Source organism: Embiotoca jacksoni, unplaced genomic scaffold, assembly GCF_022577435.1.
Source record: "Embiotoca jacksoni isolate LCO1_2020_lvr unplaced genomic scaffold, fEmbJac1.0.p SCAF_4, whole genome shotgun sequence".
In the NCBI taxonomy this organism is placed as follows: domain Eukaryota; kingdom Metazoa; phylum Chordata; class Actinopteri; family Embiotocidae; genus Embiotoca; species Embiotoca jacksoni.
In genome coordinates, this window is record NW_027185392.1 from 2,033,048 (window position 1) to 2,102,517 (window position 69,470).

General features: G+C 42.4%; 10 protein-coding genes across 19 annotated transcripts; all 10 read right to left on the reverse strand.

Moving 5' to 3' along the window:
- Positions 1-3,971: 3,971 nt before the first annotated feature.
- On the reverse strand, positions 3,972-5,666 carry LOC138208958 (E3 ubiquitin-protein ligase TRIM21-like). Its single transcript, XM_069167220.1, has one exon. It carries the CDS (start codon positions 5,613-5,615, stop codon positions 3,972-3,974), a length of 1,644 nt encoding a protein of 547 aa, XP_069023321.1. The 5' UTR covers positions 5,616-5,666.
- Positions 5,667-8,937: 3,271 nt separating this feature from the next.
- On the reverse strand, positions 8,938-10,593 carry LOC138208652 (E3 ubiquitin-protein ligase TRIM21-like). The gene has a single exon (XM_069166715.1). It carries the CDS (start codon positions 10,579-10,581, stop codon positions 8,938-8,940), a length of 1,644 nt encoding a protein of 547 aa, XP_069022816.1. The 5' UTR covers positions 10,582-10,593.
- Positions 10,594-14,111: 3,518 nt separating this feature from the next.
- Positions 14,112-16,289, reverse strand: LOC138208962 (E3 ubiquitin-protein ligase TRIM21-like). Its single transcript, XM_069167225.1, has one exon. It carries the CDS (start codon positions 16,240-16,242, stop codon positions 14,599-14,601), a length of 1,644 nt encoding a protein of 547 aa, XP_069023326.1. The 5' UTR covers positions 16,243-16,289; the 3' UTR covers positions 14,112-14,598.
- Positions 16,290-21,460: 5,171 nt separating this feature from the next.
- On the reverse strand, positions 21,461-23,298 carry LOC138209117 (E3 ubiquitin-protein ligase TRIM21-like). The gene has a single exon (XM_069167492.1). It carries the CDS (start codon positions 23,245-23,247, stop codon positions 21,604-21,606), a length of 1,644 nt encoding a protein of 547 aa, XP_069023593.1. The 5' UTR covers positions 23,248-23,298; the 3' UTR covers positions 21,461-21,603.
- A 3,879-nt stretch (positions 23,299-27,177) lies between these two features.
- LOC138209319 (E3 ubiquitin-protein ligase TRIM21-like) lies at positions 27,178-29,109 on the reverse strand. 7 transcript variants are annotated; one of them, XM_069167809.1, is made up of 3 exons: positions 28,836-29,109; positions 28,505-28,799; positions 27,178-28,471 (listed from the first exon to the last, which is right to left on the reverse strand). In XM_069167809.1, exons 1-3 carry the CDS (start codon positions 29,060-29,062, stop codon positions 27,419-27,421), a joined length of 1,575 nt encoding a protein of 524 aa, XP_069023910.1. In that variant the 5' UTR covers positions 29,063-29,109; the 3' UTR covers positions 27,178-27,418. The 7 variants fall into 7 exon arrangements, with proteins under 7 accessions (XP_069023910.1, XP_069023911.1, XP_069023908.1 ...); XM_069167810.1 differs by having other exon boundaries at positions 27,178-28,309; positions 28,376-28,767; positions 28,804-29,109; XM_069167807.1 differs by having other exon boundaries at positions 27,178-28,799.
- A 2,765-nt stretch (positions 29,110-31,874) lies between these two features.
- LOC138208653 (uncharacterized) lies at positions 31,875-46,068 on the reverse strand. The gene is made up of 7 exons (XM_069166717.1): positions 44,384-46,068; positions 42,196-42,326; positions 41,190-41,199; positions 39,325-40,962; positions 38,671-38,693; positions 36,422-36,571; positions 31,875-34,033 (listed from the first exon to the last, which is right to left on the reverse strand). Exons 1-7 carry the CDS (start codon positions 46,019-46,021, stop codon positions 32,362-32,364), a joined length of 5,262 nt encoding a protein of 1,753 aa, XP_069022818.1. The 5' UTR covers positions 46,022-46,068; the 3' UTR covers positions 31,875-32,361.
- Positions 46,069-50,177: 4,109 nt separating this feature from the next.
- On the reverse strand, positions 50,178-52,284 carry LOC138209377 (E3 ubiquitin-protein ligase TRIM39-like). 4 transcript variants are annotated; one of them, XM_069167922.1, is made up of 2 exons: positions 52,058-52,284; positions 50,178-52,021 (listed from the first exon to the last, which is right to left on the reverse strand). In XM_069167922.1, the coding sequence occupies exons 1-2, from the start codon at positions 52,282-52,284 to the stop codon at positions 50,641-50,643; spliced, it is 1,608 nt and encodes a 535-aa protein (XP_069024023.1). In that variant the 3' UTR covers positions 50,178-50,640. The 4 variants fall into 4 exon arrangements, with proteins under 4 accessions (XP_069024023.1, XP_069024025.1, XP_069024024.1 ...); XM_069167924.1 differs by having other exon boundaries at positions 50,178-51,471; positions 51,598-52,284; XM_069167923.1 differs by having other exon boundaries at positions 50,178-51,531; positions 51,598-52,284.
- Positions 52,285-55,598: 3,314 nt separating this feature from the next.
- LOC138209376 (E3 ubiquitin-protein ligase TRIM21-like) lies at positions 55,599-57,282 on the reverse strand. The gene has a single exon (XM_069167920.1). The coding sequence runs from the start codon at positions 57,254-57,256 to the stop codon at positions 55,601-55,603; it is 1,656 nt and encodes a 551-aa protein (XP_069024021.1). The 5' UTR covers positions 57,257-57,282; the 3' UTR covers positions 55,599-55,600.
- A 2,624-nt stretch (positions 57,283-59,906) lies between these two features.
- LOC138209379 (E3 ubiquitin-protein ligase TRIM21-like) lies at positions 59,907-62,429 on the reverse strand. The gene has a single exon (XM_069167925.1). The coding sequence runs from the start codon at positions 62,380-62,382 to the stop codon at positions 60,739-60,741; it is 1,644 nt and encodes a 547-aa protein (XP_069024026.1). The 5' UTR covers positions 62,383-62,429; the 3' UTR covers positions 59,907-60,738.
- A 4,427-nt stretch (positions 62,430-66,856) lies between these two features.
- LOC138208952 (E3 ubiquitin-protein ligase TRIM21-like) lies at positions 66,857-68,691 on the reverse strand. The gene has a single exon (XM_069167213.1). The coding sequence runs from the start codon at positions 68,642-68,644 to the stop codon at positions 67,001-67,003; it is 1,644 nt and encodes a 547-aa protein (XP_069023314.1). The 5' UTR covers positions 68,645-68,691; the 3' UTR covers positions 66,857-67,000.
- Positions 68,692-69,470: the final 779 nt, after the last annotated feature.

Here is a 69,470-nt window from a genome sequence, read left to right on the forward strand (position 1 = left end):
ACACATCTCAAACGAGTTGAAACAGGGTCAACAAAAGACTGGAAAAGTTGCATAAGGCAACAAAAAACAACTGGTGGAATATCTCACTACTAATTAGGTTAATTAGTAAATTAGGTTAACTGGCAACACACACACACACACACACACACGGAGGTGGGGCTTTATCTGCGGCGGAAAATTAAATCCAGAAGCGCATGAAAAGCGATTGGAGTCGTACAGCCAGTGGAACCATCTGATCAATAAGCAGAGCGGAGACATGATTCCTAACCAGAGTTACCCTGTAGTAGTAGTATCCTCATGTTTGCTGTGTGTCACATGCTGTGAACAGTTAGTTGGGTTAATAGTTACGATTCTCCTTCTAAACCAAACTAACCTCATCAACACTGTTGGTCACGTAAACTGATGAGGAACAGAGTTAAGTGTAACACCAAGCTGAAAGCAGACTGCTGGAAGATACATTGACTCAACACCGCCCCCTAGTGTACAAATCAAAGTGGTTTCATTCCTAGAGATTACTGTTTTTTTTACAGAGTGACTGCGCAGCTCTGTCTTTCAGGGTTTGTTTCTTCCTTCCTGTATCTCACTGAGTTTATTGCAACTCACAGATCAGTTTTACAAAATGACTTCAAATAAACAAACTGATGGTTTAAGTTTTAACAAATCGTTGGATTTTAACAGTTTATTTCGTCCATTGTGACAAATCTTCACGTGAAAAGTGATTGAAGCTGTAAGTTTTGAGTTGATGCTGGTTGTTGAAACAGTAAATCTGATCAGCTGTACTCACCAGTGTTGGACTCAGGTGTTGAGGAAGAACAGATGAAGTTTATTTTATCTTCAGAAAGAAAGAGAGATTCATCTCGACTGCAGCTCTGCCGTCTCTCTGACTAACTTTCACTTTCACTTTAAGGAGACCTTGAATCTTGTGTTTCCAGTTTGGCTCCGCCTCTCTGCTGCTGTTTGTCAGGGTGTGTTTCCTCATTCAGGTTCAGACATTATTAAAGTTACAACACTGTTTCCCAAAAAGTTGGGATGCTGTATAAAATGTAATAAAAATAAATATGATTTACAAATCACTCATTTAAAAGAAAATATACCAAAGACAACATAACTGTTGAAACTCAAAGTTCATTATTTTATGAAAAATATGTTCTTATTTTGTGTCTGATGGCAGGAAAACATCTAAGAAAAATTTTGAATAGGGTAAACAAAAGACTGGAAAAGTTGTGTAAAGCTAAAAAAAAAAAAAAAAAAACCTGGTGGAACATCTCACTACTAATTAGATTACTTGGCAACAGATCAACAACATTATTGGGTGTAAAAAGAGCATTTCAGAGAGGCAGAGTCTCTCAGAAGTGAAGATGGGGAGAGGAAACTTTTCTGAAGTTTCAGATCATGACAGATGGTCGTGCTGGAAAAGACATGAAAGAAATTTGTTTAAAAAAATTAATTGTTCATTGAAAAGAAGTCAACGTGAGTTTTCCAGTGAGACCTGGACGCAGCGTTTACACACAAAATGCTGATGATGGCTGAATTTTTAATAACATTCATAACGGACACTCAAATCTTGTTAACATCTATGACATCAAACATGATCCTCCTGAAGCATCAGACTGCACCCAGCCAATAGTTTCAACATGTCATTTATTGGATCAACATTCTTCATTAAAACGCCCATCAACATGTACAATATTACAATATATACACATTATTTTTGAAAGTACAGCAGGTGGAGACCAGCAGCCTTCAACGGGGACTAAAATCTGCAGCAGGACGCCGTCAGTGTCCGAACATCTCCTGCGAGGCGTAGGTCATGTAGAGGAAGCCGTCCTCGTCCTGGTGATCTTTGTACACCTGCGCCATGGTGAGCGACATGCTGGCCAACCCGCTGTTGTTGATGAGCAGGTAGAAGGCCTGACTGGGCAGCAGAGCCATCCGGTTCCTGAGACACAAGACGAAGAGCTGCTTTAAATGAGTGTCGTTCTGCCGGCTGCACGTCGCCCGTTAGCTGCGTCACATGACACGCCGAGTCGGCACAAATCTCTGTAACGAGCCGTCTGCGACCAGACTCCATTAAAATTCTAAGCATTTTAAGGAATTAAAACAAGAAACACTCTTGCATGTAAAACCCAGAATGCACTGCAAGAGGAAAATGAGCCGCTGCTCGCAGTTTTAAAAACTTTAACGTTCCTTTGTGTCAGATAATCGACTGAAGTCCCCACATTTATCTAAAGGTGACGTTTTGTCACACCGTCAGTGCTTCGTCTGCTGGCTGTCGTTTCCAAGTTATTCCAGAGCTGCCACCAAAATGATGCAACACTGTCTAAAAAAAAAAAAAAAGTCAACAAACAATCGGAAAGAAAAACTGTTCTACAAACAAAAGTTTCTCTTCTACTGCTGGTACTATGCACTTATTTTAGGTTTCCCCATCGGGCAGAAATTCTGGGTAGTATTCTTCAGGAGCCGGTACTAAAAACACCGACTACACAGAGGGAATCATTACAATCACAGCGTCATGAGACACCGAGCTGTTTATTTTAGTCACTGGACTACTTCATTAAAAGCGACCCGTGTGTCATGTTGAAGATGAGGTGACCACACACACACACACAGGCAAGAAAAGCGATTGGAGTCGTTCAGACAGTGGAACCATCTGATCAATAAGCAGAGCAGAGACATGATTCTTAACCAGAGTTACCCTGTAGTAGTAGTATCCTCATGTTTGCTGTGTGTCACATGCTGTGAACAGTTAGTTGGGTTAATAGTTACGATTCTCCTTCTAAACCAAACTAACCTCATCAACACTGTTGGTCACGTAATCTGATGGGGGACAGAGTTAAGTGTAACACCAATCTGAAGGAAGACTGCTGGAAACTACATTGACTCAATACCGCCCCCTAGTGTATAAATCAAAGTGGTTTCATTCCTGCAGATTACTCCTTTAAAGAGTTCTGGTGCAGCTCTGTCTTTCAGGGTTTGTTTCCTCCTTCCTGTATCTCACTGAGTTTATTGCAGCTCACAGATCAGTTTTACAAAATGACTTCAAATAAACAAACTGATGGTTTAAGTTTCAACAAATCGTTGGATTTTAACAGTTTATTTCATCCACCGTGACAAATCTTCATGTGAAAAGTGACTGAAGCTGTCAGATAAATGTGGTGGAGCGAAAGGAGACAGTAGATGAACATGTAAGTACTCAAATAAAGTACAAATACCTCCAAATTGTACTTGAATACTTCAGTATATGTACTCAGTTACTTTCCACCACAGACTCTTCTCATGTTGTTCCTGGATGTAAACAGGAAGTTGAGGTGTTCATGTTGTTACCTAATGGCTGCTATTCTGATACCCTCTTCTGGACACAGAGGTGAAATACATCAGTCTACACATTTTTAAAATAAAACACTTTAACAATCTGAACGTTATAATATTGATCATTATAAAAACAGTGGAGGCTGAAAACAGATATTATTTTCAGAATCTGCTTTATTGGTGAAATTTAAAAACACATACATCGTCTGTCAGTGTACTGACACTCATGATTGATTAACCTGCTGATTGTTTCCGACATTAACTGATCAATAATATGACATGTAGCCCATAAACACCCCAACATGTTGATGTTTCGTACCTGCCTCTCACTGCTGCAGTTATTACATCACATTATGTTACATTTGATTGCAAAATCTCTTCATCAAAAAACAGAAAAACCTTCAACCTGCAGAGAAAATGTGTTTCCTGCTCAGACGTGTTGATGTTGTGACTCTGAAGCTTTCTGACACTCTGACAGAAACATTCCAGCTCAGGACATCATGACTTTTAATGCTGCATCATCACATCAGACAGGAAACAGTGGGGACATACTGGACATCAGAGGAGACACATTTCCCTCAGCCTCAGTCCCACAGACCGGATCACAGAGAACCTTTTTAATAAGTACGTTCACTGATAGAGATGCTTCATCATGAAACAGATCAGGCAGTTTGATTGACAGGAGAGATGATCAGAGGTGCAGAATTTTTACCACCTTGATTAAGATATGGACTGAAATATGGGAGGAGTTTGTCAGTGAAGGAGCAGCCAGTAAAGGAGTAGATAAGAGCTGCAGCATCGACATCAAAAAAGGAGACCAGACCATCCTCATAATCCACAAACACCCCCACCTTCTCAGGACCAGACCCAAGACTCAGATGGACTGGAGTACCAGCAAGAGCTTTGTATTCATTTCCATTTCTCAACCATATAGTCCAGAAACCTTTCTGAGGAGTCAGTGTGATGTCTCCCTTCCTGTTGATCGACTCTCTGACCACTCCTAAATCCCATTCCGTTTTTCCTTTGACCTGAACCTCAAAGTAAAATCTGCCTGTTGATAAACTCTGTTTTCCTAAAACACAACCACATTTAGAAAACCTCTCTGGGTTGTCTGAAAGATTCTTCCTCACATCACCATGGTTCACTTGTTTCCCGTCATCAGACAGGATGAGTTCAGGATGTGCTGTATCAGGATCCAGAGTCACGTCCACTGCAGACTGCTGGAGTCTCTTCAGCTCGGCCTCAAACAGCAGCTTCCTCTTTTTCCTGAGCGTCTCCTCCAGCTGAACCACAGCTCTCACCACAGTCCCCTCATATGATGGTGGACGGACGCTGACCTCTGTCCGGTCCTCGGTGGGTGGAGCAGCTGCCAGGGACGAGAAGCTTTGGAGGAGGTGGAGGTGGTCTGCAGAGCGTGAGAGCTGCTCCACCTCAGAGCTCCTCTTCATCAGCTCAGAGATTTCCTGCTGCAGATCTGTGATGAAACCTTCAGCCTGTTTCTCTACTGTTTCCTGCTTCTCTTGGATCTCCTCTATGAGCTCGTTCAGGCCTCTCTCAGCCGCCTCCTTCAGAGCAGTGAACACCTCAACACCTTCTGCTTTCTCTCTGTCTGCAGCAGCTTTACTCGTCTTCACCGACTCTTTGAGCTCCTCAATCTTCAGTCGTCTCTTCTGGATCATCTGCTGAATCTCAGCCTCTGTCTTCCCCAGCTCTGCCTTCTTTCCTTCATATTCTTCTCTCAGAGGAACCAACTCGTGTGTCTTGTGGTCTAAAACAAAGCAGAGCATGCAGACACATGTCTGGTCGGTCTGACAGAACAGCTCCAGAGGTTTATGGTGCTTCGTACACATCCTGCCTTCCAGGTTGTCCACAGGCTCCGTCAGCTGATGTCTTTTCATGCCGGACGTTGTCAGATGAGGTTGCAGGTGAGTCTCACAGTAGGAAGTCAGACACACCAGGCAGGACTTGAGGGCCTTCAGTTTGGTTCCAGTGCAGACGTCACAGGGAACTTCTCCTGGTTTGGCAGCTTGTTGCTCTGAGCTGCTGCTGCTGGCTTTCTGTTGAGCTTCATGTCTGAACTGAGCAACCATCTCAGAGATGAACGTGTTGACTCTCAGCTGAGGTCTAGTGTTGAACTTCTCTTTACACATGGGACACTGACACCTGTCGGTAACGGTCCAGTGTTGAGTGATGCAGTTTTTGCAGAAGTTGTGTCCACATGGTGTGCTGACTGGATCAGTGAACACATCCAGACAGATGGAGCACAGAAACTGATCCTCAGAGAGAAGACAGCTGGCAGCAGACATGTCTGCAGTCTGAGGACAAAAGTCAAAGAGGGAAAAACATCATTTTAAAAAGAGTTATGAAGACAAATATTCTTCTGTTGATTCTTCTGTTCTACAGCTGAACTTCACAGAGTTAATGTGACACGAGGAGTCGGTACGAAATCAAAGGAGTTGAACTTCCTGTTTGATTGAAGCTGTAAGTTTTGTGTTGATGCTGGTTGTTGAAACAGTAAATCTGATCAGCTGTACTCACCAGTGTTGGACTCAGGTGTTAAGGAAGAACTGATGAAGTTTATTTTATCTTCAGAAAGAAACATATAGATTCGTCTCGACTGCACCTCGACCTTCTCTCTGACTAACTTTCTCTTTCACTTTCAGGTGACCTTGAATTTCGTGTTTCCAGTTTGGCTCCGCCTCTGTGATGCTGTTTGTCAGAGTGTGTTTTCTCAATCAGGTTCAGACATTATTAAAGTTACAACACTGTTTCCCAAAAAGTTGGGATGCTGTGTAAAATGTAATCAAAATAAATATATGATTTACAAATCACTCATATTTAAATAAAAATAGACCAAAGACAACATAACTGTTGAAACTCAAAGTTCATTGTTTTCAGAAAAATATGTTCTTTTTTTGAGTTTCATGGCAGCAACACATCTAAAAACAATTTGGAATAGGGTAAACAAAAGACTGGAAAAGTTGTGTAAAGCTAAAAAAAAAAAAAAAAAAAAAAAAAAAAAAAACAACACCTGGTGGAACATCTCACTACTAATTAGGTTACTTGGCAACAGATCAGCAACATTATTGGGTATAAAAAGATCATTTCAGAGAGGCAGAGTCTCTCAGAAGTGAAGATGGGGAGAGGAAACTTTTCTGAAGTTTCAGATCATGACAGATGGTCGTCCTGGAAAAGACATGAAAGAAATTTGATTAAAAATATTTAATTGTTCATTGAAAAGAAGTCAAAATGAGTTTTCCAGTTATACCTGGACGCAGCGTTTACACACAAAATGCTGACGGTGGCTGAATTCTTAATAACATTTATAATGGAAACTCAAATCTTATTAACATCTATGATATCAAACATGATCCTCCTGAAGCATCAGACTGCACCCAGCCAATAGTTTCAACATGTCATTTATTGGATCAACATTCTTCATTAAAACACCCATCAACATGTACAATATTACAATATATACACGTTATTTTTGTATGTAAGCAGGTGGAGACCAGCAGCCTTCAACGGGGACTAAAATCTGCAGCAGGACGCCGTCAGTGTCCGAACATCTCCTGCGAGGCGTAGGTCATGTAGAGGAAGCCGTCCTCGTCCTGGTGATCTTTGTACACCTGCGCCATGGTGAGCGACATGCTGGCCAACCCGCTGTTGTTGATGAGCAGGTAGAAGGCCTGACTGGGCAGCAGAGCCATCCGGTTCCTGAGACACAAGACGAAGAGCTGCTTTAAATGAGTGTCGTTCTGCCGGCTGAACGTCGCCCGTTAGCTGCGTCACATGACACGCCGAGTCGGCACAAATCTCTGTAACGAGCCATCTGCGACCAGACTCCATTAAAATTCGAAGCATTTTAAGGAATTAAAACAAGAAACACTCTTGCATGTAAAACCCAGAATGCACTGCAAGAGGAAAATGAGCCGCTGCTCGCAGTTTTAAAAACTTTAACGTTCCTTTGTGTCAGATAATCGACTGAAGTCCCCACATTTATCTAAAGGTGACATTTTGTCACACCGTCAGTGCTTCTTCTGCTGGCTGTCGTTTCCAAGTTATTCCAGAGATGCCACCAAAATGATGCAACACTGTCTACAAAAAAAAAAGTCAACAAACCATCGGAAAGAAAAACTGTTCTACAAACAAAAGTTTCTCTTCTCCTGCTGGTACTATGCACTTATTTTAGGTTTCCCCATCGGGCAGAAATTCTGGGTAGTATTCTTCAGGAGCCGGTACTAAAAACACCGACTACACAGAGGGAATCATTACAATCACAGCGTCATGAGACACCGAGCTGTTTATTTTAGTCACTGGACTACTTGATTAAAAGCGACCCGTGTGTCATGTTGAAGATGAGGTGACCACACACACACACACACACACACACACACTAACAGTTAGTTGGGTTAATAGTTACGATTCTCCTTCTAAACCAAACTAACCTCATCAACACTGTTGGTCACGTAATCTGATGGAGGACAGAGTTAAGTGTAACACCAACCTGAAGGCAGATTGCTGGAAGCTGCATTGACTCAATACCGCCCCCTAGTGTATAAATCAAAGTGGTTTCATTCCGAGAGATTACCTTTTTAAAGAGTGCCGGTGCAGCTCTGTCTTTCAGGGTTTGTTTCCTCCTTCCTGTATCTCACGGAGTTTATTGCAGGTCACAGATTAGTTTTACAAAATGACTTCAAATAAACAAACTGATGGTTTAAGTTTCAACAAATCGTTGGATTTTAACAGTTTATTTCATCCACTGTGACAAATCTTCACGTGAAAAGTGACTGAAGCTGTCAGATAAATGTGGTGGAGTGAAAGGAGACAGTAGATGAACATGGAAGTACTCAAGTAAAGTACAAATACCTCCAAATTGTACTTGAGTACTTCAGTACATGTACTCAGTTACTTTCCACCACAGACTCTTCTCATGTTGTTCCTGGATGTAAACAGGAAGTTGAGGTGTTCATGTTGTTACCTAATGGCTGCTGTTCTGATCCCCTCTACTGGACATAGAGAGGAAATACACCAGGCTGCAAAGTTTTAAAAGAAAACACTTTAACAATCTCAGCATTTTAATATTGATCATTATAAAAACAGTGGAGGCTGAAAACAAATATTATTTTCAGAATCTGCTTTATTGGTCAAATTTAAAAATACGTACATCTTCTGTCAGTGTACTGACACTCATGATTGATTAACCTGCTGATTGTTTCCGACATTAACTGATCAATAATATGACATGTAGCCCATAAACACCCCAACATGTTGATGTTTCGTACCTGCCTCTCACTGCTGCAGTTATTACATCACATTATGTTACATTTGATTGTAAAATCTCTTCATCAAAAAACAGAAAAACCTTCAACCTGCAGAGAAAATGTGTTTCTTGCTCAGACGTGTTGATGTTGTGACTCTGAAGCTTTCTGACACTCTGACAGAAACATTCCAGCTCAGGACATCATGACTTTTAATGCTGCATCATCACATCAGACAGGAAACAGTGTGGACATACTGGACATCAGAGGAGACACATTTCCCTCAGCCTCAGTCCCACAGACCGGATCACAGAGAACCTTTTTAATAAGTACGTTCACTGATGGAGATGCTTCATCATGAAACAGATCAGGCAGTTTGATTGACAGGAGAGATGATCAGAGGTGCAGAGTTTTTACCACCTTGATTAAGATGTGGACTGAAATATGGGAGAAGCCTGTCAGTGAAGGAGCAGCCAGTAAAGGAGTAGATAAGAGCTGCAGCATCGACATCATAAAAGGAGACCAGACCGTCCTCATAATCCACAAACACCCCCACCTTCTCAGGACCAGACCCAAGACTCAGACGGACTGAAGGACCAGCACAAGCTCTGTATTCATTACCATTTCTCAGGCATATGGTCAAGAAACCTTTCTGAGGAATCAGTTTGATGTCTTCCTTCCTGTTGATCGACTCTCTGACCACTCCTAAATCCCAGTCCGTCTTCCCTTTAACCTGAACCTCAAAGTAAAATCTGCCTGCACAGACATTGTGCTTTCCTAAAACAGAGACACTTTTAGAAAACCTCTCTGGGTTGTCTGGAAGATTCTTCCTCACATCACCAAGGTTCACTTGTTTCCCGTCATCAGACAGGATGAGTTTAGGATGTGCTGTATCAGGATCCAGAGTCACGTCCACTGCAGACTGCTGGAGTCTCTTCAGCTCGGCCTCAAACAGCAGCTTCCTCTTTTTCCTGAGCGTCTCCTCCAGCTGAACAACAGCTCTCACCACAGTCCCCCCATATGATGGTGGACGGACGCTGACCTCTGTCCGATCCTCCGTGGGTGGAGCAGCTGTCAGGGACGAGAAGCTTTGGAGGAGGTGGAGGTGGTCTGCAGAGCGTGAGAGCTGCTCCACCTCAGAGCTCCTCTTCATCAGCTCAGAGATTTCCTGCTGCAGATCTGTGATGAAACCTTCAGCCTGTTTCTCTACTGTTTCCTGCTTCTCTTGGATCTCCTCTATGAGCTCGTTCAGGCCTCTCTCAGCCGCCTCCTTCAGAGCAGTGAACACCTCAACACCTTCTGCTTTCTCTCTGTCTGCAGCAGCTTTACTCGTCTTCACCGACTCTTTGAGCTCCTCAATCTTCAGTCGTCTCTTCTGGATCATCTGCTGAATCTCAGCCTCTGTCTTCCCCAGCTCTGCCTTCCTTCCTTCATATTCTTCTCTCAGAGTAACCAACTCATGTGTCTTGTGGTCTAAAACAGAGCAGAGCATGCAGACACATGTCTGGTCGGTCTGACAGAACAGCTCCAGAGGTTTATGGTGCTTCGTACACATCCTGCCTTCCAGGTTCTCCACAGGCTCCGTCAGCTGATGTCTTTTCAGGCCGGACGTTGTCAGATGAGGCTGCAGGTGAGTCTCACAGTAGGAGGTCAGACACACCAGGCAGGACTTGAGGGCCTTCTGTTTGGTTCCAGTGCAGACGTCACAGGGAACTTCTCCTGGTTTGGCAGCTTGTTGCTCTGAGCTGCTGCTGCTGGCTTTCTGTTGAGCTTCATGTCTGAACTGAGCAACCATCTCAGAGAACAACGTGTTGACTCTCAGTTGAGGTCTAGTGTTGAACTTCTCTTTACACATGGGACACTGACACCTGTCGGTAACGGTCCAGTGTTGAGTGATGCAGTTTTTGCAGAAGTTGTGTCCACATGGTGTGCTGACTGGATCAGTGAACACATCCAGACAGATGGAGCACAGAAACTGATCCTCAGAGAGAAGACAGCTGGCAGCAGACATGTCTGCAGTCTGAGGACAAAAATCAAAGAGGGAAAAACATCATTTTAAAAAGAGTTACGAGGAAAAATATATATAAGACACGAGGAGTCGGTACGAAATGAAAGGAGTTGAACTTCCTGTTTTAATGAAGCTGCAAGTTTTGCGTTGATGCTAATTGTTGAAACAGTAAATCTGATCAGCTGTACTCACCAGTGTTGGACTCAGGTGTTGAGGAAGAACAGATGAAGTTTATTTTATCTACAGAAAGAAACACAGAGATTCGTCTTGACTGCAGCTCTGCCGTCTCTCTGACTAACTTTAACTTTGACTGTTATCTGAACTTGAACCTTGTCCTTCCAACTTTGCGTCGCTTTTTATTGCTGCTGTTTGTCAGGGTGTGTTTCCTCATTCAGGTTCAGACATCAATATAGTTATAACCGAGTTTTCCAAAAAGTTAGAATGCTGTGTAAAATGGAAATAAAATAAATGTGATGATTTCCAAATCATATAAACATATATTTAGATGAAAATAGACCAAAGACAACATAACTGTTGAAACTCAAAGTTCATTGTTTTATGAAAAATATATTCTTATTTTGAGTTTGATGGCAGCAACACATCCAAAAAAAAATTGGAATAGGGTAAACAAAAGACTGGAAAAGTTGTGTAAAGCTAAAAAAAAAACAAAAAAAAAACACCTGGTGGAACAGCTCTGTCTTTCAGGGTTTGTTTCCTCCTTCCTGTGTCTCATTGAGTTTATTGCAGCTCACAGATCAGTTTTACAAAATGACTTCAAATAAACAAACTGATGGTTTAAGTTTTAACAAATGGTTGGATTTTAACAGTTTATTTCATCCATTGTGACAAATCTTCACGTGAAAAGTGATTGAAGCTGTAAGTTTTGTGTTGATGCTGGTTGTTGAAACAGTAAATCTGATCAGCTGTACTCACCAGTGTTGGACTCAGGTGTTGAGGAAGAACAGATGAAGTTTATTTTATCTTCAGAAAGAAAGAGAGATTCATCTCGACTGCAGCTCTGTCATCTCTCTGACTTACTTTATCTTTCACTTTTTCACTTTAATGTGACCTGGAATCTAGTTTTTCCAGTTTGGCTCCCCCTCTCTGCTGCTGTTTGTCAGGGTGTGTTTCCTCATTCAGGTTCAGACATTATTAAAGTTACAACACTGTTTCCCAAAAAGTTGGGATGCTGTATAAAATGTAATAAAAATAAATATGATTTACAAATCACTCATTTAAAAGAAAATATACCAAAGACAACATAACTGTTGAAACTCAAAGTTCATTGTTTTATGAAAAATATATTCTTATTTTGAGTTTGATGGCAGCAACACATCTAAAAAAAATATTTGAATAGGGTAAACAAAAGACTGGAAAAGTTGTGTAAAGCTAAAAAAAACAAAAACAAAAAAAACACTTGTTGGAACATCTCACTACTAATTAGATTAATTGGCAACAGATCAGCAACATTTTTGGGTATAAAAAGATCATTTCAGAGAGGCAGAGTCTCTCAGAAGTGAAGATGGGGAGAGGAAACTTTTCTGAAGTTTCAGATCATGACAGATGGTCGTCCTGGAAAAGACATGAAAGAAATGTGTTTAAAAAAATTTAATTGTTCATTGAAAAGAAGTCAATGTGAGTTTTCCAGTGAGACCTGGATGAAGCATTTACACACAAAATGCTGATGATGGCTGAATTTTTAATAACATTCATAATGGAAACTCAAATCTTATTAACATCTATGACATCAAACATGATCCTCCTGAAGCATCAGACTGCACCCAGCCAATATTTTCAACATGTCATTTATTGGATCAACATTCTTCATTAAAACACCCATCAACATGTACAATATTACAATATATACACATTATTTTTGTATGTACAGCAGGTGGAGACCAGCAGCCTTCAACGGGGACTAAAATCTGCAGCAGGACGCCGTCAGTGTCCGAACATCTCCTGCGAGGCGTAGGTCATGTAGAGGAAGCCGTCCTCGTCCTGGTGATCTTTGTACACCTGCGCCATGGTGAGCGACATGCTGGCCAACCCGCTGTTGTTGATGAGCAGGTAGAAGGCCTGACTGGGCAGCAGAGCCATCCGGTTCCTGAGACACAAGACGAAGAGCTGCTTTAAATGAGTGTCGTTCTGCCGGCTGCACGTCGCCCGTTAGCTGCGTCACATGACACGCCGAGTCGGCACAAATCTCGAATGATCCGTCTGCGACCAGACTCCATTAAAATTCTAAGCATTTTAAGGAATTAAAACAAGAAACACTCTTGCATGTAAAACCCAGAATGCACTGCAAGAGGAAAATGAGCCGCTGCTCGCAGTTTTAAAAACTTTTACGTTCCTTTGTGTCAGATAATCGACTGAAGTCCCCACATTTATCTAAAGGTGACATTTTGTCACACCGTCAGTACTTCGTCTGCTGGCTGTCGTTTCCAAGTTATTCCAGAGCTGCCACCAAAATGATGCAACACTTTCTACAAAAAAAAAAAAAAAAAAAAAGTCAACAAACCATCGGAAAGAAAAACTGTTCTACAAACAAAAGTTTCTCTTCTCCTGCTGGTACTATGCACTTATTTTAGGTTTCCCCATCGGGCATAAATTCTGGGTAGTATTCTTCAGGAGCCGGTACTAAAAACACCGACTACACAGAGGGAATCATTACAATCACAGCGTCATGAGACACCGAGCTGTTTATTTTATTCACTGGACTACTTCATTAAAAGCGACCCGTGTGTCATGTTGAAGATGAGGTGACCACACACACACACACACACACACACACTAACAGTTAGTTGGGTTAATAGTTACGATTCTCCTTCTAAACCAAACTAACCTCATCAACACTGTTGGTCACGTAATCTGATGGGGGACAGAGTTAAGTGTAACACCAATCTGAAGGCAGACTGCTTGAAGATGCATTGACTCAATACCGCCCCCTAGTGTATAAATAAAAGTGGTTTCATTCCGAGAGATTACCTTTTTAAAGAGTGCCGGTGCAGCTCTGTCTTTCAGGGTTTGTTTCCTCCTTCCTGTATCTCACTGAGTTTATTGCAGCTCACAGATCAGTTTTACAAAATGACTTCAACTAAACAAACTGATGGTTTAAGTTTTCACAAATCGTTGGATTTTAACAGTTTATTTCAACCACTGTGACAAATCTTCACGTGAAAAGTGACTGAAGGTGTCAGATAAATGTGGTGGAGTGGAAGGAGACAGTAGCTGAACATGGAAGTACACAAGTAAAGTTAAAATACCTCCTAATTGTACTTAAGTACTTCAATAAATGTACTGTTACTTTCCACCACAGACTCTTCTCGCGTTGTTCCTGGATGTAAACAGGAAGTTGAGGTGTTCACCTTGTTACCTAATGGCTGCTGTTCTGTTGCCCTGTGCTGGACACAGAGGGGAAGTACACCAGGCTAAAAAGTTTTAAAATGAAACACTTTAAAAATCTCAAAGTTATAATATTGATCATTATGAAAACAGTGGAGGCTGAAAACAGATATTATTTTCAGAATCTGCTTTATTGGTGAAATTTAAAAACACATACATCGTCTGCCAGTGTACTGACACTCATGATTGATTAATCTGCTGATTGTTTCCTACATTAACTGATCAATAATATGACATGTAGCCCATAAACACCCCAACATGTTGATGTTTCGTACCTGCCTCTCACTGCTACAGTTATTACATCACATCATGTTACATTTGATTGTAAAATCTATTCATCAAAAAACAGAAAAACCTTCAACCTGCAGAGAAAATGTGTTTCCTGCTCAGACGTGTTGATGTTGTGACTCTGAAGCTTTCTGACACTCTGACAGAAACATTCCAGCTCAGGACATCATGACTTTTAATGCTGCATCATCACATCAGACAGGAAACAGTGGGGACATACTGGACATCAGAGGAGACACATTTCCCTCAGCCTCAGTCCCACAGACCGGATCACAGAGAACCTTTTTAATAAGTACGTTCACTGATGGAGACGCTTCATCATGAAACAGATCAGGCAGTTTGATTGACAGGAGAGATGATCAGGGGTGCAGAGTTTTTACCACCATCATTAGGACAGGGACTGAAGAATGGGAGGAGTTTGTCAGTGAAGGAGCAGCCAGTAAAGGAGTAGATAAGAGTTGCAGCATCGACATCATAAAAGGAGACCAGACCCTCCTCATAATCCACAAACACCCCCACCTTCTCAGGAACAGACCCAAGACTCAGACGGACTGAAGGGTCAGCACAAGCTTCATATTCATTTCCATTTCTCAGACATATAGTCCAGAAACCTTTCTGAGGAGTCAGTGTGATGTCTCCCTTCCTGTTGATCGACTCTCTGACCACTCCTAAAGTCCAGTCCGTTTTTCCTTTAACCTGAACCTCAAAGTAAAATCTGCCTGCAGAGAAACTCTGTTTTCCTAAAACACAACCACATTTAGAAAACCTCTCTGGGTTGTCTGGAAGATTCTTCCTCACATCACCAAGGTTCACTTGTTTCCCGTCATCAGACAGAATGAGGTGAGGATGTGCTGTATCAGGATCCAGAGTCACGTCCACTGCAGACTGCTGGAGTCTCTTCAGCTCGGCCTCAAACAGCAGCTTCCTCTTTTTCCTGAGCGTCTCCTCCAGCTGAACCACAGCTTTCACCACAGTCCCCTCATATGATGGTGGACGGACGCTGACCTCTGTCCGGTCCTCGGTGGGTGGAGCAGCTGTCAGGGACGAGAAGCTTTGGAGGAGTTGGAGGTGGTCTGCAGAGCGTGAGAGCTGCTCCACCTCAGAGCTCCTCTTCATCAGCTCAGAGATTTCCTGCTGCAGATCTGTGATGAAACCTTCAGCCTGTTTCTCTACTGTTTCCTGCTTCTCTTGGATCTCCTCCATGAGCTCGTTCAGGCCTCTCTCAGCCGCCTCCTTCAGAGCAGTGAACACCTCAACACCTTCTGCTTTCTCTCTGTCTGCAGCAGCTTTACTCGTCTTCACCGACTCTTTGAGCTCCTCAATCTTCAGTTGTCTCTTCTGGATCATCTGCTGAATCTCAGCCTCTGTCTTCCCCAGCTCTGCCTTCTTTCCTTCATATTCTTCGGTCAGAGGAACCAACTCGTGTGTCTTGTGGTCTAAAACAGAGCAGAGCATGCAGACACATGTCTGGTCGGTCTGACAGAACAGCTCCAGAGGTTTATGGTGCTTCGTACACATCCTGCCTTCCAGGTTCTCCACAGGCTCCGTCAGCTGATGTCTTTTCAGGCTGGACGTTGTCAGATGAGGCTGCAGGTGAGTCTCACAGTAGGAGGTCAGACACACCAGGCAGGACTTGAGGGCCTTCAGTTTAGTTCCAGTGCAGACATCACAGGGAACTTCTCCTGGTTTGGCAGCTTGTTGCTCTGAGCTGCTGCTGCTGGCTTTCTGTTGAGATTCATGTCTGAACTGAGCAACTATCTCAGAGAACAACGTGTTGACTCTCAGGTGAGGTCTAGTGTTGAACTTCTCTTTACACATGGGACACTGACACCTGTCGGTAACGGTCCAGTGTTGAGTGATGCAGTTTTTGCAGAAGTTGTGTCCACATGGTGTGCTGACTGGATCAGTGAACACATCCAGACAGATGGAGCACAGAAACTGATCCTCAGAGAGAAGACAGCTGGCAGCAGACATGTCTGCAGTCTGAGGACAAAAGTCAAAGAGGGAAAAACATCATTTTAAAAAGAGTTATAAAGACAAATATTCTTGTATTGTTTCTTCTGTTCTACAGCTGAACTTCAGAGTTAAAGTGACACGAGGAGTCGGTACGAAATGAAAGGAGTTGAACTTCCTGTTTGATTGAAGCTGTAAGTTTTGTGTTGATGCTGGTTTTTGAAACAGTAAATCTGATCAGCTGTACTCACCAGTGTTGGACTCAGGTGTTGAGGAAGAACAGATGAAGTTTATTTTATCTTCAGATACAAAAACAGAGATTCGTCTCGACTGCTGCTCTGCCGTCTCTCTGACTAACTTTCTCTTTCACTTTTTCACTTTAATGTGACCTGGAATCTAGTTTTTCCAGTTTGGCTTTGCCTCTCTGCTGCTGTTTGTCAGGATGTGTTTCCTCATTCAGGTTCAGACGTTATTTAAGTTACGACACTGTTTCCAAATAACTTTAGGATGCTGTGTAAAATGGAAATAAAATAAATGTGATGATTTACAAAATCATATAAACTCATATTTAAATGAAAATAGACTAAAGACAACATATCAACTGTTGAAACTGAGGAAGTTTATTGTTTTAAGAATTTGATGGCAGCAACACATCTCAAACGAGTTGAAACAGGGTCAACAAAAGACTGGAAAAGTTGTATAAGGCTAAAAAAAACAACTGGTGGAACATCTCACTACTAATTAGGTTAATTAGTAAATTAGTTTACCTGGCAACACACACACACACACACACACACACACACACACACACACACACACACACACACACACACACACACACACACACGTAGGAGGGGTTTTATCTGCGGCGGAAAAGTAAATCTAAACGCGCAAGAAAAGCGATTGGAGTCGAACAGACAGTGGAACCATCTGATCAATAAGCAGAGCGGAGACATGATTCTTAACCAGAGTTACCCTGTAGTAGTAGTATCCTCATGTTTGCTGTGTGTCACATGCTGTGAACAGTTAGTTGGATGAATAGTTACGATTCTCCTTCTAAACCAAATTAACCTCATCAACACTGTTGGTCATATAATCTGATGGGAGACAGAATTAAGTGTAACACCAATCTGAAGGCAGACTGATGGAAGCAGTATATTGACTCAACACCGCCCCCTAGTGTATAAATCAAAGTGGTTTCATTCCTAGGGATTACTGTTTTTTACAGAGTGACTGTGCAGCTCTGTCTTTCAGGGTTTGTTTCCTCCTTCCTGTATCGCACTGAGTTTATTGCAGCTCACAGATCAGTTTTACAGAATGACTTCAACTAAACAAACTGATGGTTTAAGTTTTCACAAATCGTTGGATTTTAACAGTTTATTTCGTCCCTTGTGAAAAATCTTCACGTGAAAAGTGATTGAAGCTGTAAGTTTTGTGTTGATGCTGGTTGTTGAAACAGTAAATCTGATCAGCTGTACTCACCAGTGTTGGACTCAGGTGTTGAGGAAGAACAGATTCAGTTTATTTTATCTTCAGAAAGAAAGAGATTCGTCCCGACTGCAGCTCTGCCGTCTCTCTCCTAACTTTCACTTTCACTTTCAGGTGACCTTGAATCTAGTGTTTCCAGTTTGGCTCCGCCTCTCTGCTGCTGTTTGTCAGGGTGTGTTTCCTCATTCAGGTTCAGACATTATTAAAGTTACAACACTGTTTCCCAAAAAGTTGGGATGCTGTGTAAAATGTAATAAAAATAAATATGATTTACAAATCAGTCATTTAAATGAAAATATACCAACGACAACATAACTGTTGAAACTCAAAGTTCATTGTTTTCTGAAAAATATGTTCTTATTTTGAGTTTGATGGCAGCAACACATCTAAACACATTTTTAGAATAGGGTAAACAAAAGACTGGAAAAGTTGTGTAAAGCTAAAAAAAAAAAAAAAAAACACCTGGTGGAACATCTCACTACTAATTAGGTTACCTGGCAACAGATCAGCAACATTATTGGGTATAAAAAGAGCATTTCAGAGAGGCAGAGTCTCTCAGAAGTGAAGATGGGGAGAGGAAACATTTCTGAAGTTTCAGATCATGACAGATGGTCGTGCTGGAAAAGACATTAAATAAATTTGTTCAAAAAAATTTAATTATTCATTGAAAAGAAGTAAACATGAATTTTCCAGTCAGACCTGGACGCAGCGTTTACACACAAAATGCTGATGATGGCTGAATTTTTAATAACATTCATAACGGACACTAAAATCTTATTTACATCTATGATATCAAACATGATCCTCCCGAAGCATCAGACTGCACCCAGCCAATAGTTTCAACATGTCATTTATTGGATCAACATTCTTCATTAATACGCCCATCAACATGTGCAATATTACAATATATACACGTTATTTTTGTATGTATAGCAGGTGGAGACCAGCAGCCTTCAACGGGGACTAAAATCTGCAGCAGGACGCCGTCAGTGTCCGAACATCTCCTGCGAGGCGTAGGTCATGTAGAGGAAGCCGTCCTCGTCCTGGTGATCTTTGTACACCTGCGCCATGGTGAGCGACATGCTGTTGTTGATGAGCAGGTAGAAGGCCTGACTGGGCAGCAGAGCCATCCGGTTCCTGAGACACAAGATGAAGAGCTGCTTTAAATGAGTGTCGTTCTGCCGGCTGCACGTCGCCCGTTAGCTGCGTCACATGACACGCCGAGTCGGCACAAATCTCTGTAATGATCCGTCTGCTACCAGACTCCATTAAAATTCTAAGCATTTTAAGGAATTAAAACAAGAAACACTCTTGCATGTAAAACCCAGAATGCACTGCAAGAGGAAAATGAGCCGCTGCTCGCAGTTTTAAAAACTTTAACGTTCCTTTGTGTCAGATAATCGACTGAAGTCCCCACATTTATCTAAAGGTGACGTTTTGTCACACCGTCAGTGCTTCGTCTGCTGGCTGTCGTTTCCAAGTTATTCCAGAGCTGCCACCAAAATGATGCAACACTTTCTACAAAAAAAAAATTAAATTAAAAAAAAAAGTCAACAAACCATCGGAAAGAAAAACTGTTCTCCAAATAAAAGTTTCTCTTCTACTGCTGGTACTATGCACTTATTTTAGGTTTCCCCATCGGGCAGAAATTCTGGGTAGTATTCTTCAGGAGCCGGTACTAAAAACACCGACTACACAGAGGGAATCATTACAATCACAGCGTCATGAGACACCGAGCTGTTTATTTTAGTCACTGGACTACTTGATTAAAAGCGACCCGTGTGTCATGTTGAAGATGAGGTGACCACACACACACACACACACACACACGCACACACACACACACACAGGCAAGAAAAGCGATTGGAGTCGTTCAGACAGTGGAACCATCTGATCAATAAGCAGAGCGGAGACATGATTCCTAACCAGAGTTACCCTGTAGTAGTAGTATCCTCATGTTTGCTGTGTGTCACATGCTGTGAACAGTTAGTTGGGTTAATAGTTACGATTCTCCTTCTAAACCAAACTAACCTCATCAACACTGTTGGTCACGTAATCTGATGGAGGACAGAGTTAAGTGTAACACAAATCTGAAGGCAGATTGATGGAAGCTGCATTGACTCAATACCGCCCCCTAGTGTATAAATCAAAGTGGTTTCATTCCTGCAGATTACTCCTTTAAAGAGTTCTGGTGCAGCTCTGTCTTTCAGGGCTTGTGTCCTCATTCCTGTATCTCACTGAGTTTATTGCAGCTCACAGATCAGTTTTACAAAATGACTACAAATAAACAAACTGATGGTTTAAGTTTCAACAAATCGTTGGATTTTAACAGTTTATTTCATCCACTGCGACAAATCTTCACGTGAAAGGGACTGAAGGTTAGGTTAGGTAGTTACTTTATTAATCCCCGAGGGGAAATTTTTTCGCTACAGCAGCATACAGAAGCAATAGACAATAATATAATAATGGAAAAGCAATAAAATAGCAGTAAAAAATATAAAATGCACAGTATATACAGTATATACAGTACAGTATATATCTATATATATTATATACAAACAACCAAGAAGCACAGTCAACAGTGTTATTGTTGTATGATGGATTTTGCCAGAGGTGAGTTATTGTACAGTCTTATTGCAGTCGGCAGGAATGATCTCCTGTATCTGTCCTTGTGACAGCGGAGCTGGAGGAATCTTTTGGAGAAAGTGCTCCGCTGTCCCTGCAGCAGGTGGTGGAGAGGGTGGTCAGGATTATCCAATATGGATAATAGTTTGTTCTGCGTCCTCCTCTCCACCACCTTTTCCAGGCTGTCCAGTTTGTAGCCGATGATGGAGCCGGCCTTCTTAACCAGTTTGTTAAGTCTGTTGGTGTCACCTGCTCCAATGCTGCTCCCCCAGCAGACCACAGCGAAGTACAATGCACTGGCCACAACAGACTGGTAGAACATCTCCAACATCTTGCTGCACACATTGAAGGATCGAAGTTTCCTCAAGAAAAAGAGGCGACTCATCCCCTTCTTGTAGACAGCGTTGATGTTGGTCTTCCAGTTCAGTCTGTTGTTGAAGCTGTCAGATAAATGTGGTGGAGTGGAAGGAGACAGGAGCTGAACATGGAAGTACTCAAATAAAGTACAAATACCTCCAAATTGTACATGAGTACTTCAGTACGTGTACTCAATTAATTTCCACCACAGACTCTTCTCATGTTGTTCCTGGATGCAAACAGGAAGTTGAGGTGTTCATGTTGTTACCTAATGGCTGCTGTTCTGATCCCCTCTACTGGACATACAGAGGAAATACACCAGGCTGCAAAGTTTTAAAAGAAAACACTTTAACAATCTCAGCATTTTAATATTGATCATTATAAAAACAGTGGAGGCTGAAAACAAATATTATTTTCAGAATCTGCTTTATTGGTCAAATTTAAAAACACATACATCTTCTGTCAGTGTACTGACACTCATGATTGATTAACCTGCTGATTGTTTCCGACATTAACTGATCAATAATATGACATGTAGCCCATAAACACCCCAACATGTTGATGTTTCGTACCTGCCTCTCACTGCTGCAGTTATTACATCACATTATGTTACATTTGATTGTAAAATCTCATCAAAAAACAGAAAAACCTTCAACCTGCAGAGAAAATGTGTTTCCTGCTCAGACGTGTTGATGTTGTGACTCTGAAGCTTTCTGACACTCTGACAGAAACATTCCAGCTCAAGACATCGTGACTTTTAATGCTGCATCATCACATCAGACAGGAAACAGTGGGGACATACTGGACATCAGAGGAGACACATTTCCCTCAGCCTCAGTCCCACAGACCGGATCACAGAGAACCTTTTTAATAAGTACGTTCACTGATGGAGACGCTTCATCATGAAACAGATCAGGCAGTTTGATTGACAGGAGAAATGATCAGAGGTGCAGAGTTTTTACCACCTTGATTAAGATGTGGACTGAAGTATGGGAGGAGTTTGTCAGTGAAGGAGCAGCCAGTAAAGGAGTAGATAAGAGCTGCAGCATCGACATCATAAAAGGAGACCAGACCCTCCTTGTAATCCACAAACACCCCCACCTTCTCAGGACCAGACCCAAGACTCAGACGGACTGAAGGACCAGCACAAGCTCTGTATTCATTTCCATTTCTCAGACATATGGTCAAGAAACCTTTCTGAGGAGTCAGTTTGATGTTTTCCTTCCTGTTGATCGACTCTCTGACCACTCCTAAATCCCAGTCCGTCTTCCCTTTAACCTGAACCTCAAAGTAAAATCTGCCTGCAGAGAAACTCTGTTTTGTTAAAACAGAGACACAGAAAGAAAACCTCTCTGGGTTGTCTGGAAGATTCTTCCTCACATCACCATGGTTCACTTGTTTCCCGTCATCAGACAGGATGAGTTCAGGATGTGCTGTATCAGGATCCAGAGTCACGTCCACTGCAGACTGCTGGAGTCTCTTCAGCTCGGCCTCAAACAGCAGCTTCCTGTATTTCCTGAGCGTCTCCTCCAGCTGAACCACAGCTCTCACCACAGTCCCCTCATACGATGGTGGACGGACGCTGACCTCTGTCCGGTCCTCGGTGGGTGGAGCAGCTGTCAGGGACGAGAAGCTTTGGAGGAGGTGGAGGTGGTCTGCAGAGCGTGAGAGCTGCTCCACCTCAGAGCTCCTCTTCATCAGCTCAGAGATTTCCTGCTGCAGATCTGTGATGAAACCTTCAGCCTGTTTCTCTACTGTTTCCTGCTTCTCTTGGATCTCCTCTATGAGCTCGTTCAGGCCTCTCTCAGCCGCCTCCTTCAGAGCAGTGAACACCTCAACACCTTCTGCTTTCTCTCTGTCTGCAGCAGCTTTACTCGTCTTCACCGACTCTTTGAACTCCTCAATCTTCAGTCGTCTCTTCTGGATCATCTGCTGAATCTCAGCCTCTGTCTTCCCCAGTTCTGCCTTCTTTCCTTCAGATTCTTCTCTCAGAGGAACCAACTCGTGTGTCTTGTGGTCTAAAACAGAGCAGAGCATGCAGACACATGTCTGGTCGGTCTGACAGAACAGCTCCAGAGGTTTATGGTGCTTCGTACACATCCTGCCTTCCAGGTTCTCCACAGGCTCCGTCAGCTGATGTCTTTTCAGGCTGGACGTTGTCAGATGAGGTTGCAGGTGAGTCTCACAGTAGGAGGTCAGACACACCAGGCAGGACTTGAGGGCCTTCAGTTTGGTTCCAGTGCAGACGTCACATGGAACTTCTCCTGGTTTGGCAGCTTGTTGCTCTGAGCTGCTGCTGCTGGCTTTCTGTTGAGCTTCATGTCTGAACTGAGCAACCATCTCAGAGATGAACGTGTTGATGTTTAGTTCAGGTATTCTCTGAAACACCTTATTACACATGGGACACTGACACCTGTCGGTAACGGTCCAGTGTTCAGTGATGCAGTTTTTGCAGAAGTTGTGTCCACATGGTGTGCTGACTGGATCAGTGAACACATCCAGACAGATGGAGCACAGAAACTGATCCTCAGAGAGAAGACAGCTGGCAGCAGACATGTCTGCAGTCTGAGGACAAAAGTCAAAGAGGGAAAAACATCATTTTAAAAAGAGTTATGAAGACAAATATTCTTCTGTTGATTCTTCTGTTCTACAGCTGAACTTCACAGAGTTAATGTGACACGAGGAGTCGGTACGAAATCAAAGGAGTTGAACTTCCTGTTTGATTGAAGCTGTAAGTTTTGTGTTGATGCTGGTTTTTGAAACAGTAAATCTGATCAGCTGTACTCACCAGTGTTGGACTCAGGTGTTGAGGAAGAACAAATGAAGTTTATTTTATCTTCAGATAGAAACACAGAGATTCGTCTCGACTGCAGCTCTGCCGTCTCTCTGACTAACTTTCTCTTTCACTTTCAGGTGACCTTGAATCTCGTGTTTCCAGTTTGGCTCCCCCTCTCTGCTGCTGTTTGTCAGGGTGTGTTTCCTCATTCAGGTTCAGACATTATTAAAGTTACAACACTGTTTCCCAAAAAGTTGGGATGCTGTATAAAATGTAATAAAAATAAATATGATTTACAAATCACTCATTTAAAAGAAAATATACCAAAGACAACATAACTGTTGAAACTCAAAGTTCATTGTTTTATGAAAAATATATTCTTATTTTGAGTTTGATGGCAGCAACACATCTAAAAAAAAATTTGAATAGGGTAAACAAAAGACTGAAAAAGTTGTGTAAAGCTAAAAAAAAAAAAAAGAAAAAAAAAAAAAAAAAACACTTGTTGGAACATCTCACTACTAATTAGATTACCTGGCAACAGATCAGCAACATTATTGGGTATAAAAAGAGCATTTCAGAGAGGCAGAGTCTCTCAGAAGTGAAGATGGGGAGAGGAAACTTTTCTGAAGTTTCAGATCATGACAGATGGTCGTCCTGGAAAAGACATGAAAGAAATTTGTTTAAAAAAATTTAATTGTTCATTGAAAAGAAGTCAATGTGAATTTTCCAGTCAGACCTGGATGAAGCATTTACACACAAAATGCTGATGATGGCTGAATTTTTAATAACATTCATAATGGAAACTCAAATCTTATTAACATCTATGACATCAAACATGATCCTCCTGAAGCATCAGACTGCACCCAGCCAATAGTTTCAACATGTCATTTATTGGATCAACATTCGTCATTAAAACGCCCATCAACATGTACAATATTACAATATATACACGTTATTTTTGTATGTACAGCAGGTGGAGACCAGCAGCCTTCAACGGGGACTAAAATCTGCAGCAGGACGCCGTCAGTGTCCGAACATCTCCTGCGAGGCGTAGGTCATGTAGAGGAAGCCGTCCTTGTCCTGGTGATCTTTGTACACCTGCGCCATGGTGAGCGACATGCTGGCCAACCCGCTGTTGTTGATGAGCAGGTAGAAGGCCTGACTGGGCAGCAGAGCCATCCGGTTCCTGAGACACAAGACGAAGAGCTGCTTTAAATGAGTGTCGTTCTGCCGGCTGCACGTCGCCCGTTAGCTGCGTCACATGACACGCCGAGTCGGCACAAATCTCTAATGAGCCGTCTGCGACCAGACTCCATTAAAATTCGAAGCATTTTAAGGAATTAAAACAAGAAATACTCTTGCATGTTAAACCCAGAATGCACTGCAAGAGGAAAATGAGCCGCTGCTCGCAGTTTTAAAAACTTTAACGCTCCTTTGTGTCAGATAATCGACTGAAGTCCCCACATTTATCTAAAGGTGACATTTTGTCACACCGTCAGTGCTTCGTCTGCTGGCTGTCGTTTCCAAGTTATTTCAGAGCTGCCACCAAAATGATGCAACACTTTCTACCAAAAAAATTAAATTAAAAAAAAGTCAACAAACCATCGGAAAGAAAAACTGTTTGACAAACAAAAGTTTATCTTCTACTGCTGGTACTATGCACTTATTTTAGGTTTCCCCATCGGGAAGAAATTCTGGGTAGTATTCTTCAGGAGCCGGTACTAAAAACACCGACTACACAGAGGGAATCAGTACAATCACAGCGTCATGAGACACCGAGCTGTTTATTTTAGTCACTGGACTACTTGATTAAAAGCGACCCATGTGTCATGTTGAAGATGAGGTGAACACACACACACACACACACACACGCGCGCACACACACACACACACACACACACACACACGCAAGAAAAGCGTTTGGAGTCGTACAGACAGAGGAACCATCTGATCAATAAGCAGAGCGGAGACATGATTCCTAACCAGAGTTACCCTGTAGTAGTAGTATCCTCATGTTTGCTGTGTGTCACATGCTGTGAACAGTTAGTTGGGTTAATAGTTACGATTCTCCTTCTAAACCAAACTAACCTCATCAACACTGTTGGTCACATAAACTGATGGGGGACAGAGTTAAGTGTAACACCAATCTGAAGGCAGACTGCTGGAAACTACATTGACTCAATACCGTCCACTAGTGTACAAATCAAAGTAGTTTCATTCCCAGAGATTACTCCTTTAAAGAGTGCAGGTGCAGCTCTGTCTTTCAGGGTTTGTTTCCTCCTTCCTGTATCTCACTGAGTTTATTGCAGCTCACAGATCAGTTTTACAAAATGACTACAAATAAACAAACTGATGGTTTAAGTTTCAACAAATCGTTGGATTTTAACAGTTTATTTCATCCACTGCGACAAATCTTCACGTGAAAGGGACTGAAGGTTAGGTTAGGTAGTTACTTTATTAATCCCCGAGGGGAAATTTTTTCGCTACAGCAGCATACAGAAGCAATAGACAATAATATAATAATAGAAAAGCAATAAAATAGCAGTAAAAAATATAAAATGCACAGTATATACAGTATATACAGTACAGTATATATATATATATATTATATACAAACAACCAAGAAGCACAGTCAACAGTGTTATTGTTGTATGATGGATTTTGCCAGAGGTGAGTTATTGTACAGTCTTATTGCAGTCGGCAGGAATGATCTCCTGTATCTGTCCTTGTGACAGCGGAGCTGGAGGAATCTTTTGGAGAAAGTGCTCCGCTGTCCCTGCAGCAGGTGGTGGAGAGGGTGGTCAGGATTATCCAATATGGATAATAGTTTGTTCTGCGTCCTCCTCTCCACCACCTTTTCCAGGCTGTCCAGTTTGTAGCCGATGATGGAGCCGGCCTTCTTAACCAGTTTGTTAAGTCTGTTGGTGTCACCTGCTCCAATGCTGCTCCCCCAGCAGACCCCAGCGAAGTACAATGCACTGGCCACAACAGACTGGTAGAACATCTCCAACATCTTGCTGCACACATTGAAGGATCGAAGTTTCCTCAAGAAAAAGAGGCGACTCATCCCCTTCTTGTAGACAGCGTTGATGTTGGTCTTCCAGTTCAGTCTGTTGTTGAAGCTGTCAGATAAATGTGGTGGAGTGGAAGGAGACAGGAGCTGAACATGGAAGTACTCAAATAAAGTACAAATACCTCCAAATTGTACATGAGTACTTCAGTACGTGTACTCAGTTACTTTCCACCACAGACTCTTCTCATGTTGTTCCTGGATGTAAACAGGAAGTTGAGGTGTTCATGTTGTTACCTAACGGCTGCTGTTCTGATCCCCTCTACTGGACATACAGAGGAAATACACCAGGCTGCAAAGTTTTAAAAGAAAACACTTTAACAATCTCAGCATTTTAATATTGATCATTATAAAAACAGTGGAGGCTGAAAACAAATATTATTTTCAGAATCTGCTTTATTGGTCAAATTCAATAACACATACATCGTCAGTCAGTGTACTGACACTCATGATTGATTAATCTGCTGATTGTTTCCGACATTAACTGATCAATAATATGACATGTAGCCCATAAACACCCCAACATGTTGATGTTTCGTACCTGCCTCTCACTGCTGCAGTTATTACATCACATTATGTTACATTTGATTGTAAAATCTCATCAAAAAACAGAAAAACCTTCAACCTGCAGAGAAAATGTGATTCCTGCTCAGACGTGTTGATGTTGTGACTCTGAAGCTTTCTGACACTCTGACAGAAACATTCCAGCTCAAGACATCGTGACTTTTAATGTTGCATCATCACATCAGACAGGAAACAGTGGGGACATACTGGACATCAGAGGAGACACATTTCCGTCAGCCTCAGTCCCACAGACCGGATCACAGAGAACCTTTTTAATAAGTACGTTCACTGATGGAGACGCTTCATCATGAAACAGATCAGGCAGTTTGATTGACAGGAGAAATGATCAGAGGTGCAGAGTTTTTACCACCTTGATTAAGATGTGGACTGAAGTATGGGAGGAGTTTCTCAGTGAAGGAGCAGCCAGTAAAGGAGTAGATAAGAGCTGCAGCATCGACATCATAAAAGGAGACCAGACCCTCCTTGTAATCCACAAACACCCCCACCTTCTCAGGACCAGACCCAAGACTCAGACGGACTGAAGGACCAGCACAAGCTTCATATTCATTTCCATTTCTCAGACATATAGTCCAGAAACCTTTCTGAGGAGTCAGTGTGATGTCTCCCTTCCTGTTGATCGACTCTCTGATCACTCCTAAATCCCAGTCCGTTTTTCCTTTAACCTGAACCTCAAAGTAAAATCTGCCTGCACAGACATTGTGCTTTCCTAAAACAGAGACACTTTTAGAAAACCTCTCTGGGTTGTCTGGAAGATTCTTCCTCACATCACCAAGGTTCACTTGTTTCCCGTCATCAGACAGGATGAGTTTAGGATGTGCTGTATCAGGATCCAGAGTCACGTCCACTGCAGACTGCTGGAGTCTCTTCAGCTCGGCCTCAAACAGCAGCTTCCTCTTTTTCCTGAGCGTCTCCTCCAGCTGAACCACAGCTCTCACCACAGTGCCCCCATATGATGGTGGACGGACGCTGACCTCTGTCCGATCCTCCGTGGGTGGAGCAGCTGTCAGGGACGAGAAGCTTTGGAGGAGGTGGAGGTGGTCTGCAGAGCGTGAGAGCTGCTCCACCTCAGAGCTCCTCTTCATCAGCTCAGAGATTTCCTGCTGCAGATCTGTGATGAAACCTTCAGCGTGTTTCTCTACTGTTTCCTGCTTCTCTTGGATCTCCTCTATGAGCTCGTTCAGGCCTCTCTCAGCCGCCTCCTTCAGAGCAGTGAACACCTCAACACCTTCTGCTTTCTCTCTGTCTGCAGCAGCTTTACTCGTCTTCATCGACTCTTTGAGCTCCTCAATCTTCAGTCGTCTCTTCTGGATCATCTGCTGAATCTCAGCCTCTGTCTTCCCCAGTTCTGCCTTCTTTCCTTCAGATTCTTCGGTCAGAGGAACCAACTCGTGTGTCTTGTGGTCTAAAACAGAGCAGAGCATGCAGACACATGTCTGGTCGGTCTGACAGAACAGCTCCAGAGGTTTATGGTGCTTCGTACACATCCTGCCTTCCAGGTTCTCCACAGGCTCCGTCAGCTGATGTCTTTTCAGGCCGGACGTTGTCAGATGAGGCTGCAGGTGAGTCTCACAGTAGGAGGTCAGACACACCAGGCAGGACTTGAGGGCCTTCAGTTTGGTTCCAGTGCAGACGTCACAGGGAACTTCTCCTGGTTTGGCAGCTTGTTGCTCTGAGCTGCTGCTGCTGGCTTTCTGTTGAGCTTCATGTCTGAACTGAGCAACCATCTCAGAGAACAACGTGTTGACTCTCAGCTGAGGTCTAGTGTCGAACTTCTCTTCACACATGGGACACTGACACCTGTCGGTAACGGTCCAATGTTGAGTGATGCAGTTTTTGCAGAAGTTGTGTCCACATGGTGTGCTGACTGGATCAGTGAACACATCCAGACAGATGGAGCACAGAAACTGATCCTCAGAGAGAAGACAGCTGGCAGCAGACATGTCTGCAGTCTGAGGACAAAAGTCAAAGAGGGAAAAACATCATTTTAAAAAGAGTTATAAGGAAAAATATTCTTCTATTGTTTCTTCTGTTCTAAAGCTGAACTTCACAGAGTTAATGTGACACGAGGAGTCGGTACGAAATCAAAGGAGTTGAACTTCCTGTTTGATTGAAGCTGTAAGTTTTGTGTTGATGCAGGTTGTTGAAACAGTAAATCTGATCAGCTGTACTCACCAGTGTTGGAATTAGTTGAGGAAGAACAGATGAAGTTTATTTTGTCTTCAGAAAGAAACACAGAGATTCGTCTCGACTGCAGCTCTGCCTTCTCTCTAACTAACTTTCTCTTTCACTTTAAAGTGACCTTGAATCTCCTTTTTCCAGTTTGGCTCCGCCTCTCTACTGCTGTTTGTCAGGGTGTGTTTCCTCATTCAGGTTCAGACATTATTAAAGTTACAACACTGTTTCCCAAAAAGTTGGGATGCTGTGTAAAATGTAATAAAAATAAATATGATTTACAAATCACTCATATTTAAATGAAAATAGACCAAAGACAACATAACTGTTGAAACTCAAAGTTCATTGTTTTATGAAAAATATATTCTTATTTTGAGTTTGATGACAGCAACACATCTAAAAAAAATTGGAATAGGGTAAACAAAGACTGGAAAAGTTGTGTAAAGCTAAAAAAAAAAAAAAAATAACACCTGGTGGAACATCTCACTACTAATTAGGTTACCTGGCAACAGATCAGCAACATTATTGGATATAAAAAGAACATTTCAGAGAGGCAGAGTCTCTCAGAAGTGAAGATGGGGAGAGGAAACTTTTCTGAAGTTTCAGATCATGACAGATGGTCGTGCTGGAAAAGACATTAAATAAATTTGTTCAAAAAATTTTAATTATTCATTGAAAAGAAGTAAACATGAGTTTTCCAGTCAGACCTGGACGCAGCGTTTACACACAAAATGCTGATGATGGCTGAATTTTTAATAACATTCATAACGGACACTAAAATCTTATTAACATCTATGATATCAAACATGATCCTCCTGAAGCATCAGACTGCACCCAGCCAATAGTTTCAACATGTCATTTATTGGATCAACATTCTTCATTAAAACGCCCATCAACACGTACAATATTACAATATATACACTTTATTTTTGTTTGTACAGCAGGTGGAGACCAGCAGCCTTCAATGGGGTCTAAAATCTGCAGCAGGACGCCGTCAGTGTCCGAACATCTCCTGCGAGGCGTAGGTCATGTAGAGGAAGCCGTCCTCGTCCTGGTGATCTTTGTACACCTGCGCCATGGTGAGCGACATGCTGGCCAACCCGCTGTTGTTGATGAGCAGGTAGAAGGCCTGACTGGGCAGCAGAGCCATCCGGTTCCTGAGACACAAGATGAAGAGCTGCTTTAAATGAGTGTTGTTCTGCCGGCTGCACGTCGCCCGTTAGCTGCGTCACAAGACACGCCGAGTCAGCACAAATCTCTAATGAGCCGTCTGCGACCAGACTCCATTAAAATTCTAAGCATTTTAAGGAATTAAAACAAGAAACACTCTTGCATGTAAAACCCAGAATGCACTGCAAGAGGAAAATGAGCCGCTGCTCGCAGTTTTAAAAACTTTAACGTTCCTTTGTGTCAGATAATCGACTGAAGTCTCCACATTTATCTAAAGGTGACATTTTGTCACACCGTCAGTGCTTCGTCTGCTGGCTGTCGTTTCCAAGTTATTCCAGAGCTGCCACCAAAATGATGCAACACTTTCTACAAAAAAAAAAAAAAAAAAAAAAAAAAGTCAACAAACCATCGGAAAGAAAAACTGTTCTACAAACAAAAGTTTCTCTTCTACTGCTGGTACTATGCACTTATTTTAGGTTTCCCCATCGGGCATAAATTCTGGGTAGTATTCTTCAGGAGCCGGTACTAAAAACACCGACTACACAGAGGGAATCATTACAATCACAGCGTCATGAGACACCGAGCTATTTATTTTATTCACTGGACTACTTCATTAAAAGCGACCCGTGTGTCATGTTGAAGATGAGGTGACCACACACACACACACACTAACAGTTAGTTGGGTTAATAGTTACGATTCTCCTTCTAAACCAAACTAACCTCATCAACACTGTTGGTCACGTAATCTGATGGGGGACAGAGTTAAGTGTAACACCAATCTGAAGGCAGACTGCTTGAAGATGCATTGACTCAATACCGCCCCCTAGTGTATAAATAAAAGTGGTTTCATTCCGAGAGATTACCTTTTTAAAGAGTGCCGGTGCAGCTCTGTCTTTCAGGGTTTGTTTCCTCCTTCCTGTATCTCACTGAGTTTATTGCAGCTCACAGATCAGTTTTACTAAATGACTTCAAATAAACAAACTGATGGTTTAAGTTTTAACAAATCGTTGGATTTTAACAGTTTATTTCATCCACTGTGACGAATCTTCACGTGAAAAGTGACTGAAGCTGTCAGATAAATGTGGTGGAGTGGATGGAGACAGTAGCTGAACATGGAAGTACTCAAGTAAAGTACAAATACCTCAAATTTGTACTTTAGTACTTCAGTAAATGTACTCAGTTACTTTCCACCACAGACTCTTCTCGTGTTGTTCCTGGATGTAAACAGGAAGTTGAGGTGTTCATGTTGCCTAATGGCTGCTGTTCTGAATCCCTCTGCTGGACACAGAGAGGAAATACACCAGGCTAAAAAGTTTCAAAATAAAACACTTTCACAATCTGAACGTTACAATATTGATCTTTATAAAAACAGTGGAGGCTGAAAACAGATATTATTTTCAGAATCTGCTTTATTGGTCAAATTTAATAACACATACATCATCTATCAGTGTACTGACACTCATGATTGATTAATCTGCTGATTGTTTCCGACATTAACTGATCAATAATATGACATGTAGCCCATAAACACCCTAACATGTTGATGTTTCGTACCTGCCTCTCACTGCTGCAGTTATTACATCACATTATGTTACATTTGATTGTAAAATCTCTTCATCAAAAAACAGAAAAAACTTCAACCTGCAGAGAAAATGTGTTTCCTGCTCAGACATGTTGATGTTGTGACTCTGAAGCTTTCTGACACTCTGACAGAAACATTCCAGCTCAGGACATCATGACTTTTAATGCTGCATCATCACATCAGACAGGAAACAGTGGGGACATACTGGACATCAGAGGAGACACATTTCCCTCAGCCTCAGTCCCACAGACCGGATCACAGAGAACCTTTTTAATAAGTACGTTCACTGATGGAGACGCTTCATCATGAAACAGATCAGGCAGTTTGATTGACAGGAGAGATGATCAGAGGTGCAGAGTTTTTACCACCCTCATTAAAACAGGGACTGAAGAATGGGAGGAGTTTGTCAGTGAAGGAGCAGCCAGTAAAGGAGTAGATAAGAGCTGCAGCATCGACATCATAAAAAGAGACCAGACCCTCCTCATAATCCACAAACACCCCCACCTTCTCAGGACCAGACCCAAGACTCAGATGGACTGAAGGGTCAGCAAAAGCTTTGTATTCATTTCCATTTCTCAACCATATAGTCCAGAAACCTTTTTGAGGAGTCGGCATGATTTTTCCCTTCCTGTTGATCGACTCTTTGACCACTCCTAAATCCCATTTAGTCTTTCCTTTAACCTGAACCTCAAAGTAAAATCTGCCTGCTACGAAACTCTGTTTTCCTAAAACACAACCACATTTAGAAAACCTCTCTGGGTTGTCTGGAAGATTCTTCCTCACATCACCAAGGTTCACTTGTTTCCCGTCATTAGACAGGATGAGTTTAGGATGTGCTGTATCAGGATCCAGAGTCACGTCCACTGCAGACTGCTGGAGTCTCTTCAGCTTGGCCTCAAACAGCAGCTTCCTCTTTTTCCTGTGGATCTCCTCCAGCTGAACCACAGCTCTCACCACAGTCCCCTCATATGATGGTGGACGGACGCTGACCTCTGTCCGGTCCTCGGTGGATGGAGCAGCTGTCAGGGACGAGAAGCTTTGGAGGAGGTGGAGGTGGTCTGCAGAGCGTGAGAGCTGCTCCACCTCAGAGCTCCTCTTCATCAGCTCAGAGATTTCCTGCTGCAGATCTGAGATGAAACCTTCAGCCTGTTTCTCTACTGTTTCCTGCTTCTCTTGGATCTCCTCTATGAGCTCGTTCAGGCCTCTCTCAGCCGCCTCCTTCAGAGCAGTGAACACCTCAACACCTTCTGCTTTCTCTCTGTCTGCAGCAGCTTTACTCGTCTTCATCGACTCTTTGAGCTCCTCAATCTTCAGTCGTCTCTTCTGGATCATCTGCTGAATCTCAGCCTCAGTCTTCCCCAGCTCTGCCTTCTTTCCTTCATATTCTTCTCTCAGAGGAACCAACTCGTGTGTCTTGTGGTCTAAAACAGAGCAGAGCATGCAGACACATGTCTGGTCGGTCTGACAGAACAGCTCCAGAGGTTTATGGTGCTTCGTACACATCCTGCCTTCCAGGTTGTCCACAGGCTCCGTCAGCTGATGTCTTTTCAGGCTGGACGTTGTCAGATGAGGCTGCAGGTGAGTCTCACAGTAGGAGGTCAGACACACCAGGCAGGACTTGAGGGCCTTCAGTTTGGTTCCAGTGCAGACGTCACAGGGAACTTCTCCTGGTTTGGCAGCTTGTTGCTCTGAGCTGCTGCTGCTGGCTTTCTGTTGAGCTTCATGTCTGAACTGAGCAACTATCTCAGAGATGAACGTGTTGACTCTCAGCTGAGGTCTAGTGTTGAACTTCTCTTTACACATGGGACACTGACACCTGTCGGTAACGGTCCAGTGTTGAGTGATGCAGTTTTTGCAGAAGTTGTGTCCACATGGTGTGCTGACTGGATCAGTGAACACATCCAGACAGATGGAGCACAGAAACTGATCCTCAGAGAGAAGACAGCTGGCAGCAGACATGTCTGCAGTCTGAGGACAAAAGTCAAAGAGGGAAAAACATCATTTTAAAAAGAGTTATAATGAAAAATATTCTTCTATTGTTTCTTCTGTTCTACAGCTGAACTTCAGAGTTAAAGTGACACGAGGAGTCGGTACGAAATGAAAGGAGTTGAACTTCCTGTTTGATTGAAGCTGTAAGTTTTGTGTTGATGCTGGTTGTTGAAACAGTAAATCTGATCAGCTGTACTCACCAGTGTTGGACTCAGGTGTTGAGGAAGAACAGATGAAGTTTATTTTATCTTCAGATAGAAACACAGAGATTCGTCCCGACTGCAGCTCTGCCGTCTCTCTAACTAACTTTATCTTTCACTTTTTCACTTTAACGTGACCTGGAATCTGGTTGTTCCAGGTTGGCTTCGCCTCTCTGCTGGTTTTTGTCAGGGTGTGTGTCCTCATTCAGGTTCAGACATTATTTAAGTTGCGACACTGTTTCTAAAAAACTTTGGGATGCTGTGTAAAATGTAAATAAAATAAATGTGATGATTTACAAATCATATAAACTCATATAAATGAAAATAGACCAAAGACAATAAATCAACTGTTGAAACTGAGGAAGTTTATTGATTTTTGAATTTGATGGCAGTAACACATCTCAAACGAGTTGAAACAGGGTCAACAAAAGACTGGAAAAGTTGCATAAGGCAACAAAAAACAACTGGTGGAATATCTCACTACTAATTAGGTTAATTAGTAAATTAGGTTAACTGGCAACACACACACACACACACACACACACGGAGGTGGGGCTTTATCTGCGGCGGAAAATTAAATCCAGAAGCGCATGAAAAGCGATTGGAGTCGTACAGCCAGTGGAACCATCTGATCAATAAGCAGAGCGGAGACATGATTCTTAACCAGAGTTACCCTGTAGTAGTAGTATCCTCATGTTTGCTGTGTGTCACATGCTGTGAACAGTTAGTTGGATGAATAGTTACGATTCTCCTTCTAAACCAAATTAACCTCATCAACACTGTTGGTCATATAATCTGATGGGAGACAGAATTAAGTGTAACACCAATCTGAAGGCAGACTGATGGAAGCAGTACATTGACCCAATACCGCCCCCTAGTGTATAAATCAAAGTGGTTTCATTCCTAGATATTACTGTTTTTTACAGAGTGACTGTGCAGCTCTGTCTTTCAGGGTTTGTTTCCTCCTTCCTGTATCTCACTGAGTTTATTGCAGCTCACAGATCAGTTTTACAAAATGACTTCAACTAAACAAACTGATGGTTTAAGTTTTCACAAATCGTTGGATTTTAACAGTTTATTTCGTCCCTTGTGAAAAATCTTCACGTGAAAAGTGATTGAAGCTGTAAGTTTTGTGTTGATGCTGGTTGTTGAAACAGTAAATCTGATCAGGTGTACTCACCAGTGTTGGACTCAGGTGTTGAGGAAGAACAGATTCAGTTTATTTTATCTTCAGAAAGAAAGAGATTCTTCCCGACTGCAGCTCTGCCGTCTCTCTCCTAACTTTCACTTTCACTTTCAGGTGACCTTGAATCTAGTGTTTCCAGTTTGGCTCCGCCTCTCTGCTGCTGTTTGTCAGGGTGTGTTTCCTCATTCATCTTCAGACATTATTAAAGTTACAACACTGTTTCCCAAAAAGTTGGGATGCCGTGTAAAATGTAATAAAAATAAATATGATTTACAAATCACTCATTTAAATGAAAATATACCAACGACAACATAACTGTTGAAACTCAAAGTTCATTGTTTTATGAAAAATATGTTCTTATTTTGAGTTTGATGGCAGCAACACATCTAAAAAAAATTGGAATAGGGTAAACAAAAGACTGGAAAAGTTGTGTAAAGCTAAAAAAAAAAAAAAATAAAAACACCTGGTGGAACATCTCACTACTAATTAGGTTACCTGGCAACAGATCAGCAACATTATTGGGTATAAAAAGAGCATTTCAGAGAGGCAGAGTCTCTCAGAAGTGAAGATGGGGAGAGGAAACTTTTCTGAAGTTTCAGATCATGACAGATGGTCGTGCTGGAAAAGACATTAAATAAATTTGTTCAAAAAATTTTAATTATTCATTGAAAAGAAGTAAACATGAGTTTTCCAGTCAGACCTGGACGCAGCGTTTACACACAAAATGCTGATGATGGCTGAATTTTTAATGACATTCATAACGGACACTAAAATCTTATTAACATCTATGATATCAAACATGATCCTCCTGAAGCATCAGACTGCACCCAGCCAATAGTTTCAACATGTCATTTATTGGATCAACATTCTTCATTAATACGCCCATCAACATGTGCAATATTACAATATATACACGTTATTTTTGTATGTATAGCAGGTGGAAACCAGCAGCCTTCAATGGGGACTAAAATCTGCAGCAGGACGCCGTCAGTGTCCGAACATCTCCTGCGAGGCGTAGGTCATGTAGAGGAAGCCGTCCTCGTCCTGGTGATCTTTGTACACCTGCGCCATGGTGAGCGACATGCTGGCCAACCCGCTGTTGTTGATGAGCAGGTAGAAGGCCTGACTGGGCAGCAGAGCCATCCGGTTCCTGAGACACAAGATGAAGAGCTGCTTTAAATGAATGTCGTTCTGCCGGCTGCACGTCGCCCGTTAGCTGCGTCACATGACACGCCGAGTCGGCACAAATCTCTGTAATGATCCGTCTGCGACCAGACTGCATTAAAATTCTAAGCATTTTAAGGAATTAAAACAAGAAACACTCTTGCATGTAAAACCCAGAATGCACTGCAAGAGGAAAATGAGCCGCTGCTCGCAGTTTTAAAAACTTTAACGTTCCTTTGTGTCAGATAATCGACTGAAGTCCCCACATTTATCTAAAGGTGACATTTTGTCACACCGTCAGTGCTTCGTCTGCTGGCTGTCGTTTCCAAGTTATTCCAGAGCTGCCACCAAAATGATGCAACACTTTCTACAAAAAAATTAAAAAAAAGTCAACAAACCATCTGAAAGAAAAACTGTTCTTCAAACAAAAGTTTCTCTTCTAATGCTGGTACTATGCACTTATTTTAGGTTTCCCCATCGGGCAGAAATTCTGGGTAGTATTCTTCAGGAGCCGGTACTAAAAACACCGACTACACAGAGGGAATCATTACAATCACAGCGTCATGAGACACCGAGCTGTTTATTTTAGTCACTGGACTACTTGATTAAAAGCGACCCGTGTGTCATGTTGAAGATGAGGTGAACACACACACACACACACACACACACACACACACGCAAGAAAAGCGATTGGAGTCGTACAGACAGTGGAACCATCTGATCAATAAGCAGAGCGGAGACATGATTCCTAACCAGAGTTACCCTGTAGTAGTAGTATCCTCATGTTTGCTGTGTGTCACATGCTGTGAACAGTTAGTTGGGTTAATAGTTACGATTCTCCTTCTAAACCAAACTAACCTCATCAACACTGTTGGTCACGTAATCTGATGGGGGACAGAGTTAAGTGCAACACCAAACTGAAGGCAGACATCTGGAAACTACATTGACTCAATACCGTCCACTAGTGTACAAATCAAAGTAGTTTCATTCCCAGAGATTACTCCTTTAAAGAGTGCAGGTGCAGCTCTGTCTTTCAGGGTTTGTTTCCTCCTTCCTGTATCTCACTGAGTTTAATGTAGCTCACAGATCAGTTTTACAAAATGACTTCAAATAAACAAACTGATGGTTTAAGTTTTAACAAATCATTGGATTTTAACAGTTTATTTCATCCACTGTGACAAATCTTCACGTAAAAAGTGACTGAAGGTTAGGTTAGGTAAATTAGGTAGTTACTTTATTAATCCCCGAGGGGAAATTTTTTCGCTACAGCAGCATACAGAAGCAATAGATAATAATATAATAATAGAAATACAATAAAATAGCAGTAAAAAATATAAAATATAAAATGCACAGTATATACAGTACAGTATATATCTATATATATTATATATAAACAACCAAGAAGCACAGTCAACAGTGTTATTGTTGTATGATGGATTTTGCCAGAGGTGAGTTATTGTACAGTCTTATTGCAGTCGGCAGGAATGATCTCCTGTATCTGTCCTTGTGACAGCGGAGCTGGAGGAATCTTTTGGAGAAAGTGCTCGGCTGTCCCTGCAGCAGGTGGTGGAGAGGGTGGTCAGGATTATCCAATATGGATAATAGTTTGTTCTGCGTCCTCCTCTCCACCACCTTTTCCAGGCTGTCCAGTTTGTAGCCGATGATGGAGCCGGCCTTCTTAAACAGTTTGTTAAGTCTGTTGGTGTCACCTGCTCCAATGCTGCTCCCCCAGCAGACCCCAGCGAAGTACAATGCACTGGCCACAACAGACTGGTAGAACATCTCCAACATCTTGCTGCACACATCGAAGGATCGAAGTTTCCTCAAGAAAAAGAGGCGACTCATCCCCTTCTTGTAGACAGTGTTGATGTTGGTCTTCCAGTTCAGTCTGTTGTTGAAGCTGTCAGATAAATGTGGTGGAGTGGAAGGAGACAGGAGCTGAACATGGAAGTACTCAAATAAAGTACAAATACCTCCAAATTGTACATGAGTACTTCAGTACGTGTACTCAATTACTTTCCACCACAGACTCTTCTCATGTTGTTCCTGGATGTAAACAGGAAGTTGAGGTGTTCATGTTGTTACCTAATGGCTGCTCTTCTGTTGCCCTCTGTTGGACACAGAGCGGAAATACACCAGGCTAAAAAGTTTCAAAATAAAAGATTTTTCACAATCTCAGCATTTTAATATTGATCATTACAAAAACAGTGGAGGCTGAAAACAGATATTATTTTCAGAATATGCTTTATTGGTCAAATTTAATAACACATACATCGTCTGTCAGTGTACTGAGACTCAGGATTGATTAATCTGCTGATTGTTTCCTACATTAACTGATCAATAATATGACATGTAGCCCATAAACACCCCAACATGTTGATGTTTCGTACCTGCCTCTCACTGCTGCAGTTATTACATCACATTATGTTACATTTGATTGTAAAATCTCTTCATCAAAAAACAGAAAAACCTTCAACCTGCAGAGAAAATGTGTTTCCTGCTCAGACGTGTTGATGTTGTGACTCTGAAGCTTTCTGACACTCTGACAGAAACATTCCAGCTCAGGACATCATGACTTTTAAAGCTGCATCATCACATCAGACAGGAAACAGTGGGGACATACTGGACATCAGAGGAGACACATTTCCCTCAGCCTCAGTCCCACAGACTGGATCACAGAGAACCTTTTTAATAAGTACGTTCACTGATGGAGACGCTTCATCATGAAACAGATCAGGCAGTTTGATTGACAGGAGAGATGATCAGAGGTGCAGAGTTTTTACCACCATCATTAACACAGGGACTGAAGTATGGGAGGAGTTTGTCAGTGAAGGAGCAGCCAGTAAAGGAGTAGATAAGAGCTGCAGCATCGACATCATAAAAGGAGACCAGACCCTCCTCATAATCCACAAACACCCCCACCTTCTCAGGACCAGACCCAAGACTCAGACGGACTGGAGGGTCAGCTTTAGCTTTGTATTCATTTCCATTTCTCAACCATATACTCCAGAAACCTTCCTGAGGACTTGCTTTGGTGTTTTCCTTCCTGTTGATCGACTCTCTGACAACTCCTAAATCCCACTTAGTCTTTCCTTTAACCTGAACCTCAAAGTAAAATTTGCCTGCTGAGAAACTCTGTTTTCCTAAAACACAAACACATTCAGAAAACCTCTCTGGGTTGTCTGGAAGATTCTTCCTCACATCACCATGGTTCACTTGTTTCCCGTCATCAGACAGGATGAGTTCAGGATGTGCTGTATCAGGATCCACAGTCACGTCCACTGCAGACTGCTGGAGTCTCTTCAGCTCGGCCTCAAACAGCAGCTTCGTCTTTTTCCTGAGCGTCTCCTCCAGCTGAACCACAGCTCTCACCACAGTCCCCTCATATGATGGTGGACAGATGCTGACCTCTGTCCAGGTCTCGGTGGGTGGAGCAGCTGTCAGGGACCAGAAGCTTTGGAGGAGGTGGAGGTGGTCTGCAGAGCGTGAGAGCTGCTCCACCTCGGAGCTCCTCTTCATCAACTCAGAGATTTCCTGCTGCAGATCTGTGATGAAACCTTCAGCCTGTTTCTCTACTGTTTCCTGCTTCTCTTGGATCTCCTCTATGAGCTCGTTCAGGCCTCTCTCAGCCGCCTCCTTCAGAGCAGTGAACACCTCAACACCTGCTTTCTCTCTGTCTGCAGCAGCTTTACTCGTCTTCACCGACTCTTTGAGCTCCTCAATCTTCAGTCGTCTCTTCTGGATCATCTGCTGAATCTCAGCATCTGTCTTCCCCAGCTCTGCCTTCTTTCCTTCATATTCTTCTCTCAGAGGAACCAACTCGTGTGTCTTGTGGTCTAAAACAGAGCAGAGCATGCAGACACATGTCTGGTCGGTCTGACAGAACAGCTCCAGAGGTTTATGGTGCTTCGTACACATCCTGCCTTCCAGGTTCTCCACAGGCTCCGTCAGCTGATGTCTTTTCAGGCTGGACGTTGTCAGATGAGGCTGCAGGTGAGTCTCACAGTAGGAGGTCAGACACACCAGGCAGGACTTGAGGGCCTTCAGTTTGGTTCCAGTGCAGACGTCACAGGGAACTTCTCCTGGTTTGGCAGCTTGTTGCTCTGAGCTGCTGCTGCTGGCTTTCTGTTGAGCTTCATGTCTGAACTGAGCAACCATCTCAGAGATGAACGTGTTGATGTTTAGTTCAGGTATTCTCTGGAACACCTTATTACACATGGGACACTGACACCTGTCGGTAACGGTCCAGTGTTGAGTGATGCAGTTTTTGCAGAAGTTGTGTCCACATGGTGTGCTGACTGGATCAGTGAACACATCCAGACAGATGGAGCACAGAAACTGATCCTCAGAGAGAAGACAGCTGGCAGCAGACATGTCTGCAGTCTGAGGACAAAAGTCAAAGATGGAAAAACATCATTTTAAAAAGAGTTATGAAGACAAATATTCTTCTATTGTTTCTTCTGTTCTACAGCTGAACTTCAGAGTTAATGTGACACGAGGAGTCGGTATGAAATGAAAGGAGTTGAACTTCCTGTTTGATTGAAGCTGTAAGTTTTGTGTTGATGCGGGTTGTTGAAACAGTAAGTCTGATCAGCTGTACTCACCAGTGTTGGACTCAGGTGTTGAGGAAGAACAGATTCAGTTTATTTTATCTTCAGATAGAAACACAGAGATTGGTCTCGACTGCAGCTCTGACTTCTCTCTGACTAACTTTCTCTTTCACTTTCAGGTGACCTTGAATCTCGTTTCCAGTTTGGCTCCGCCTCTCTGCTGCTGTTTGTCAGGGTGTGTTTCCTCATTCAGGTTCAGACATTATTAAAGTTACAACACTGTTTCCCAAAAAGTTGGGATGCTGTGTAAAATGTAATAAAAATAAATATGATTTACAAATCACTCATATTTAAATGAAAATAGACCAAAGACAACATAACTGTTGAAACTCAAAGTTCATTGTTTTATGAAAAATATATTCTTATTTTGAGTTTGATGGCAGCAACACATCTAAAAAAAAATTGGAATAGGGTAAACAAAAGAGTGGAAAAGTTGTGTAAAGCTAAAAAAAAAAAAAAAACACCTGGTGGAACATCTCACTACTAATTAGGTTACCTGGCAACAGATCAGCAACATTATTGGGTATAAAAAGATCATTTCAGAGAGGCAGAGTCTCTCAGAAGTGAAGATGGGGAGAGGAAACTTTTCTGAAGTTTCAGATCATGACAGATGGTCGTCCTGGAAAAGACATGAAAGAAATTTGTTTAAAAAAATTAATTGTTCATTGAAAAGAAGTCAACGTGAGTTTTCCAGTGAGACCTGGACGAAGCATTTACACACAAAATGCTGATGATGGCTGAATTTTTAATAACATTCATAACGGACACTCAAATCATATTAACATCTATGACATCAAACATGATCCTCCTGAAGCATCAGACTGCACCCAGCCAATATTTTCAACATGTCATTTATTGGATCACTATTCTTCATAAAAACACCTATCAACATATACAATATTACAATATATACACATTATTTTTGTTTGTACAGCAGGTGGAGACCAGCAGCCTTCAACGGGGACTAAAATCTGCAGCAGGACGCCGTCAGTGTCCGAACATCTCCTGCGAGGCGTAGGTCATGTAGAGGAAGCCGTCCTCGTCCTGGTGATCTTTGGACACCTGCGCCATGGTGAGCGACATGCTGTTGTTGATGAGCAGGTAGAAGGCCTGACTGGGCAGCAGAGCCATCTGGTTCCTGAGACACAAGACGAAGAGCTGCTTTAAATGAGTGTCGTTCTGCCGGCTGCACGTCGCCCGTTAGCTGCATCACATGACACGCCGAGTCGGCACAAATCTCTGTAATGATCCGTCTGCGACCAGACTCCATTAAAATTCTAAGCATTTTAAGGAATTAAAACAAGAAACACTCTTGCATGTAAAACCCAGAATGCACTGCAAGAGGAAAATGAGCCGCTGCTCGCAGTTTTAAAAACTTTAACGTTCCTTTGTGTCAGATAATCGACTGAAGTCCCGACATTTATCTAAAGGTGACATTTTGTCACACCGTCAGTGCTTCGTCTGCTGGCTGTCGTTTCCAAGTTATTCCAGAGCTGCCACCAAAATGATGCAACACTTTCTACAAAAAAAAAAAAAAAAAGTCAACAATCCATCAGAAAGAAAAACTGTTCTATAAACAAAAGTTTCTCTTCTCCTGCTGGTACTATGCACTTCTTTTAGGTTTCCCCATCGGGCAGAAATTCTGGGTAGTATTCTTCAGGAGCCGGTACTAAAAACACCGACTACACAGAGGGAATCATTACAATCACAGCGTCATGAGACACCGAGCTGTTTATTTTAGTCACTGGACTACTTGATTAAAAGCGACCCGTGTGTCATGTTGAAGATGAGGTGACCACACACACACACACACACACGCACTCGCAAGAAAAGCGATTGGAGTCTTTCAGACAGTGGAACCATCTGATCAATAAACAGAGCAGAGACATGATTCCTAACCAGAGTTACCCTGTAGTAGTAGTATCCTCATGTTTGCTGTGTGTCACATGCTGTGAACAGTTAGTTGGGTTAATAGTTACGATTCTCCTTTTAAACCAAACTAACCTCATCAACACTGTTGGTCACGTAATCTGATGGAGGACAGAGTTAAGTGTAACACTAATCTGAAGGCAGATTGATGGAAACTACATTGACTCAATACCGCCCCCTAGTGTATAAATCAAAGTGGTTTCATTCCGAGAGATTACCTTTTTAAAGAGTGCCGGTGCAGCTCTGTCTTTCAGGGTTTGTTTCCTCCTTCCTGTATCTCACTGAGTTTATTGCAGCTCACAGATTAGTTTTACAAAATGACCTCAAATAAACAAACTGATGGTTTAAGTTTTAACAAATCGTCGGATTTTAACAGTTTATTTCATCCACTGTGACAAATCTTCACGTGAAAAGTGACTGAAGCTGTCAGATAAATGTGGTGGAGTGGAAGGAGACAGTAGCTGAACATGGAAGTACACAAGTAAAGTTAAAATACCTCCAAATTGTACTTAAGTACTTCAATAAATGTACTGTTACTTTCCACCACAGACTCTTCTCGCGTTGTTCCTGGATGTAAACAGGAAGTTGAGGTGTTCATGTTGTTACCTCATGGCTGCTGTTCTGAAGCCCTCTGCTGAACACAGAGAGGAAATACACCAGGCTAAAAAGTTTTAAAATGAAACACTTTAAAAATCTCAATGTTATAATATTGATCATTATGAAAACAGTGGAGGCTGAAAACAGATATTATTTTCAGAATCTGATTTATTGGTCAAATTTAATAACACATACATCGTCTGTCAGTGTACCGACACTCATGATTGATTAATCTGCTGATTGTTTCCTCTATTAACTGATCAATAATATGACATGTAGCCCATGAACACCCCAACATGTTGATGTTTCATACCTGCCTCTCACTGCTGCAGTTATTACATCACATTATGTTACATTTGATTGTAAAATCTATTCATCAAAAAACAGAAAAACCTTCAACCTGCAGAGAAAATGTGTTTCCTGCTCAGACGTGTTGATGTTGTGACTCTGAAGCTTTCTGACACTCTGACAGAAACATTCCAGATCAGGACATCATGACTTTTAATGCTGCATCATCACATCAGACAGGAAACAGTGGGGACATACTGGACATCAGAGGAGACACATTTCCCTTAGCCTCAGTCCCACAGACCGGATCACAGAGAACCTTTTTAATAAGTACGTTCACTGATGGAGACGCTTCATCATGAAACAGATCAGGCAGTTTGATTGACAGGAGAGATGATCAGAGGTGCAGAGTTTTTACCACCTTGATTAAGACAGGGACCGAAGTATGGGAGGAGTTTGTCAGTGAAGGAGCAGCCAGTAAAGGAGTAGATAAGAGCTGCAGCATCGACATCATAAAAGGAGACCAGACCCTCCTCATAATCCACAAACACCCCCACCTTCTCAGGACCAGACCCAAGACTCAGACGGACTGGAGGACCAGCAAAAGCTTTGTATTCATTTCCATTTCTCAGACATATAGTCCAGAAACCTTTTTGAGGAGTCGGCATGATGTTTCCCTTCCTGTTGATCGACTCTCTGACCACTCCTAAATCCCATTTAGTCTTTCCTTTGACCTGAACCTCAAAAGAAAACCTGCCTGCAGAGAAACTCTGTTTTCCTAAAACACAAACACATTTAGAAAACCTCTCTGGGTTGTCTGGAAGATTCTTCCTCACATCACCATGGTTCACTTGTTTCCCGTCATCAGACAGGATGAGATCAGGATGTGCTGTATCAGGATCCAGAGTCACGTCCACTGCAGACTGCTGGAGTCTCTTCAGCTCGGCCTCAAACAGCAGTTTCCTCTTTTTCCTGAGCGTCTCCTCCAGCTGAACCACAGCTCTCACCACAGTCCCCTCATCTGATGGTGGACGGACGCTGACCTCTGTCCGGTCCTCGGTGGGTGGAGCAGCTGTCAGGGACGAGAAGTTTTGGAGGAGGTGGAGGTGGTCTGCAGAGCGTGAGAGCTGCTCCACCTCAGAGCTCCTCTTCATCAGCTCAAAGATTTCCTGCTGCAGATCTGTGATGAAACCTTCAGCCTGTTTCTCTACTGTTTCCTGCTTCTCTTGGATCTCCTCTATGAGCTCGTTCAGGCCTCTCTCAGCCGCCTCCTTCAGAGCAGTGAACACCTCAACACCTTCTGCTTTCTCTCTGTCTGCAGCAGCTTTACTTGTCTTCACAGACTCTTTGAGCTCCTCAATCTTCAGTCGTCTCTTCTGGATCATCTGCTGAATCTCAGCCTCTGTCTTCCCCAGCTCTGCCTTCTTTCCTTCATATTCTTCTCTCAGAGGAACCAACTCGTGTGTCTTGTGGTCTAAAACAGAGCAGAGCATGCAGACACATGTCTGGTCGGTCTGACAGAACAGCTCCAGAGGTTTATCGTGCTTCGTACACATCCTGCCTTCCAGGTTGTCCACAGGCTCCGTCAGCTGATGTCTTTTCAGGCCGGACGTTGTCAGATGAGGCTGCAGGTGAGTCTTACAGTAGGAGGTCAGACACACCAGGCAGGACTTGAGGGCCTTCAGTTTGGTTCCAGTGCAGACGTCACAGGGAACTTCTCCTTGTTTGGCAGCTTGTTGCTCTGAGCTGCTGCTGCTGGCTTTCTGTTGAGCTTCATGTCTAAACTGAGCAACCATCTCAGAGATGAACGTGTTGATGTTTAGTTCAGGTATTCTCTGGAACACCTTATTACACATGGGACACTGACACCTGTCGGTAACGGTCCAGTGTTGAGTGATGCAGTTTTTGCAGAAGTTGTGTCCACATGGTGTGCTGACTGGATCAGTGAACACATCCAGACAGATGGAGCACAGAAACTGATCCTCAGAGAGAAGACAGCTGGCAGCAGACATGTCTGCAGTCTGAGGACAAAAGTCAAAGAGGGAAAAACATCATTTTAAAAAGAGTTATAATGAAAAATATTCTTCTATTGTTTCTTCTGTTCTACAGCTGAACTTCACAGAGTTAATGTGACACGAGGAGTCGGTACGAAATGAAAGGAGTTGAACTTCCTGTTTGATTGAAGCTGTAAATTTTGTGTTGATGCTGGTTGTTGAAACAGTAAATCTGATCAGCTGTACTCACCAGTGTTGGACTCAGGTGTTGAGGAAGAACAGATGAAGTTTATTTTATCTTCAGATAGAAACACAGAGATTCGTCCCGACTGCAGCTCTGCCGTCTCTCTGACTAACTTTATCTTTCACTTTTTCACTTTAACGTGACCTGGAATCTGGTTGTTCCAGGTTGGCTTCGCCTCTCTGCTGGTTTTTGTCAGGGTGTGTGTCCTCATTCAGGTTCAGACATTATTTAAGTTGCGACACTGTTTCTAAAAAACTTTGGGATGCTGTGTAAAATGGAAATAAAATAAATGTGATGATTTACAAATCATATAAACTCATATAAATGAAAATAGACCAAAGACAATAAATCAACTGTTGAAACTGAGGAAGTTTATTGATTTTTGAATTTTATGGCAGTAACACATCTCAAACGAGTTGAAACAGGGTCAACAAAAGACTGGAAAAGTTGCATAAGGCAACAAAAAACAACTGGTGGAATATCTCACTACTAATTAGGTTAATTAGTAAATTAGGTTAACTGGCAACACACACACACACACACACACACACACACGGAGGTGGGGCTTTATCTGCGGCGGAAAATTAAATCCAGAAGCGCATGAAAAGCGATTGGAGTCGTACAGCCAGTGGAACCATCTGATCAATAAGCAGAGCGGAGACATGATTCCTAACCAGAGTTACCCTGTAGTAGTAGTATCCTCATGTTTGCTGTGTGTCACATGCTGTGAACAGTTAGTTGGGTTAATAGTTACGATTCTCCTTCTAAACCAAACTAACCTCATCAACACTGTTGGTCACGTAAACTGATGAGGAACAGAGTTAAGTGTAACACCAAGCTGAAAGCAGACTGCTGGAAGATACATTGACTCAATACCGCCCCCTAGTGTACAAATCAAAGTGGTTTCATTCCTAGAGATTACTGTTTTTTTTACAGAGTGACTGCGCAGCTCTGTCTTTCAGGGTTTGTTTCTTCCTTCCTGTATCTCACTGAGTTTATTGCAGCTCACAGATCAGTTTTACAAAATGACTTCAAATAAACAAACTGATGGTTTAAGTTTTAACAAATCGTTGGATTTTAACAGTTTATTTCGTCCATTGTGACAAATCTTCACGTGAAAAGTGATTGAAGCTGTAAGTTTTGTGTTGATGCTGGTTGTTGAAACAGTAAATCTGATCAGCTGTACTCACCAGTGTTGGACTCAGGTGTTGAGGAAGAACAGATGAAGTTTATTTTATCTTCAGAAAGAAAGAGAGATTCATCTCGACTGCAGCTCTGCCGTCTCTCTGACTAACTTTCACTTTAATGTGAAGGAGACCTTGAATCTAGTGTTTCCAGTTTGGCTCCGCCTCTCTGCTGCTGTTTGTCAGGGTGTGTTTCCTCATTCAGGTTCAGACATTATTAAAGTTACAACACTGTTTCCCAAAAAGTTGGGATGCTGTATAAAATGTAATAAAAATAAATATGATTTACAAATCACTCATTTAAAAGAAAATATACCAAAGACAACATAACTGTTGAAACTCAAAGTTCATTATTTTATGAAAAATATGTTCTTATTTTGTGTCTGATGGCAGGAAAACATCTAAGAAAAATTTTGAATAGGGTAAACAAAAGACTGGAAAAGTTGTGTAAAGCTAAAAAAAAAAAAAAAAACAACCTGGTGGAACATCTCACTACTAATTAGATTACTTGGCAACAGATCAACAACATTATTGGGTGTAAAAAGAGCATTTCAGAGAGGCAGAGTCTCTCAGAAGTGAAGATGGGGAGAGGAAACTTTTCTGAAGTTTCAGATCATGACAGATGGTCGTGCTGGAAAAGACGTGAAAGAAATTTGTTTAAAAAAATTAATTGTTCATTGAAAAGAAGTCAACGTGAGTTTTCCAGTGAGACCTGGACGCAGCGTTTACACACAAAATGCTGATGATGGCTGAATTTTTAATAACATTCATAACGGACACTCAAATCTTGTTAACATCTATGACATCAAACATGATCCTCCTGAAGCATCAGACTGCACCCAGCCAATAGTTTCAACATGTCATTTATTGGATCAACATTCTTCATTAAAACACCCATCAACATGTACAATATTACAATATATACACATTATTTTTGTATGTACAGCAGGTGGAGACCAGCAGCCTTCAACGGGGACTAAAATCTGCAGCAGGAAGCCGTCAGTGTCCGAACATCTCCTGCGAGGCGTAGGTCATGTAGAGGAAGCCGTCCTCGTCCTGGTGATCTTTGTACACCTGCGCCATGGTGAGCGACATGCTGGCCAACCCGCTGTTGTTGATGAGCAGGTAGAAGGCCTGACTGGGCAGCAGAGCCATCCGGTTCCTGAGACACAAGACGAAGAGCTGCTTTAAATGAGTGTCGTTCTGCCGGCTGCACGTCGCCCGTTAGCTGCGTCACATGACACGCCGAGTCGGCACAAATCTCTAATGATCCGTCTGCTACCAGACTCCATTAAAATTCTAAGAATTTTAAGGAATTAAAACAAGAAACACTCTTGCATGTAAAACCCAGAATGCACTGCAAGAGGAAAATGAGCCGCTGCTCGCAGTTTTAAAAACTTTAACGTTTCTTTGTGTCAGATAATCGACTGAAGTCCCCACATTTATCTAAAGGTGACATTTTGTCACACCGTCAGTGCTTCGTCTGCTGGCTGTCGTTTCCAAGTTATTCCAGAGCTGCCACCAAAATGATGCAACACTTTCTACAAAAAAAAAAAAAAAAAGTCAACAATCCATCAGAAAGAAAAACTGTTCTATAAACAAAAGTTTCTCTTCTACTGCTGGTACTATGCACTTATTTTAGGTTTCCCCATCGGGCAGAAATTCTGGGTAGTATTCTTCAGGAGCCGGTACTAAAAACACCGACTACACAGAGGGAATCATTACAATCACAGCGTCATGAGACACCGAGCTGTTTATTTTAGTCACTGGACTACTTGATTAAAAGTGACCCGTGTGTCATGTTGAAGATGAGGTGACCACACACACACACACACACACACACACACGCAAGAAAAGCGATTGGAGTCGTTCAGACACTGGAACCATCTGATCAATAAACAGAGCAGAGACATGATTCCTAACCAGAGTTACCCTGTAGTAGTAGTATCCTCATGTTTGCTGTGTGTCACATGCTGTGAACAGTTCGTTGGGTTAATAGTTACGATTCTCCTTTTAAACCAAACTAACCTCATCAACACTGTTGGTCACGTAATCTGATGGAGGACAGAGTTAAGTGTAACACCAATCTGAAGGCAGATTGATGGAAGCTACATTGACTCAATACCGCCCCCTAGTGTATAAATCAAAGTGGTTTCATTCCCACAGATTACTTTTTTTAAAAGAGTGCCAGTGCAGCTCTGTCTTTCAGGGTTTGTTTCCTCCTTCCTGTATCTCACAGACTTTATTGCAGCTCACAGATCAGTTTTACAAAATGACTTCAAATAAACAAACTGATGGTTTAAGTTTCAACAAATCGTTGGATTTTAACAGTTTATTTAATCCACTGTGACAAATCTTCACGTGAAAAGTGACTGAAGCTGTCAGATAAATGTGGTGGTGTGGAAGGAGACAGTAGCTGAACATGGAAGTACTCAAGAAAAGTAAAAATACCTCCAAATTTTACTTAAGTACTTCAATAAATGTACTGTTACTTTCCACCACAGACTCTTCTCACCTTGTTCCTGGATGTAAACAGGAAGTTGGGGTGTTCATGTTGTTACCTAATGGCTGCTGTTCTGAAGCCCTCTGCAGGACACAGAGAGGATGTACACCAGGCTAAAAAGTTTTAAAATGAAACACTTTAAAAATCTCAATGTTATAATATTGATCATTATAAAAACAGTGGAGGCTGAAAACAGATATTATTTTCAGAATCTGCTTTATTGGTCAAATTTAAAAACACATACATCATCTGTCAGTGTACTGACACTCATGATTGATTAATCTGTTGATTTTTTTCCCACATTAACTGATCAATAATATGACATGTAGCCCATAAACACCCCAACATGTTGATGTTTCATACCTGCCTCTCACTGCTGCAGTTATTACATCACATTATGTTACATTTGATTGTAAAATCTCTTCATCAAAAAACAGAAAAACCTTCAACCTGCAGAGAAAATGTGTTTCCTGCTCAGACGTGTTGATGTTGTGACTCTGAAGCTTTCTGACACTCTGACAGAAACATTCCAGCTCAGGACATCATGACTTTTAATGCTGCATCATCACATCAGACAGGAAACAGTGGGGACATACTGGACATCAGAGGAGACACATTTCCCTCAGCCTCAGTCCCACAGACCGGATCACAGAGAACCTTTTTAATAAGGACGTTCACTGATGGAGACGCTTCATCATGAAACAGATCAGGCAGCTTGATTGACAGGAGAGATGATCAGAGGTGCAGAGTTTTTACCATCTTCATTAAGACAGGGACTGAAGTATGGGAGGAGTTTGTCAGTGAAGGAGCAGCCAGTAAAGGAGTAGATAAGAGCTGAAGCATCGACATCACAAAAGGAGACCAGACCATCCTCATAATCCACAAACACCCCCATCTTCTCAGGACCAGACCCAAGACTCAGACGGACTGGAGGACCAGCAAGAGCTTTGTATTCATTTCCATTTCTCAGATTTATAGTCCAGAAACCTTTTTGAGGAGTCGATATGATGTTTCCCTTCCTGTTGATCGACTCTCTGACCACTCCTAAATCCCATTTAGTCTTTCCTTTAACCTGAACCTCAAAGTAAAATCTGCCTGCAGAGAAACTCTGTTTTGCTAAAACAGAGACACAGAAAGAAAACCTCTCTGGGTTGTCTGGAAGATTCTTCCTCACATCACAATGGTTCACTTGTTTCCCGTCATCAGACAGGATGATGTTAGGATGTGCTGTATCAGGATCCAGAGTCACGTCCACTGCAGACTGCTGGAGTCTCTTCAGCTCGGCCTCAAACAGCAGCTTCCTCTTTTTCCTGAGCGTCTCCTCCAGCTGAACCACAGCTCTCACCACAGTCCCCTCATATGATGGTGGACGGACGCTGACCTCTGTCCGGTCCTCGGTGGGTGGAGCAGCTGTCAGGGACGAGAAGCTTTGGAGGAGGTGGAGGTGGTCTGTAGAGCGTGAGAGCTGCTCCACCTCAGAGCTCCTCTTCATCAGCTCAGAGATTTCCTGCTGCAGATCTGTGATGAAACCTTCAGCCTGTTTCTCTACTGTTTCCTGCTTCTCTTGGATCTCCTCTATGAGCTCGTTCAGGCCTCTCTCAGCCGCCTCCTTCAGAGCAGTGAACACCTCAACACCTTCTGCTTTCTCTCTGTCTGCAGCAGCTTTACTCGTCTTCACCGACTCTTTGAGCTCCTCAATCTTCAGTCGTCTCTTCTGGATCATCTGCTGAATCTCAGCCTCTGTCTTCCCCAGCTCTGCCTTCTTTCCTTCATATTCTTCGGTCAGAGGAACCAACTCGTGTGTCTTGTGGTCTAAAACAGAGCAGAGCATGCAGACACATGTCTGGTCGGTCTGACAGAACAGCTCCAGAGGTTTATGGTGCTTTGTACACATCCTGCCTTCCAGGTTCTCCACAGGCTCCGTCAGCTGATGTCTTTTCAGGCTGGACGTTGTCAGATGAGGTTGCAGGTGAGTCTCACAGTAGGAGGTCAGACACACCAGGCAGGACTTGAGGGCCTTCAGTTTAGTTCCAGTGCAGACGTCACAGGGAACTTCTCCTGGTTTGGCAGCTTGTTGCTCTGAGCTGCTGCTGCTGGTTTTCTGTTGAGCTTCATGTCTGAACTGAGCAACCATCTCAGAGAACAACGTGTTGACTCTCAGTTGAGGTCTAGTGTTGAACTTCTCTTTACACATGGGACACTGACACCTGTCGGTAACGGTCCAGTGTTGAGTGATGCAGTTTTTGCAGAAGTTGTGTCCACATGGTGTGCTGACTGGATCAGTGAACACATCCAGACAGATGGAGCACAGAAACTGATCCTCAGAGAGAAGACAGCTGGCTGCAGACATGTCTGCAGTCTGAGGGCAAAAGTCAAAGAGGGAAAAACATCATTTTAAAAAGAGTTATAAAGACAAATATTCTTGTATTGTTTCTTCTGTTCTACAGCTGAACTTCACAGAGTTAACGTGACACGAGGAGTCGGTACGAAATGAAAGGAGTTGAACTTCCTGTTTGAATGAAGCTCTAAGTTTTGTGTTGATGCAGGTTGTTGAAACAGTAAATCTGATCAGCTGTACTCACCAGTGTTGGACTCAGGTGTTGAGGAAGAACAGATGAAGTTTATTTTATCTTCAGATAGAAACACAGAGATTCGTCTTGACTGCAGCTATGTCTTCTCTCTGACTAACTTTAACTTTGACTGTAATCTGAACTTGAACCTTGTCCTTCCAACGTTGCATCGCTTTTTATTGCTGCTGTTTGTCAGGGTGTGTTTCCTCATTCAGGTTCAGACATCAATATAGTTATAACCGAGTTTTCAAAAAAGTTAGGATGCTGTGTAAAATGGACATAAAATAAATGTGATGATTTACAAATCATGTAAACTCATATTGAAATGAAAATATACCAAAGACAACATAACTGTTGAAACTCAAAGTTCATTGTTTTCAGAAAAATATGTTCTTATTTTGAGTTTGATGGCAGCAACACATCTAAAAACAATTTGGAATAGGGTAAACAAAAGACTGGAAAAGTTGTGTAAAGCTAAAAAAAAAAAAAAAACACCTGGTGGAACATCTCACTACTAATTAGGTTACTTGGCAACAGATCAGCAACATTATTGGGTATAAAAAGAACATTTCAGAGAGGCAGAGTCTCTCAGAAGTGAAGATGGGGAGAGGAAACTTTTCTGAAGTTTCAGATCATGACAGATGGTCGTGCTGGAAAAGACATGAAAGAAATTTGTTTAAAAACATTAATTGTTCTTTGAAAATAAGTCAATGTGAGTTTTCCAGTGAGACCTGGATGAAGCATTTACACACAAAATGCTGATGATGGCTGAATTTTTAATAACATTCATGACGGACACTCAAATCATATTAACATCTATGACATCAAACATGATCCTCCTGAAGCATCAGACTGCACCCAGCCAATAGTTTCAACATGTCATTTATTGGATCAACATTCTTCATTAAAACACCCATCAACATGTACAATATTACAATATATACTCGTTATTTTTGTATGTACAGCAGGTGGAGACCAGCAGCCTTCAACGGGGACTAAAATCTGCAGCAGGAAGCCGTCAGTGTCCGAACATCTCCTGCGAGGCGTAGGTCATGTAGAGGAAGCCGTCCTCGTCCTGGTGATCTTTGTACACCTGCGCCATGGTGAGCGACATGCTGGCCAACCCGCTGTTGTTGATGAGCAGGTAGAAGGCCTGACTGGGCAGCAGAGCCATCCGGTTCCTGAGACACAAGACGAAGAGCTGCTTTAAATGAGTGTCGTTCTGCCGGCTGCACGTCGCCCGTTAGCTGCGTCACATGACACGCCGAGTCAGCACAAATCTCTAATGAGCCGTCTGCGACCAGACTCCATTAAAATTCAAAGCATTTTAAGGAATTAAAACAAGAAACACTCTTGCATGTAAAACCCAGAATGCACTGCAAGAGGAAAATGAGCCGCTGCTCGCAGTTTTAAAAACTTTAACGTTCCTTTGTGTCAGATAATCGACTGAAGTCCCCACATTTATCTAAAGGTGACATTTTGTCACACCGTCAGTACTTCGTCTGCTGGCTGTCGTTTCCAAGTTATTCCAGAGCTGCCACCAAAATGATGCAACACTTTCTACAAAAAAAAAAAAAAATAAAATAAAAAAAAAAAATAGTCAACAAACCATCGGAAAGAAAAACTGTTCTACAAACAAAAGTTTCTCTTCTACTGCTGGTACTATGCACTTATTTTAGGTTTCCCCATCGGGAAGAAATTCTGGGTAGTATTCTTCAGGAGCCGGTACTAAAAACACCGACTACACAGAGGGAATCATTTCAATCACAGCGTCATGAGACACCGAGCTATTTATTTTATTCACTGGACTACTTCATTAAAAGCGACCCGTGTGTCATGTTGAAGATGAGGTGACCACACACACACACACACACACACACTAACAGTTAGTTGGGTTAATAGTTACGATTCTCCTTCTAAACCAAACTAACCTCATCAACACTGTTGGTCACGTAATCTGATGGGGGACAGAGTTAAGTGTAACACCAATCTGAAGGCAGACTGCTTGAAGATGCATTGACTCAATACCGCCCCCTAGTGTATAAATAAAAGTGGTTTCATTCCGAGAGATTACCTTTTTAAAGAGGGCCGGTGCAGCTCTGTCTTTCAGGGTTTGTTTCCTCCTTCCTGTATCTCACTGAGTTTATTGCAGCTCACAGATCAGTTTTACTAAATGACTTCAAATAAACAAACTGATGGTTTAAGTTTTAACAAATCGTCGGATTTTAACAGTTTATTTCATCCACTGTGACGAATCTTCACGTGAAAAGTGACTGAAGCTGTCAGATAAATGTGGTGGAGTGGAAGGAGACAGTGGCTGAACATGGAAGTACTCAAGTAAAGTACAAATACCTCAAATTTGTACTTTAGTACTTCAGTAAATGTACTCAGTTACTTTCCACCACAGACTCTTCTCATGTTGTTCCTGGATGTAAACAGGAAGTTGAGGTGTTCATGTTGCCTAATGGCTGCTGTTCTGAATCCCTCTGCTGGACACAGAGAGGAAATACACCAGGCTAAAAAGTTTCAAAATAAAACACTTTCACAATCTGAACGTTACAATATTGATCTTTATAAAAACAGTGGAGGCTGAAAACAGATATTATTTTCAGAATCTGCTTTATTGGTCAAATTTAATAACACATACATCATCTATCAGTGTACTGACACTCATGATTGATTAATCTGCTGATTGTTTCCGACATTAACTGATCAATAATATGACATGTAGCCCATAAACACCCTAACATGTTGATGTTTTGTACCTGCCTCTCACTGCTGCAGTTATTACATCACATTATGTTACATTTGATTGTAAAATCTCTTCATCAAAAAACAGAAAAAACTTCAACCTGCAGAGAAAATGTGTTTCCTGCTCAGACATGTTGATGTTGTGACTCTGAAGCTTTCTGACACTCTGACAGAAACATTCCAGCTCAGGACATCATGACTTTTAATGCTGCATCATCACATCAGACAGGAAACAGTGGGGACATACTGGACATCAGAGGAGACACATTTCCCTCAGCCTCAGTCCCACAGACCGGATCACAGAGAACCTTTTTAATAAGTACGTTCACTGATGGAGACGCTTCATCATGAAACAGAACAGACAGTTTGATTGACAGGAGAGATGATCAGAGGTGCAGAGTTTTTACCACCCTCATTATTACAGGGACTGAAGAATGGGAGGAGTTTGTCAGTGAAGGAGCAGCCAGTAAAGGAGTAGATAAGAGCTGCAGCATCGACATCATAAAAAGAGACCAGACCCTCCTCATAATCCACAAACACCCCCACCTTCTCAGGACCAGACCCAAGACTCAGACAGACTGGAGGACCAGCAAAAGCTTTGTATTCATTTCCATTTCTCAACCATATAGTCCAGAAACCTTTTTGAGGAGTCGGCATGATTTTTCCCTTCCTGTTGATCGACTCTCTGACCACTCCTAAATCCCATTTAGTCTTTCCTTTAACCTGAACCTCAAAGTAAAATCTGCCTGCTACGAAACTCTGTTTTCCTAAAACACAACCACATTTAGAAAACCTCTCTGGGTTGTCTGGAAGATTCTTCCTCACATCACCAAGGTTCACTTGTTTCCCGTCATTAGACAGGATGAGTTTAGGATGTGCTGTATCAGGATCCAGAGTCACGTCCACTGCAGACTGCTGGAGTCTCTTCAGCTCGGCCTCAAACAGCAGCTTCCTCTTTTTCCTGAGCGTCTCCTCCAGCTGAACCACAGCTCTCACCACAGTCCCCTCATATGATGGTGGACGGACGCTGACCTCTGTCCGGTCCTCGGTGGATGGAGCAGCTGTCAGGGACGAGAAGCTTTGGAGGAGGTGGAGGTGGTCTGCAGAGCGTGAGAGCTGCTCCACCTCAGAGCTCCTCTTCATCAGCTCAGAGATTTCCTGCTGCAGATCTGAGATGAAACCTTCAGCCTGTTTCTCTACTGTTTCCTGCTTCTCTTGGATCTCCTCTATGAGCTCGTTCAGGCCTCTCTCAGCCGCCTCCTTCAGAGCAGTGAACACCTCAACACCTTCTGCTTTCTCTCTGTCTGCAGCAGCTTTACTCGTCTTCACCGACTCTTTGAGCTCCTCAATCTTCAGTCGTCTCTTCTGGATCATCTGCTGAATCTCAGCCTCTGTCTTCCCCAGCTCTGCCTTCTTTCCTTCATATTCTTCTCTCAGAGGAACCAACTCGTGTGTCTTGTGGTCTAAAACAGAGCAGAGCATGCAGACACATGTCTGGTCGGTCTGACAGAACAGCTCCAGAGGTTTATGGTGCTTCGTACACATCCTGCCTTCCAGGTTCTCCACAGGCTCCGTCAGCTGATGTCTTTTCAGGCTGGACGTTGTCAGATGAGGCTGCAGGTGAGTCTCACAGTAGGAGGTCAGACACACCAGGCAGGACTTGAGGGCCTTCAGTTTGGTTCCAGTGCAGACGTCACAGAGAACTTCTCCTGGTTTGGCAGCTTGTTGCTCTGAGCTGCTGCTGCTGGCTTTCTGTTGAGCTTCATGTCTGAACTGAGCAACTATCTCAGAGATGAACGTGTTGATGTTTAGTTTTGGTCTTTTCCGGAACACCTTATTACACATGGGACACTGACACCTGTCGGTAACGGTCCAGTGTTGAGTGATGCAATTTTTGCAGAAGTTGTGTCCACATGGTGTGCTGACTGGATCAGTGAACACATCCAGACAGATGGAGCACAGAAACTGATCCTCAGAGAGAAGACAGCTGGCAGCAGACATGTCTGCAGTCTGAGGACAAAAGTCAAAGAGGGAAAAACATCATTTTTAAAAGAGTTATCAGGAAAAATGTTCTAAAATTGTTTCTTCTGTTCTATAGCTGAATTTCAGAGTTAAAGTGACACGAGGACTCCGTACGAAATGAAAGGAGTTGAACTTCCTGTTTGATTGAAGCTGTAAGTTTTGTGTTGATGCTGGTTGTTGAAACAGTAAATCTGATCAGCTGTACTCACCAGTGTTGGACTCAGGTGTTGAGGAAGAACAGATGAAGTTTATTTTATCTTCAGAAAGAAAGAGAGATTCGTCTCGACTGCAGCTCTGCCTTCTCTCTGACTAACTTTAACTTTGACTTTAAAGTGACCTGGAATCTAGTTTTTCCAGTTTGGCTCCGCCTCTCTGCTGCTGTTTGTCAGGGTGTGTTTCCTCATTCAGGTTCAGACATTATTAAAGTTACAACACTGTTTCACAAAAAGTTGGGATGCTGTGTAAAATGTAATAAAAATAAATATGATTTACAAATCACTCATATTTAAATGAAAATATACCAAAGACAACATAACTGTTGAAACTCAAAGTTCATTGTTTTATGAAAAATATATTCTTATTTTGAGTTTGATGGCAGCAACACATCTAAAAAAAAATTGGAATAGGGTAAATAAAAGACTGGAAAAGTTGTGTAAAGCTAAAAAAAAAAACAAAAAAAAAAACACCTGGTGAAACATCTCAATTAGGTTACTTGGCAACAGATCAGCAACATTATTGGATATAAAAAGAGCATTTCAGAGAGGCAGAGTCTCTCAGAAGTGAAGATGGGGAGAGGAAACTTTTCTGAAGTTTCAGATCATTACAGATGGTCGTGCTCGAAAAGACGTGAAAGAAATTTGTTTAAAAAAATTAATTGTTCATTGAAAAGAGGTCAATGTGAGTTTTCCAGTGAGACCTGGACGCAGCGTTTACACACAAAATGCTGATGATGGCTGAATTTTTAATAACATTCATAACGGACACTCAAATCTCATTAACATCTATGACATCAAACATGATCCTCTTGAAGCATCAGACTGCACCCAGCCAATTGTTTCAACATGTCATTTATTGGATCAACATTCTTCATTAAAACGCCCATCAACATGTACAATATTACAATATATACACGTTATTTGTGTATGTACAGCAGGTGGAGACCAGCAGCCTTCAACGGGGACTAAAATCTGCAGCAGGACGCCGTCAGTGTCCGAACATCTCCTGCGAGACAAAGGTCATGTTCAGGAAGCCGTCCTCGTCCTGGTGATCTTTGTACACCTGCGCCATGGTGAGCGACATGCTGGCCAACCCGCTGTTGTTGGTGAGCAGGTAGAAGGCCTGACTGGGCAGCAGAGCCATCCGGTTCCTGAGACACAAGACGAAGAGCTGCTTTAAATGAGTGTCGTTCTGCCGGCTGCACGTCGCCCGTTAGCTGCGTCACATGACACGCCGAGTCGGCACAAATCACTGTAATGATCCGTCTGCGACCAGACTCCATTAAAATTCTAAGCATTTTAAGGAATTAAAACAAGAAACACTCTTGCATGTAAAACCCAGAGTGCACTGCAAGAGGAAAATGAGCCGCTGCTCGCAGTTTTAAAAACTTTAACGTTCCTTTGTGTCAGATAATCGACTGAAGTCTCCACATTTATCTAAAGGTGACATTGTGTCACACCGTCAGTGCTTCGTCTGCTGGCTGTCGTTTCCAAGTTATTCCAGAGCTGCCACCAAAATGATGCAACACTTTCTACAAAAAAAAAAAAAAAAAAAAAAAAAAAAAGTCAACAAACCATCGGAAAGAAAAACTGTTCTTCAAACAAAAGTTTCTCTTCTACTGCTGGTACTATGCACTTATTTTAGGTTTCCCCATCGGGCAGAAATTCTGGGTAGTATTCTTCAGGAGCCGGTACTAAAAACACCGACTACACAGAGGGAATCATTACAATCACAGCGTCAGGAGACACCGAGCTGTTTATTTTAGTCACTGGACTACTTGATTAAAAGCGACCCGTGTGTCATGTTGAAGATGAGGTGACCACACACACACACACACACACACACACGCGCGCACACACACACACACACACACACACACACACACGCAAGAAAAGCGTTTGGAGTCGTACAGACACTGGAACCATCTGATCAATAAGCAGAGCAGAGACATGATTCCTAACCAGAGTTACCCTGTAGTAGTAGCATCCTCATGTTTGCTGCGTGTCACATGCTGTGAACAGTTAGTTGGGTTAATAGTTACGATTCTCCTTCTAAACCAAACTAATCTCATCAACACTGCTGGTCACGTAATTTGATGGGGGACAGAGTTAAGTGTAACACCAATCTGAAGGCAGACTGCTGGAAACTGCATTGACTCAATACCGCCCCCTTGTGTATAAATCAAGGTGGTTTCATTCCTGCAGGTTACTTTTTTTTAAAGAGTGCCGGTGCAGCTCTGTCTGTCAGGGTTTGTTTCCTCCTTCCTGTATCTCACTGAGTTTATTGCAGCTCACAGATCAGTTTTACAAAATGACTTCAAATAAACAAACTGATGGTTTAAGTTTGAACAAATCGTTGGATTTTAACAGTTTATTTCATCCACTGTCACAAATCTTCACATAAAAGTGACTGAAGCTGTCAGATAAATGTGGTGGAGTGGAAGGAGACAGTAGCTGAACATAGAAGTACTCAAGTAAAGTAAAAATGCCTCCAAATTTTACTTAAGTACTTCAATAAATGTACTGTTACTTTCCACCACAGACTCTTCTCGCGTTGTTCCTGGATGTAAACAGGAAGTTGAGGTGTTCATGTTGTTACCTCATGGCTGCTGTTCTGAAGCCCTCTGCTGAACACAGAGAGGAAATACACCAGGCTAAAAAGTTTTAAAATGAAACACTTTAAAAATCTCAATGTTATAATATTGATCATTATGAAAACAGTGGAGGCTGAAAACAGATATTATTTTCAGAATCTGATTTATTGGTCAAATTTAATAACACATACATCGTCTGTCAGTGTACCGACACTCATGATTGATTAATCTGCTGATTGTTTCCTCTATTAACTGATCAATAATATGACATGTAGCCCATGAACACCCCAACATGTTGATGTTTCATACCTGCCTCTCACTGCTGCAGTTATTACATCACATTATGTTACATTTGATTGTAAAATCTATTCATCAAAAAACAGAAAAACCTTCAACCTGCAGAGAAAATGTGTTTCCTGCTCAGACGTGTTGATGTTGTGACTCTGAAGCTTTCTGACACTCTGACAGAAACATTCCAGATCAGGACATCATGACTTTTAATGCTGCATCATCACATCAGACAGGAAACAGTGGGGACATACTGGACATCAGAGGAGACACATTTCCCTTAGCCTCAGTCCCACAGACCGGATCACAGAGAACCTTTTTAATAAGTACGTTCACTGATGGAGACGCTTCATCATGAAACAGATCAGGCAGTTTGATTGACAGGAGAGATGATCAGAGGTGCAGAGTTTTTACCACCTTGATTAAGACAGGGACCGAAGTATGGGAGGAGTTTGTCAGTGAAGGAGCAGCCAGTAAAGGAGTAGATAAGAGCTGCAGCATCGACATCATAAAAGGAGACCAGACCCTCCTCATAATCCACAAACACCCCCACCTTCTCAGGACCAGACCCAAGACTCAGACGGACTGGAGGACCAGCAAAAGCTTTGTATTCATTTCCATTTCTCAGACATATAGTCCAGAAACCTTTTTGAGGAGTCGGCATGATGTTTCCCTTCCTGTTGATCGACTCTCTGACCACTCCTAAATCCCATTTAGTCTTTCCTTTGACCTGAACCTCAAAAGAAAACCTGCCTGCAGAGAAACTCTGTTTTCCTAAAACACAAACACATTTAGAAAACCTCTCTGGGTTGTCTGGAAGATTCTTCCTCACATCACCATGGTTCACTTGTTTCCCGTCATCAGACAGGATGAGATCAGGATGTGCTGTATCAGGATCCAGAGTCACGTCCACTGCAGACTGCTGGAGTCTCTTCAGCTCGGCCTCAAACAGCAGTTTCCTCTTTTTCCTGAGCGTCTCCTCCAGCTGAACCACAGCTCTCACCACAGTCCCCTCATCTGATGGTGGACGGACGCTGACCTCTGTCCGGTCCTCGGTGGGTGGAGCAGCTGTCAGGGACGAGAAGTTTTGGAGGAGGTGGAGGTGGTCTGCAGAGCGTGAGAGCTGCTCCACCTCAGAGCTCCTCTTCATCAGCTCAAAGATTTCCTGCTGCAGATCTGTGATGAAACCTTCAGCCTGTTTCTCTACTGTTTCCTGCTTCTCTTGGATCTCCTCTATGAGCTCGTTCAGGCCTCTCTCAGCCGCCTCCTTCAGAGCAGTGAACACCTCAACACCTTCTGCTTTCTCTCTGTCTGCAGCAGCTTTACTTGTCTTCACAGACTCTTTGAGCTCCTCAATCTTCAGTCGTCTCTTCTGGATCATCTGCTGAATCTCAGCCTCTGTCTTCCCCAGCTCTGCCTTCTTTCCTTCATATTCTTCTCTCAGAGGAACCAACTCGTGTGTCTTGTGGTCTAAAACAGAGCAGAGCATGCAGACACATGTCTGGTCGGTCTGACAGAACAGCTCCAGAGGTTTATCGTGCTTCGTACACATCCTGCCTTCCAGGTTGTCCACAGGCTCCGTCAGCTGATGTCTTTTCAGGCCGGACGTTGTCAGATGAGGCTGCAGGTGAGTCTTACAGTAGGAGGTCAGACACACCAGGCAGGACTTGAGGGCCTTCAGTTTGGTTCCAGTGCAGACGTCACAGGGAACTTCTCCTTGTTTGGCAGCTTGTTGCTCTGAGCTGCTGCTGCTGGCTTTCTGTTGAGCTTCATGTCTAAACTGAGCAACCATCTCAGAGATGAACGTGTTGATGTTTAGTTCAGGTATTCTCTGGAACACCTTATTACACATGGGACACTGACACCTGTCGGTAACGGTCCAGTGTTGAGTGATGCAGTTTTTGCAGAAGTTGTGTCCACATGGTGTGCTGACTGGATCAGTGAACACATCCAGACAGATGGAGCACAGAAACTGATCCTCAGAGAGAAGACAGCTGGCAGCAGACATGTCTGCAGTCTGAGGACAAAAGTCAAAGAGGGAAAAACATCATTTTAAAAAGAGTTATAATGAAAAATATTCTTCTATTGTTTCTTCTGTTCTACAGCTGAACTTCACAGAGTTAATGTGACACGAGGAGTCGGTACGAAATGAAAGGAGTTGAACTTCCTGTTTGATTGAAGCTGTAAATTTTGTGTTGATGCTGGTTGTTGAAACAGTAAATCTGATCAGCTGTACTCACCAGTGTTGGACTCAGGTGTTGAGGAAGAACAGATGAAGTTTATTTTATCTTCAGATAGAAACACAGAGATTCGTCCCGACTGCAGCTCTGCCGTCTCTCTGACTAACTTTATCTTTCACTTTTTCACTTTAACGTGACCTGGAATCTGGTTGTTCCAGGTTGGCTTCGCCTCTCTGCTGGTTTTTGTCAGGGTGTGTGTCCTCATTCAGGTTCAGACATTATTTAAGTTGCGACACTGTTTCTAAAAAACTTTGGGATGCTGTGTAAAATGGAAATAAAATAAATGTGATGATTTACAAATCATATAAACTCATATAAATGAAAATAGACCAAAGACAATAAATCAACTGTTGAAACTGAGGAAGTTTATTGATTTTTGAATTTTATGGCAGTAACACATCTCAAACGAGTTGAAACAGGGTCAACAAAAGACTGGAAAAGTTGCATAAGGCAACAAAAAACAACTGGTGGAATATCTCACTACTAATTAGGTTAATTAGTAAATTAGGTTAACTGGCAACACACACACACACACACACACACACACACGGAGGTGGGGCTTTATCTGCGGCGGAAAATTAAATCCAGAAGCGCATGAAAAGCGATTGGAGTCGTACAGCCAGTGGAACCATCTGATCAATAAGCAGAGCGGAGACATGATTCCTAACCAGAGTTACCCTGTAGTAGTAGTATCCTCATGTTTGCTGTGTGTCACATGCTGTGAACAGTTAGTTGGGTTAATAGTTACGATTCTCCTTCTAAACCAAACTAACCTCATCAACACTGTTGGTCACGTAAACTGATGAGGAACAGAGTTAAGTGTAACACCAAGCTGAAAGCAGACTGCTGGAAGATACATTGACTCAATACCGCCCCCTAGTGTACAAATCAAAGTGGTTTCATTCCTAGAGATTACTGTTTTTTTTACAGAGTGACTGCGCAGCTCTGTCTTTCAGGGTTTGTTTCTTCCTTCCTGTATCTCACTGAGTTTATTGCAGCTCACAGATCAGTTTTACAAAATGACTTCAAATAAACAAACTGATGGTTTAAGTTTTAACAAATCGTTGGATTTTAACAGTTTATTTCGTCCATTGTGACAAATCTTCACGTGAAAAGTGATTGAAGCTGTAAGTTTTGTGTTGATGCTGGTTGTTGAAACAGTAAATCTGATCAGCTGTACTCACCAGTGTTGGACTCAGGTGTTGAGGAAGAACAGATGAAGTTTATTTTATCTTCAGAAAGAAAGAGAGATTCATCTCGACTGCAGCTCTGCCGTCTCTCTGACTAACTTTCACTTTAATGTGAAGGAGACCTTGAATCTAGTGTTTCCAGTTTGGCTCCGCCTCTCTGCTGCTGTTTGTCAGGGTGTGTTTCCTCATTCAGGTTCAGACATTATTAAAGTTACAACACTGTTTCCCAAAAAGTTGGGATGCTGTATAAAATGTAATAAAAATAAATATGATTTACAAATCACTCATTTAAAAGAAAATATACCAAAGACAACATAACTGTTGAAACTCAAAGTTCATTATTTTATGAAAAATATGTTCTTATTTTGTGTCTGATGGCAGGAAAACATCTAAGAAAAATTTTGAATAGGGTAAACAAAAGACTGGAAAAGTTGTGTAAAGCTAAAAAAAAAAAAAAAAAAAACCTGGTGGAACATCTCACTACTAATTAGATTACTTGGCAACAGATCAACAACATTATTGGGTGTAAAAAGAGCATTTCAGAGAGGCAGAGTCTCTCAGAAGTGAAGATGGGGAGAGGAAACTTTTCTGAAGTTTCAGATCATGACAGATGGTCGTGCTGGAAAAGACGTGAAAGAAATTTGTTTAAAAAAATTAATTGTTCATTGAAAAGAAGTCAACGTGAGTTTTCCAGTGAGACCTGGACGCAGCGTTTACACACAAAATGCTGATGATGGCTGAATTTTTAATAACATTCATAACGGACACTCAAATCTTGTTAACATCTATGACATCAAACATGATCCTCCTGAAGCATCAGACTGCACCCAGCCAATAGTTTCAACATGTCATTTATTGGATCAACATTCTTCATTAAAACACCCATCAACATGTACAATATTACAATATATACACATTATTTTTGTATGTACAGCAGGTGGAGACCAGCAGCCTTCAACGGGGACTAAAATCTGCAGCAGGAAGCCGTCAGTGTCCGAACATCTCCTGCGAGGCGTAGGTCATGTAGAGGAAGCCGTCCTCGTCCTGGTGATCTTTGTACACCTGCGCCATGGTGAGCGACATGCTGGCCAACCCGCTGTTGTTGATGAGCAGGTAGAAGGCCTGACTGGGCAGCAGAGCCATCCGGTTCCTGAGACACAAGACGAAGAGCTGCTTTAAATGAGTGTCGTTCTGCCGGCTGCACGTCGCCCGTTAGCTGCGTCACATGACACGCCGAGTCGGCACAAATCTCTAATGATCCGTCTGCTACCAGACTCCATTAAAATTCTAAGCATTTTAAGGAATTAAAACAAGAAACACTCTTGCATGTAAAACCCAGAATGCACTGCAAGAGGAAAATGAGCCGCTGCTCGCAGTTTTAAAAACTTTAACGTTTCTTTGTGTCAGATAATCGACTGAAGTCCCCACATTTATCTAAAGGTGACATTTTGTCACACCGTCAGTGCTTCGTCTGCTGGCTGTCGTTTCCAAGTTATTCCAGAGCTGCCACCAAAATGATGCAACACTTTCTACAAAAAAAAAAAAAAAAAGTCAACAATCCATCAGAAAGAAAAACTGTTCTATAAACAAAAGTTTCTCTTCTACTGCTGGTACTATGCACTTATTTTAGGTTTCCCCATCGGGCAGAAATTCTGGGTAGTATTCTTCAGGAGCCGGTACTAAAAACACCGACTACACAGAGGGAATCATTACAATCACAGCGTCATGAGACACCGAGCTGTTTATTTTAGTCACTGGACTACTTGATTAAAAGTGACCCGTGTGTCATGTTGAAGATGAGGTGACCACACACACACACACACACACACACACACGCAAGAAAAGCGATTGGAGTCGTTCAGACACTGGAACCATCTGATCAATAAACAGAGCAGAGACATGATTCCTAACCAGAGTTACCCTGTAGTAGTAGTATCCTCATGTTTGCTGTGTGTCACATGCTGTGAACAGTTCGTTGGGTTAATAGTTACGATTCTCCTTTTAAACCAAACTAACCTCATCAACACTGTTGGTCACGTAATCTGATGGAGGACAGAGTAAAGTGTAACACCAATCTGAAGGCAGATTGATGGAAGCTACATTGACTCAATACCGCCCCCTAGTGTATAAATCAAAGTGGTTTCATTCCCACAGATTACTTTTTTTAAAAGAGTGCCAGTGCAGCTCTGTCTTTCAGGGTTTGTTTCCTCCTTCCTGTATCTCACAGACTTTATTGCAGCTCACAGATCAGTTTTACAAAATGACTTCAAATAAACAAACTGATGGTTTAAGTTTTAACAAATCGTTGGATTTTAACAGTTTATTTCATCCACTGTGACAAATCTTCACGTGAAAAGTGACTGAAGCTGTCAGATAAATGTGGTGGAGTGGAAGGAGACAGTAGCTGAACATGGAAGTACACAAGTAAAGTTAAAATACCTCCAAATTGTACTTAAGTACTTCAATAAATGTACTGTTACTTTCCACCACAGACTCTTCTCGCGTTGTTTCTGGATGTAAACAGGAAGTTGAGGTGTTCACCTTGTTACCTCATGGCTGCTGTTCTGTTGCCCTGTGCTGGACACAGAGGGGAAATACACCAGGCTAAAAAGTTTTAAAATGAAACACTTTAAAAATCTCAAAGTTATAATATTGATCATTATAAAAACAGTGGAGGCTGAAAACAGATATTATTTTCAGAATCTGCTTTATTGGTCAAATTTAAAAACACATACATCGTCTGCCAGTGTACTGACACTCATGATTGATTAATCTGCTGATTGTTTCCTACATTAACTGATCAATAATATGACACGTAGCCCATAAAAACCCCAACATGTTGATGTTTCATACCTGCCTCTCACTGCTGCAGTTATTACATCACATTATGTTACATTTAATTGTAAAATCTCTTCATCAAAAAACAGAAAAACCTTCAACCGGCAGAGAAAATGTGTTTCCTGCTCAGACGTGTTGATGTTGTGACTCTGAAGCTTTCTGACACTCTGACAGAAACATTACTGCTCAGGACATCGTGACTTCTAATGCTGCATCATCACATCAGACAGGAAACAGTGGGGACATACTGGACATCAGAAGAGACACATTTCCCTCAGCCTCAGTCCCACAGACCGGATCACAGAGAACCTTTTTAATAAGTACGTTCACTGATGGAGACGCTTCATCATGAAACAGATCAGGCAGTTTGATTGACAGGAGAGATGATCAGAGGTGCAGAGTTTTTACCACCATCATTATTACAGGGACCGAAGTATGGGAGGAGTTTGTCAGTGAAGGAGCAGCCAGTAAAGGAGTAGATAAGAGCTGCAGCATCGACATCATAAAAGGAGACCAGACCCTCCTCATAATCCACAAACACCCCCACCTTCTCAGGACCAGACCCAAGACTCAGACGGACGGGAGGACGAGCATTAGCTTCGTATTCATTTCCATTTCTCAACCATATAGTCCAGAAACCTTTCTGAGGAGTCAGGGTGATCTTTCCCTTCCTGTTGATCGACTCTCTGACCACTCCTAAATCCCAGTCCGTCTTTCCTTTAACCTGAACCTCAAAGTAAAATCTGCCTGCAGAGAAACTCTGTTTTCCTAAAACAGACACACTTTTTGAAAACCTCTCTGGGTTGTCTGGAAGATTCTTCCTCACATCACCATGGTTCACTTGTTTCCTGTCATCAGACAGGATGAGTTTAGGATGTGCTGTATCAGGATCCAGAGTCACGTCCACTGCAGACTGCTGGAGTCTCTTCAGCTCGGCCTCAAACAGCAGTTTCCTCTTTTTCCTGAGCGTCTCCTCCAGCTGAACCACAGCTCTCACCACAGTCCCCTCATATGATGGTGGACGGACGCTGACCTCTGTCCGGTCCTCGGTGGGTGGAGCAGCTGTCAGGGACGAGAAGCTTTGGAGGAGGTGGAGGTGGTCTGCAGAGCGTGAGAGCTGCTCCACCTCAGAGCTCCTCTTCATCAACTCAGAGATTTCCTGCTGCAGATCTGTGATGAAACCTTCAGCCTGTTTCTCTACTGTTTCCTGCTTCTCTTGGATCTCCTCTATGAGCTCGTTCAGGCCTCTCTCAGCCGCCTCCTTCAGAGCAGTGAACACCTCAACACCTTCTGCTTTCTCTCTGTCTGCAGCAGCTTTACTCGTCTTCACCGACTCTTTGAGCTCCTCAATCTTCAGTCGTCTCTTCTGGATCATCTGCTGAATCTCAGCCTCTGTCTTCCCCAGCTCTGCCTTCTTTCCTTCATATTCTTCTCTCAGAGGAACCAACTCGTGTGTCTTGTGGTCTAAAACAGAGCAGAGCATGCAGACACACGTCTGGTCGGTCTGACAGAACAGCTCCAGAGGTTTATGGTGCTTCGTACACATCCTGCCTTCCAGGTTCTCCACAGGCTCCGTCAGCTGATGTCTTTTCAGGCTGGACGTTGTCAGATGAGGCTGCAGGTGAGTCTCACAGTAGGAGGTCAGACACACCAGGCAGGACTTGAGGGCCTTCAGTTTAGTTCCAGTGCAGACGTCACAGGGAACTTCTCCTGGTTTGGCAGCTTGTTGCTCTGAGCTGCTGCTGCTGGTTTTCTGTTGAGCTTCATGTCTGAACTGAGCAACCATCTCAGAGATGAACGTGTTGACTCTCAGCTGAGGTCTAGTGTTGAACTTCTCTTTACACATGGGACACTGACACCTGTCGGTAACGGTCCAGTGTTGAGTGATGCAGTTTTTGCAGAAGTTGTGTCCACATGGTGTGCTGACTGGATCAGTGAACACATCCAGACAGATGGAGCACAGAAACTGATCCTCAGAGAGAAGACAGCTGGCAGCAGACATGTCTGCAGTCTGAGGACAAAAGTCAAAGAGGGAAAAACATCATTTTAAAAAGAGTTATAAAAACAAATATTCTTGTATTGTTTCTTCTGTTCTACAGCTGAACTTCACAGAGTTAATGTGACACGAGGAGTCGGTACGAAATGAAAGGAGTTGAACTTCCTGTTTGATTGAAGCTGTAAGTTTTGTGTTGATGCTGGTTGTTGAAACAGTAAATCTGATCATCTGTACTCACCAGTGTTGGACTCAGGTGTTGAGGAAGAACAGATTCAGTTTATTTTATCTACAGAAAGAAACACAGAGATTCGTCTTGACTGCAGTTCTGCCGTCTCTCTGACTAACTTTAACTTTGACTGTAATCTGAACTTGAACCTTGTCCTTCCAACGTTGCGTCGCTTTTTATTGCTGCTGTTTGTCAGGGTGTGTTTCCTCATTCAGGTTCAGACATCAATATAGTTATAACCGAGTTTTCCAAAAAGTTAGAATGCTGTGTAAAATGGAAATAAAATAAATGTGATGATTTCCAAATCATATAAACATATATTTAGATGAAAATAGACCAAAGACAACATAACTGTTGAAACTCAAAGTTCATTGTTTTATGAAAAATATATTCTTATTTTGAGTTTGATGGCAGCAACACATCCAAAAAAAAATTGGAATAGGGTAAACAAAAGACTGGAAAAGTTGTGTAAAGCTAAAAAAAAAAAAAAAAAAAAAACACCTGGTGGAACAGCTCTGTCTTTCAGGGTTTGTTTCCTCCTTCCTGTGTCTCATTGAGTTTATTGCAGCTCACAGATCAGTTTTACAAAATGACTTCAAATAAACA

Coding starts and splice junctions, on each gene's coding strand:
- LOC138208958 (XM_069167220.1), bottom strand. CDS start 5,615: ATGTCTGCTGCCAGCTGTCTTCTCTCTGAGGATCAGTTTCTGTGCTCC.
- LOC138208652 (XM_069166715.1), bottom strand. CDS start 10,581: ATGTCTGCTGCCAGCTGTCTTCTCTCTGAGGATCAGTTTCTGTGCTCC.
- LOC138208962 (XM_069167225.1), bottom strand. CDS start 16,242: ATGTCTGCTGCCAGCTGTCTTCTCTCTGAGGATCAGTTTCTGTGCTCC.
- LOC138209117 (XM_069167492.1), bottom strand. CDS start 23,247: ATGTCTGCTGCCAGCTGTCTTCTCTCTGAGGATCAGTTTCTGTGCTCC.
- LOC138209319 (XM_069167805.1), bottom strand. CDS start 29,062: ATGTCTGCTGCCAGCTGTCTTCTCTCTGAGGATCAGTTTCTGTGCTCC.
- LOC138208653 (XM_069166717.1), bottom strand. CDS start 46,021: ATGTCTGCTGCCAGCTGTCTTCTCTCTGAGGATCAGTTTCTGTGCTCC. Junction 42,327..44,383: donor TCTCTCCTGTCAATCAAACT/GCCTGATCTGTT, acceptor CTCAGGAACCAG/ATGGCTCTGCTGCCCAGTCA. Junction 36,572..38,670: donor AACAGAAGAGCAGCCATTAG/GTAACAACATGA, acceptor CTTGTGTCTCAG/GAACCGGATGGCTCTGCTGC.
- LOC138209377 (XM_069167921.1), bottom strand. CDS start 52,284: ATGTCTGCAGCCAGCTGTCTTCTCTCTGAGGATCAGTTTCTGTGCTCC.
- LOC138209376 (XM_069167920.1), bottom strand. CDS start 57,256: ATGTCTGCTGCCAGCTGTCTTCTCTCTGAGGATCAGTTTCTGTGCTCC.
- LOC138209379 (XM_069167925.1), bottom strand. CDS start 62,382: ATGTCTGCTGCCAGCTGTCTTCTCTCTGAGGATCAGTTTCTGTGCTCC.
- LOC138208952 (XM_069167213.1), bottom strand. CDS start 68,644: ATGTCTGCTGCCAGCTGTCTTCTCTCTGAGGATCAGTTTCTGTGCTCC.